The 72,089-nt window shown below is 44.6% G+C and overlaps 3 protein-coding genes across 4 annotated transcripts in view; all 3 read left to right on the top strand.

Moving 5' to 3' along the window:
- Positions 1-1,402, top strand: part of LOC310771149 (uncharacterized protein) — a 25,315-nt gene extending 23,913 nt beyond the window's left edge. Inside the window, exons 5-6 of the mRNA XM_083663814.1 lie at positions 279-715; positions 988-1,402. Coding sequence (XP_083519940.1) covers positions 279-715; positions 988-1,000 — 450 coding nt within the window. The 3' untranslated portion in view covers positions 1,001-1,402. The remainder of the gene's footprint in view (positions 1-278; positions 716-987) is intronic.
- Positions 1,403-19,262: 17,860 nt separating this feature from the next.
- LOC310771148 (anaphase-promoting complex subunit 7-like) lies at positions 19,263-28,135 on the top strand. 2 transcript variants are annotated; one of them, XM_083663813.1, is made up of 6 exons: positions 19,263-19,478; positions 23,893-24,079; positions 25,000-25,120; positions 25,579-25,690; positions 27,201-27,354; positions 27,996-28,135. In XM_083663813.1, exons 4-6 carry the CDS (start codon positions 25,585-25,587, stop codon positions 28,051-28,053), a joined length of 318 nt encoding a protein of 105 aa, XP_083519939.1. In that variant the 5' UTR covers positions 19,263-19,478; positions 23,893-24,079; positions 25,000-25,120; positions 25,579-25,584; the 3' UTR covers positions 28,054-28,135. Both variants share the same exon structure in this region; 1 of them encodes a protein (XP_083519939.1).
- On the top strand, positions 28,053-51,347 carry LOC310771153 (CTD small phosphatase-like protein 2-A; the record flags this gene model as incomplete). The annotated part of the gene is made up of 10 exons (XM_083663816.1): positions 28,053-28,121; positions 28,160-28,313; positions 30,395-30,521; positions 30,612-30,723; positions 34,226-34,315; positions 35,424-35,486; positions 36,358-36,437; positions 48,701-48,818; positions 49,840-49,935; positions 51,000-51,347. 10 exons carry the CDS (start codon positions 28,053-28,055, stop codon positions 51,054-51,056), a joined length of 966 nt encoding a protein of 321 aa, XP_083519942.1. The 3' UTR covers positions 51,057-51,347.
- Between the last annotated feature and the right edge of the window lie 20,742 nt (positions 51,348-72,089).

Raw genomic sequence — 72,089 nt, 5'->3', positions numbered from 1 at the left:
ATTGCAAAAATATAAACATTGTTTAGGAAATGTTACACCTTTTCTCCCTTGCTCTTATTTCTTAAATTGGTCTGTCATAAATATCTTACTAGTGCCACAGAAATATATTTTCCTTTATTTGTATGGTCACTGCAGTTATATATATATATATATATATATATATATATATATATATATATATATATATATATATATATATATATATATATATATATATATATATATATATATATATATATATATATATATATTCATATTCTATGTTCTCTACCCATCAGTCAAACCAGCCTGGTCATGTATATGACACCATCTCAGCTGTAGGCCAGAGCCCCATCCTTGCTGCACAGAGCAAACCAACAGAGCAGCCTGAGCTTCACTACTACAGCAGCATCCCCTTCTCTGAGAACAAGGAGGATCCTCTCTACTCCCTCATCCAATTGGCTCAGCCCCAGAGACAGGAGGAGGATCCTCTCTACTCCCTCATCCAATTGGCTCAGCCCCAGAGACAGGAGGAGGATCCTCTCTACTCCCTCATCCAATTGGCTCAGCCCCAGAGACAGGAGGAGGATCCTCTCGACTCTGCCGGCCAATCAGCTCAGCCCCAGAGACAGGAGGCGGATCCTCTCGACTCTGCCATCCAATCAGCTCAGCCCCAGAGACAGGAGGAGGTCCAGGATGCTGCTGTCAACTTCAACAGACCCAACAGTGATGCTGGGTGAGCACTGAGCAGCTCTTGTCATTACAACTGGCTCAAAATGTCAAACTTTGAAAAGCCGTGATTGCTACACTGCTGGTCTGATTTTGATTAAACTTGGCCGGTGGAGTGCCAGTGTCATTCGGATGACATGTTTACATTATGCTACTGACCACAACCACAACTCAGATTTTTTTTTTTTTTTTTTAATAGACAATAGGCTACACTAATCTGCAAAACACTTTGCAAATTGGTTAACTTACTAATGTGTTGTTGTTGTTGTTGTTTTTCAGGCTCATTGGCTAGGCAGTGGATCTCTACAGAGTCTGAAGGCGTGAACACACTCTCTGTGGTGTACTGAACTAGTGTTTCTCAACCACTGGGCTGCAGCCCACTGGTGGGCCTCAGAGCACCACCTAGTGGGATGCGGAGGACCTCTCACGTCAGAATGATAAGCTATCATGTATTTGGGAAGGTGGTCCTCGGAAATGTTTTAACAATCAGAAGTGACCTTGAATTAGAAAAGGTTGGGCTTTCCTTTAGTAACTAAACAACCTTTCAACTTCAAGCAAACTCTTCCATTATCTTTGCATTTGTATTTACATTTAACTCATTGAGTGCCAGCCACTTTTGGAGAATGGACGCTCCCAGTGCCAGAGTTTCAGAGCGTTTTCAGTGATTTCTCGAGGCCCACAGAATATTGTGTGATATTACTATGTAAACACTGAACACGCACAAAGAACGATGAGACTCTATTCTATCATCTGCAAAAAAAAGTTTATTGATCCCATTTTCCGTTCTTTAGTTATGAGCCGGAGAAGATAGCTTGATTCATCCAAAAACAGCAATTTTTTTCTAGAAGCTGAGATAATTGGCCTTTTGTGAAATTAAACATTTCAAGCACATCACTGACTCTGAAGCTAATCTTTTCTAATGTAGTCACACCTCAAAAATAATTTCCTTCAATAAAACAGTTTAGGCCAGGGAATTTTGTTTGGCAGAATAATATTTTTAGCTACAACCAGCAGCGCTGGCCCCTGCGTGCGCTGCTGGTTGCAGCTTCTTGCTGGTCTTGATTTGCTGCTGGTGGGCATCGGATATTCTGGCTTGCGTTTGTCAATCCTGTCCTGCTGCCTGGGTCTGTCTGGGTGTTGCGTGCTGCTCTGCGTGCCCCCCCCCGCCCCGCCCCGCCTCGCCTCAACTGCACACTCCTCCTCCTGTCTGTGGTGGCTCTCTGCTGAGTTTGCTGTGCGCACAGTGAAGGGTGCGCAACATCCATTTTTTTTACAGCGTTCCGCGTGTGTTTGTCACCGGCAACGATGCTTCCAGTTGAGAATAATAACAACTGCACGGTGTGGATGTGCGGCTGTGCTGTCGCAACCGACACGGAGCGGCTCAATTGTGGGAGCAGATTGGCTGCTGCAGGCACAGCTGCAGTAACGTGCTTCAGCATATCGATGCATACGGATGCGATGCGATTTCCGTTTCCATAACGACTTCTTCTTTGTTTTTTCCTTGCCTTTCTGTTATGTGGAGAGCACTGTCGCCACCTAAGGGTTCTGTAAAATAGGTTATAGACCTCCAATAGCTACAATAGTTGTACCAGAGATGTATCAGGGATTGATCCACGTCCCACCGTCAAAAAACGCAATTGACGACAATCGTCGTCTTTGGCACTCTACGTCAGTATTTGAATTGACGACAGCTGTCGTCATTGGCATTCAATGAGTTAATAGTGGGGTGTTAGCTAGAAATTTCATAAGGATTGTGCACTTTGTGAAAGAAGCACTAAACTTGGTACACATGTAGCCAAAGGCAATCAAAAAAGATTTGGATATGGAGCCATCATGAATTTTCAATCTGTCGCCCATGGCAACCATTTAATTCAAAATGGCCACCAAATAACCACAACAATTGAGCATTTTGTAATAAATGCACCAAATGTGGTACACATGTAGCTAAAGGCATTCCAAGATGATTTGGATATTGAGCCCTCATGGATTTTCAATATGTCACCCATGGCAACCTTTTTTTTTCAAAATGGCTGCCAGATAACCACAAATATGGAGCATTTTGCGATTAAAACATCAAATTTGGGACCGATGTAGCCAAGGGCATTCCAAAATTATTTGAATAGAGTGGATGTCAAAACACAGCCAGGGCACACTGGTGACACCACTGCTGTGAAACTCAGCATGGGGTTCAATGTCAGCTAAATACACTATGCTTTAATGCTATACTTTCTGTATCCACTAGTTCACAGTAGGCTAGTAGTGTAGTTTAGTTTCCTAAATGCTATCTAATTTTAGCCCCAGATCTAGTTAATATTATGTATATTTAGATGTAGTTAGATAGCCGCACCTGAATTGACAGGATGTGCCAGCGCAGGAGAGCCGAGCCAAGGGTAATGGGGCTTTGCATGACTTTCATAGTTACCCGGATGGTGTACAGATCGCACAGGAATTAAATGGCATTGGATGAACGATCGGGCTAGGTGTAGGTCAATTTTCACATCCAAACCTAGTTGAATCCCATACATAGATGTGCCTCTATAAGAGAGAAACAAAAGACTTACTGCAAGAATCCAAGAAAATGTCAAAGAACTTCAAACTTGTGGAAGTCGATGGTCAAGGACCATCAACCTCTCGTGCAGACAAGACTGACTGGAAGCTCTGTGTTATCTGCCAAGAACACAAGGAAGAGGCATTAACATGTCCTTTGCAGTCCAAACGACAAGACAAGGGTAGTGGGTACAGATCACTTGCAGAGCATTTGATCCAGTTCAAAGAACTTCGCCAGCTCCCTTCAACATTCACACTTGAGAGACTAGATGAGGGCCAAGGTATTGAAGCAACAATGGTTGCAAACCAAGCTCGCTACCATAAAACATGTAGGCTCAAGTACAATGCAACCAAGCTCCAAAGAGCACAAAAGCGAGCACTGGGAACAGACAGTGAAAGTCCTGACCCACAGACAGAATACAAGCGCACAAGGTCCCAATCATCAAGCCCTTCTGAAATGAGACAAGACACCTGCTTCTTCTGCAGAGAGCCTGAACTTCCGATACCTCGCAGCCCATGAGATTGCAGCAGGGCTGGGACCTGAAAAGGCACGTGCACTTCCGATGTTCCACGCATTGACGGGCTGCGACACTGTATCAAGCTTTGCTGGCCACGGGAAGAAGACAGGGTGGGCTGTCTGGGCTGTCTTTCCAGAGCTGACACATGCCCTGCTGACACTATCTTCTGCCCCAGATGACATACCACAGGAGGTAATGGCCACAATCGAGAGGTTTGTTATCCTTCTTTATGACTGAACCAGCACATGTCAAGAAATAGACAAAGCAAGAAAGAAGATGTTTGTGAAGAGGCACAATGTGCTCTCAATCCCTCCAACAAAAGCTGCCTTAGAGGAGCATGTAAAGAGAGCAGTGTATCAAGGAGGCCATGTGTGGGGTCAGATGCTGGTATCCACACCAAAACTACCTTCACCATGTGGATGGGGATGGTCACAGACATCCGAGGGGTACTATGAACCCTTCTGGACATGCCTACCAGATGCAGGCCATTCCAGCCCTGAACTTGTCTCTTGTAAATGCAAAAAGGGTTGTGTTAGGCAGTGCAAGTGCAAAAAAGCAGCATTAGACTGCACAGCTCTCTGTTACTGTGAAGGGGAGTGCTGAATAGACTTTCCTGTGATAACGTTAGATCCTAGGTTTGTCAAATCAATGTTATGACTTGTTTCGAGTATTGAGTTATGGTCTCTGAGCAATTCTGAATTTCCTGATTCAAGTTCTGAATCATAAAATATGATGTGAAACCAATATCATCCACATCACAATAATCTACACAATGTTTTATTGCAATTACTACTTTCATATTGTTATCTTTATCATTGCCGTTATCAAAAAAATAAAAAACGAAAAAAATGAAAAAATGAAAAACACAAAAAAATAATAAAATATAAAAAAATATATAGAAATACAAAAAATACATAAAAAAATACAAAAACAATAACATTGGGGGAGACAAAGACAGCCTCTACGTGGCCTCCCCTACAAGTAGCTTACAGGTCCAAAAGCCTAAAAAAGTGAAACTAATGTCTTTAACACAAATCACAATTGTTGTGGTCATCTAGCATTCATTTTGAAACAATAGTTGTCATTGGTGACACACTGAATATTTTTAGAATAACTTGGGCAACATGTGTACCAAATCTGGTGCTTTCGTCACAAAAAGCACAACGGTTTTGGTTACCTGGGCGGCCATTTTGAAAAAAAAAAGTGTGACATATTGAAAATCCATGGGGACCAAATGTTCAAATCATTTTGGAATGCCTTTAGCTACATGTTTACCAAATCTGGTGCTTTTATTACCAAATGCAAAATTATAGTGGTTATCTGGTGGCCATTTTGAAATAAATGGTTGCCACGGGCGACAGATTACAAATCCATGATGGCTCCATATCCAAATATTTTTTGATTGCCTTTGGCTACATGTGTACCAAGTTTAGTGCTTCTTTCACAAAGTGCACAATCATTTTGCTAATCTGCCCCACTATAAGCCTTTTTAGCAGATTATCTTTTCAAGAGTTATATACTGTATACTGTGAATGAGAAGGAAGGATCTATATATTGTGAACATGAATGACCAGATTCTTCTATCATTGTGTGCTTCTATTGCTTGTAAATGCACTGGTGTGTTTTAATATTTCAATGTAAAGTGTGTCGTGTTTTCTGCACTTGAAATAAAAATGTAAAAACAAATAAATGTGTTTATTTTTCATTTGATGTAAAGTGACAATGATGAAGGCATGGCCGTAACTAGCTATGAGAACGGGGAGGTCCGGACCTCCCCTAATATTTCAGAGGGATTTTTTTTTTTTTTTTTTTTTTTTTTTTTTTTTATAAAACAATCTGCATGGAAAAGCATGAAAAACACGGGATCGCTTTTATTTTAAAACGAATGGCAGGTCAGGCAGGAAGTCATCTGACGCCGCGTCCGCGGTAACTTGATTCCGAGAGAGCAGCAGCATGGTGGTGAGTGATGACTCTCTGTCTGCCTGGCGAGATAATTGAAGGTGAGCGAGCTGCGAGACAGTGAGCGAGTGAACGACAGACAGTGAGTGACACTGACAGATTTTTTAGCAACAACCAAGAAAGTAAGTGTCTAGTCTGTCTCTTAAGTAATGTTACCTGTGTGACACGTTGGGATGCTACTGGCTAATCATGCATGATGCCAATTGCCAAGCTCCCGAAGTCAGGTATGCAGGTGGCTATATGCATGGTTTCAGTTTCATGACCCAATAAGTAACAAAAAGAGGTGGTGTAAAGTTAAAAACAACATAATATATTTTATTTTATTTTTCAATCGTTCCTATCGGGAATAAATGTCCCTCTGTATGTTTTTTTTATTATCGATGATGACTTTGTGTGTTGTGTACGGCTTGGGTTGTGTACCTGTGTTTGTAGGTGTCATTTTGATATGAATTTGGCTAAAACAGTTTGTTAGTTACAATTATGTTGACAGGAGAGCTGAGCAGGTGGTGACATGAAAGAGAATATACTGAATAATGACATCACAACAGTATAATCCTAATGTTGATTTAAAATGATATATTACTCTAAATATGGCTAAAAAAGGGGGGAAAAAAACCTCAAATTTTTCCCCCCCCTATAGGCTAATGGTTGCAGTCCGGGGTCTAATCACATGCGTTGTTGTTTCAGCACCCAGCCCTTACAGCTGGACAGAGGTGCTACCTTGTCAGTATAGCAAATGTTTACAGCACAGAGCACATGAGACGCCAGATGAAACAGCATTACCTCAATGTGCTGCACACGTGCATTAAGTCAGGTGGGTATCTAAATGTAAAGCATTAAAGGGACAGCTCACCCTACAATCCAAAATAAATTTTCCCTCTCACCTGTAGTGCTATTTATCCATCTATATCGTTTTGTGTTATTTGCTTGAGTTTTGGAGATATCGGCCGCAGAGCTTCTGCCTTCTCTCCAATACAATGGAACTGGATGGCACTCAGTTTGTGGGGCTCAAAGTGCCAAATAAATACATTTGAAAAACTCAACAGCATTGTCTCTTTTCAGAAATCATGACCCGGTTACTCAAAATAATCCACAGACCTTGTTATGAACAGTTTCGTTGAGGAACTATTTTCTTTTGACCGAACTACACCCGCTAGCTGCTAGCTAGTTCGTACAAAAGAAAATAGTTCCTCCATGAAACTGCTCACAACAAGGTCTGTGGATTATCTTGAGTAATCGGGTCATGATTTCTGGGAAGAGACAATGATGTTGAGTTTTTCAAATGTAATTTTTGGGTGCTTCGAGCACCACAAGCCGAGTGCCATCCAGTTATATTGTATTGGAGAGAAGCCAGCAATCTCTACGGCCAATATCTCCAAAACTCAGGCAACTAACACACAATGATATAGATGGATAAATAGCACTACAGGTGAGAGGAAAAATATGTATTTTGGATTTTAGGGTGAGCTGTCCCTTTAAGTCAGGTGTGTATCTAAATGTAAACAAAGAGATATAAAATATATCTCTCACAGTGCATTTTGTATCTTGTATCGTCTAGGTCAGAGTTCCATAGCCATAAGAAGGCATGGGGACCATGTGCTTAAAGACAGGTGTAGGTTGAAGGCACATGCAGAGGAAGATGTGGGATCCAGGACGAAGAAGCCACAGGGGAGAAGCAGCAGCAGCACAGCTCACTCTCAAGTCATCCTTCCAAAAATTGTTAACAGATGACAGACATAATACGATGAGTGATTTGCTCTTTTGAAAGCCTGTGTCAACAACCTTTTAGTGAGTGTTCTTTGTTGAGCTCTGTGTAACCATAGTGTCAACATACCTATATTGTAGGGTACCATAGCACAACATCTGAATACTTTCCCAGACCAAGAAATGTGTTTATTCATATGTCAGTTGAGACATACACATTAAGGAACACTGTATGTAGTGTTACATTTTTGCTCCCAAGAGACTAGTTGTCAGTGATTAACTGTCATTTCTATTTTCTCCTGTCAAAAAATAAAGCTTTCACATTGATTCTTATGTTGGATACATACTTGTGTCTATCAGTTGTCCCTGTCGGTTAATTAGCCTAAAAGTATTTCCTTCTCTAAATGAGGAAAAGAGGTCACATTGGTCTTTATAAGCCTTTCAGGAGTCAGATACTGCACTACACTGGTTTAAACTTCATCATTAATGCATATAGTTCAGTCAATCTGTGGTTTGACCCAGAACAAATTGCAATAGTAATGATTCAAGGTTTAATGTGCTCACTAGGGACATGTAAATAACATACTATAACATATCATTATTGGATCAATGTAAATTCAGGTGTCGAAGTCTGGGGACTTCATGTCGCAGCGTCACACAAATAAGTGTGTGTATCTCTGCTTCTAAACATGTTGTGTTCATATAATTGTCTGTAATGTCTCTATACAGTGGTTTTCTAGTGTTATTTCACATACAACCATCAGATATGACCCGTTTAAATATGTGCACTTTGGAGGTACCCTTACTGTAGGAGTCATTTATGCTTATTGTTGGCATGTCATATTATTTTGTTTAGATTATCTTGCAATATTATTTTTAGACACTTGGTGGCGGTATGGGATCACAGAGTTGTGTTAGGCACAGGTGAGGGGAAGCTCACACAGTTCTCACCAGACCACAGCCAAGAGCAGCATTGGAAACAAACTGGTGTGTTCATCTCATCTCTACAATAAACAACAGACTAAACTGCAATCACTGTGTGGAATCAGTTTGTTATTGGCTCTGTGTAAGATCACTCCAACCTACCTGTGTATTATGGCAAGTGGAATGGACATTGGAAAGTTCAAAAATGGCTGTAACACTTAGCCCAAAATGAAGGTGAGACATGACAGGTGAATATGGTAAAAAGAAAAAACTGATATGAGCATGAAACTTCCCCAGTTGAGTATTTACTTTTGTATGACAAGTTTTCTGATGTTATGTTTAAATATGCAAATGAGGCATGATCTACTTAATTTGCATACATTTCCAGGACAGAACTCTGAACATTGGATGAAGCCAGGTTCAAAATTCTTATTTCATTTTGTTGATATATTAAAACAAACGTTTTTACAGAGGATATCTCCTTTTATCACTCCATAAATCAGAAAATACTGTCAAAATCATTTTTCACCATGTTTTTCGGAATTAAATAATAAAATGACCTTTAAAAAAATTCAAACAAAGTCAAATTAGGGAATTCATACAAAACACATTTATATAAAACATTGTACAAACATACAAAACATACATTTATACAAAATATTTACATTAAAAAAACTATTTACATTGGAATAATATGTCATCTTTGACAGGCCTTGAATGTTTAGCTGGTCATCAGCTGCACAGAGGAACACGTCACACCAAGGTGTCTGCTGCCGGTCAGCAGATGAGGAACATACACATTCCCACATCTATGATTATGACGCCCTTCTTACAGGTACGCAGCTCAGACTTGGACAGATGCTGTTTGTCCTTGTCATTTTTACTGTCACAGTGCCAACATGGTTTGAAGGAGGTAATTTGCCTACAGCAGAGGTTTTCAGGGGAGGTGGGCCTCCCCGAACCACAGACCCCCATTTGATAAGATTTTTGCTTTTAGATGTTTTATTACATAAAGTGCATGAAACCCAGCCATGACCAACATAGCCGTACATTCTGGGCCGGACCCCACTTTGAAAACCACTGCTGTAGCCTATAGGTTGCAGTCCGGGGTCTAATCACATGCGTTGTTGTTTCAGCACCCAGCCCTTACAGCTGGACAGAGGTGCTACCTTGTCAGTATAGCAAATGTTTACAACACAGAGCACATGAGACGCCAGATGAAACAGCATTACCTCAATGTGCTGCACACGTGCATTAAGTCAGGTGGGTATCTAAATGTAACGCGTTAAAGGGACAGCTCACCCTAAAATCCAAAATACATTTTCCCTCTCACCTATAGTGCTATTTATCCATCTATATCGTTTTGTGTTATTTGCTTGAGTTTTGGAGATATCGGCCGCAGAGCTTCTGCCTTCTCTCCAATACAATGGAAGTGGATGGCACTCAGTTTGTGGCGCTCAAAGTGCCAAAGAAAAACATTTGAAAAACTCAACAGCATTGTCTCTTTTCAGAAATCATGACCCGGTTACTCAAGATAATCCACAGACCTTGTTATGAACAGTTTCATGGAGGAACTATTGCCATTGATTGGCATTCATATTTGATCTTAACTATAGAACTCAGTTTGATCAGTAACAATCTATCAAAGGATCATATAAAAAAAATAAGGCACAGCAATAATTAATATAGCCTCATATTTAGCTGCACTGTAATAAAAAAATAAGTATGTGGTTTTTGACCATCTTATAAAAAACATTTGCATATTAAAACTATGCCTAAAAGAAACAAGTCAGAACAGAACATGGCTGAAATTAAATAGTGCAGCACAGACTTGTGAACTTGAGTCATAACAGAGAACAGTGGCTGTCTTCAGAAAGGTTCCTCATATGTGTGTGTCTGTAGTAATGAGTCATAACAGACTGTCTTCAGAAAGCTTCCTCATATGTGTGTGTCTGTAGTAATGAGTCATAACAGGCCGTCTTCAGAAAGGTTCCTCATATGTGTGTGTCTGTAGTAATGAGTCAGAGGACTTGGGCTCAGCGTAGAGAACAGTGGCTGGCCGTGGGCTGTTCACATGAGGGGAAGGGGCGCAGTAGCCATTGGACAGCGCTCTGTGTGTGTGTGTGTGTGGGGCAGTCATACTGAGCATGGGGGCATGTTGTCCTGGTACCACTGGTGGGCGTTGGCATAGGAGGGCCATGTGTCTTGTTGGGAAGAGTTAGTTGTAGAGCTCAGGAAGGAGGCTGATCTCCATCATCTCACTGCGTGCGTACTTCTTCCTGACCATCTGGAGGGAAATACAAAAAGGCATTAGGTCACTAATAACTAGGCTTGGGCAGTATTGAGCTATTACTGTACACCAGGGTATTACTCTATACCAGGGTATTTAGAAATCCCCAAGGTAGGATTTTCACTACCGGCAAAAGATGCTTCTATCTTTTCTGTTCAGCCAAAATAGTCACAAGTGTCCTTGCCTGTGCTGGACTTAGCCTTTATTAATGAATGTTTTTTGTATTCAGCGTTTGTAGGAGACTTTTCTAAACCTTATTAATAGGCAGGGGTATACATGTTACAAACAACACTATATTGTTTAAGACCACTTTAAACTCAACATGCTAGGCTTGACCATAACGCTGTCCATTCCCTTTGTTTCATTATCATTCTCCATTGAGGACATTTTGTTAACAACATTGTGCATGTAAATAGCTTTGTGAAACATGTAAATAGCTTTGTGAAACATGTAAATAGTTTTGTGAAACTTGTGAAACATGTAAATAGCTTTGTGAAACATGTAAATAGTTTTGTGAAACTTGTGAAACATGTAAATAGCTTTGTGAAACATGTAAATAGTTTTGTGAAACTTGTGAAACATGTAAATAGCTTTGTGAAACATGTAAATAGCTTTGTGAAACATGTAAATAGTTTGTGAAACATGTAAATAGCTTTGTGAAACATGTAAATAGCTTTGTGAAACATGTAAATAGCTTTCTGAAACATAGAAGGTGCCACTTTTTGAATTGATGGGACATGCATCTATACATAAGGAACTTAGCCAACAGAAGAATTATTTGGAATTTTTGAATGTTGTTGGCAACCAACTCACCATGAAGCCCAATTCCCCCTCATTGGCAGCCATCACATTTCTGCCGATGCGCCACATGATGGGCCTGAGGTGGGCCTCGTCATAACCCGAACAGTGATGCTGAGTGGGAGCCTGCAACACAAAACAGGAGAGATCAACTCACTCATGTGTTAGTTCATTCTTGAAGTCATGTAATGTGTCTTATTATCAAACTCATGTTGACTTGCTTCAGTCAGCCTTTCAATCTATTTCTATAGACGTCAGTCAACTCACCCAGGACCGTCCATCCAGCAACAGCTGGGAGAAGCAGAGAGATGCAGCCGCGATCTCTGATGGCCGGTAGTGCACCAGGTTGTAATCGGGGAGACTCAACTCCATGAAGTATGTCGCCAGCATTTGTGTCTCTATAGGAGACTAGACAAGACAGAAAACAGACAGTCACTTTGAGAGCCCTGATGACCTAAACTATTAGCCTGGTAACCAGCCCAAATGAATCCTTCTATTCATTACGTGTATGGTGTTGGGAGGTATTTAGTAGACAAGACTCACGTTCGCAGCTTTTGAAGCCCTGCTGAGGAAGTGCAGCGGCAGAGGTCGTCCCAGATCGAAATTGAGTGTCCTCAATATCAGCCGCTCCATCCGCCGAATCTGGGCCTTTGTGACGGTGTTGTCGGTCATGTTGGCACATTCTGCAATCGGAGGACTGTAGATCTCCTCGTACTTGCAGGCGAGCAGCATGGCCGTCACTCCTACAAGCTGCAGCTTAGTAGGAGGCACTTGCTTGACCTGCAGCACATTAAGAATAGTGTTAGCTAGTTCACAGAAAGCTAGTTCACAGAAAGCTAGTTCACAGAAAGCTAGTTCACAGAAAGAGAAACGAGAACACTTCTAAAACAGTTGTGTACCTGTAGGAAACGGTCCAGGATGGCGACGGCAAGGTACAATGTCTCCTGATGCAGAGCAAAGTGGGAGTGAAGCCCGATCATCCAGTCCACCACCTTGGCTCTCATCTGTTCATTGATTTGGTACCCCTCCATGTAATTGGGTCGCACGGCCTGCTGCACCTGTGGACACACAACAAATATATATCAATATAAAATACACACTCCAATGGCAAAGAAAGAGCATAGCAGCTCAAAATAAACTAATCAGGGTGGAATTAGATTGTAGTCCCATGACATGTTGGTTCCTCCTGAATTTAAGAAATTAAACTGTGGCTGACAGCATGAATTACCTCAAGGAGGTGCATATAGGCATAAATGTCTTCAACGTCTTCAGCGCACAGCTGTGGCATGTCCCTGTCCTGCTTCACATCAGCTGTCTTCATCTCTGCTACAGGGGGAAGTGGGTACCACGCTTTGGTATGCACGCATGCACGCATGGGTTGAACCCGTTTTTGGTTGACTGGTCCGGCCTTCTGAAAGTACAATTGAATGTCACTCAAAGTCAGACATACTGTTAATAAGTTCAACACAACGCATGTTGGTTCATAACTTTGTGTCTGTCTGTTCTCTACCTGGCACTTCTTCCTTCCTTGGTGGACAACCAGGCCCCTGGCACTGGTCACCTTTGTCCATCCACAAGGACACTCACGCAGGATGAAAGAGTCCTTGTCGGACCTCCTGGCACGTCTCTGATGAGGGAAAAACAACAGCACAATGACAAACACCTCCACTGCATTTCTATTTGTTACAAGAAGGACGTCTTCCTCACAATAAACCCTGTCCACATGTTACATCCATAGTAGCCTATACACAGAAACGTATACAAAGCGACTTTAGCCTAAATCAATTAAAATCACTCAAAATAAAGTAGCTACATGAAAGTACAAACATAGCCTACACAAGAGCGGTGGAGGAGTGCAGTTGTCTGTCAGTGATTCTCAACCTTTTTCATATCAAGGACCCCTAATTTGATGACATTTTAGCTCTGACCCAAATCTGAGTCTTTATTAGATTTGCAAATAAACTATTTAGGCAGAGACAACAAAATACCCTATAGTCATTATTCTACACTGTGAGAACTGCTTGTAAATAAAATAATGCTGAAGTGGAACAATTCATCAATTTGCTGAAAACTCACTGAGGACCCCTTCTGGTCCCCCAACCACAGGTTGAGAACCACTGTTGTATATTAGCCTACATGATTTATCATGTTGTGTGCTGTGACAGTAACCGACCCTGAATCACTTACATTCTTATAGACCATGGTGACAGACTGACAGACAGCTTTGATGGGAAGTTGACTGTGAAGATCGAGGGAGCTGTAAAACAAGTGGACAAAAGGAATTTCACTAACTATGACCAAGCCACAAATAACTGATAGTTTGTTAGGGAGAATGGGGATGAAGGGATGGGGGAAGGGATGGGGGGAGGGGTTGATGGGATGAGGGATGAAGGGATGAGGGGATGAGGGATGAAGGGATGAGGGATAAGGGGGTGAGGGATGAGGGAAGGGATGGGGGGAGGGGGTGATGGGATGAGGGATGAAGGAATGAGGGATGAAGGGATGAGGGATGAAGGGATGAGGGGGTGAGCGGATGAGGAATGAATGGATGACTTGGAGGAAGTATGAGTAGATGTCTCGAGGAACCAGGGAGTGAGACTCTGGATGGGGGAACTGCCTCGGCGATGGAATCTTCATGGTCTTGATGGCTCCATCTTATCCCTGGTGGTTCCTAGGCTGAGATAGAAGATTAAGGGGTTGGGTGGGAGGGATGAGTTTGGTCTTGAGACGAGAGAAAGGATCTTGGTTTGGGGCGTATATATAGGTGGAGCGAATGATTGAATCCGGGCGGAGCAAGGGATTGCCTGATTGAATGATTGACTGAGTGGTTAGTTGTGGCATGGCCTTGTTCCCGAACTTTAGTTATAATGTTATTATAACTTCATTTCACTAACTATGACCAAGCCACAAATAACTGATAGTTTGTTAGGGAGAATGGGGATGAAGGGATGGGGGAAGGGATGGGGGGAGGGGTTGATGGGATGAGGGATGAAGGGATGAGGGATGAAGGGATGAGGGATAAGGGGGTGAGGGATGAGGGAAGGGATGGGGGGAGGGGGTGATGGGATGAGGGATGAAGGAATGAGGGATGAAGGGATGAAGGGATGAGGGATGAAGGGATGAGGGGGTGAGCGGATGAGGAATGAATGGATGACTTGGAGGAAGTATGAGTAGATGTCTCGAGGAACCAGGGAGTGAGACTCTGGATGGGGGAACTGCCTCGGCGATGGAATCTTCATGGTCTTGATGGCTCCATCTTATCCCCAAAAGAACTTCATTGGCTGAGATGAGCATGGGCATTACGGACGTCACTGAGGTTGCTATGGATGTAGCTGTGGTAGGCTTGGGATGACCAACGGCCTAGGACTTTGATGGTGTGATCAGGGATACCTTGCCTGGAGGCTGAAGATGCAGCTCCGATGCGGAAAGAGTGGCCAGAATATAATTCAGGCGATATTCCTGATTTTGAGAGGACTTACGGGAAGATGGGATGTGAGGTTCCGAGTCGATCGGATTTTGAGTTTGTAGATGATGTCGGAAGTATGAATTGTAAGGTCGGAAAGACTTGCATGTCGAGGTGGATTGGAGATGGACGTGGTTGAGTTGAATTCTGAACGTCTGAAGAAACGTGGATCTGAGGGTTGCGTTGGAGACGGGGATGAGTACCCTGTGCGGAGGGTGTTGATGTTAAGTGTTGAAGTTAATCGTGGCTCTGCCTTTCCGCAGGCTGATGAGGGAAAGGGAGATGGCAGGACGTAGGCGCCAGTGAGTAGTTGACAGGGGAATTGATGCTATTGAAGTAGATGTGGATCACGAAAGTTCTGATGTGAAGAGAGGAATGGGCGTAGGTGATGAAGTTCAGATGGTGAAGACGTCCGATAAAGGAAACGATAAGTTGTAACGTGTGAGGACGGACTTGAAGCAAGTCCATCCTGTGGGGTATGATGACGATGTTCTGGGAGCTAGGTTGTTGAGGATGGCTTGTCAGGATGCTGAGGTCAGGTGCTGCAGCTGCGAGTTTTAGTTGAAGATGGGGGCTAAATTGGAACTGGAATTAGTCGGAGACTGAAGTAGAGTTTGAATTTCTGGAATGAGACACTGGTCGGAGAATCAGTGATGGAGTTTTGTAACTGGAAATGTGAGCGGTACGGATGATGAATTGATGCTGGGCTGAGATCGGGATAAGGTAATGTGTGATTTGCAAGATGATGATGTTGACTACTGCTGTGTTGTCTATGTAGATGACCACTTGTGCCCCCAAAGAAGTGCTGCAACCAAGATGGGATCCAACTTGTGGATAGCGGCTGAGGGGGAGAGTAGAGCGAACTCAGGTGGCCAGTCGGATGCGCTCCACCTCCCTCCGTGGTAGCCGGTGAATCCGATGTATGGTTTTGCATCGGTGAACAGCTGGATGTCCAGGTTGCGTGAGATCATCGTAGAAAACGATGTGCCGTTCCAGGAGGGGCAGTATTGCTATTGCCATGTCTCCGTTTTACAAGCGTTGTCTATGGCAAATTGGCAATGTGGTCAGATGTCGTCGTGGATGAAGATCGCATCCTGGGAGGGAGCCCGCTGGGCTCGGTGTCCCAGGATAACGGACGATCTCCATCCACCCGCGGCGAGCTTCAACGCAGCAGCAGATGGCTCGTCAGATGTCGTCGAGGTCGTCGTGGATGAAGATCGCATCCTGGGAGGGAGCCCGCTGGGCTCGGTGTCCCAGGATAACGGACGATCTCCATCCACCCCCAACAAGCTTCAACACAGCGGGAGATGGGCTGGTCAGATGTCGTCGCAGATGTAGCTGTGATATGCTGAAGCGGCTATGTACAGGAGGTGGGAGAGGGAGGATCATCCTTGGGGAATGATGGGGATGGCGTAGACGAGGTGTCTGAGCAGGGCGAGGAGTTGGCATTTGGTACATGTAGCAGCAAGGAGGTAGCTGACTGAAGGTTCTGAGATGACCTGGATGCCTGGCTGGAAATCGTGAGAGAAACTGAAAATGAGGAAGTTTGACGAATTTAGGGTCTGGGTGTTGTTAAAAGGCATTGTATAAGGTGTTGATGTTGATTGGTGTGCAGGGATGCTTGGCATTCATGCTGAATGTTTGGTAAGGTAGTAAGGGTAGGTGTCCGTTCTCTGGAGCGGGTGGGGTGAGGGTGTTTTGAGTAGGATGGGTCCAATGTTGCTTTGTAATTCTCTGGAAGCATGATGGTGGAATGTGGAGGGTTGGAGTAGTTCAGCGAGGGCCATGTAGTTACCAGTTATTATCTGCTACCTGAGGGTGGATGAGACTGGAATTGGGCGTGGTGCTGTGGGTTGAACTGGAGGTTGAGCGGTGGTAAGGGTGAATAGGCTGGCTGCAGGTGGGGCTGAAGAGAATGCTGGGAAGCTGGCTGTAGGTGGCGCTGTGGAGAATGCTGGAAAGCTGGCTGATGGTGGAATTGTTGCAAAACCGGTTGCAGGTGGTGCTGTGGTTGAGGGTGCAGAGCTAAACGGAATTAAATACATTTGGGTGATGGGGAAGGGGAGGGGGGAGGGTTTGGGGGAGGGAGGGGAAAAAGGACAGGTTAGTAGGAAATGAGTTGATCGGAGCAACTGTTATGGAGGCTGAAGGAACCGCAGTAGCCGGTGGGTTGATGTTAACACTGGCAGAAGGAAGGGAAGAAGAAAGGATGTTGGGATGAGGGGGTGCATGTGCATGGGGTGATAGTGCAGCCTGCGGACATAGGGATGAGAGAATTGAAGCAATGAGGTTAGACAAAGCAGAAACAGAGGGAGCAGGCACGGGGGGGGGGGGCATTCTCGCCCTCCTGACTGAGGCTGCCAGAATGGCTGCAGGAATGGCTGCCGTCTGCGACGCTGGACTGGCATGGGACTTGGAAAGAGTGGAAAACATGAAGATGGACTGTGTGCAACTGTGTACAACTGTGAAACGTGTATTCATGGAATGTAAATGTTACGCACGAGAAAGAAAAAGGCTGTATGCTGCTGTATAGGACGAGTCAACGTGACTTCATTTGCCACCCATAGTTAATAGTATGAGCTGTGCCAACAACATTAACATCCCGAAACTATACATCACATCGCTTATATTTTGATATTCTGAGTGAGAGCAGAACTAGCCCGAGAGTCTGATGTATAATATATACGTGTCGTGTCAAAATTGTGTGAACTGTCTCAGTTCTCCAAATGCAAACGGAGTCAAGCCAGCTAGAGCAGACACTCACACCTCGCACCACTTGGGCTCCATAGGGTTCGAACGCCGCTGCCACCCAGTGAGCGGCCCGTTCATCAAAATGCCGCTCGGCTGATCCCTCACACTAAGCCTGGGCACAAAGACTAACAATGAAGAGCCTGCTGAATCCACTGAGAATCAGTGTTGGGCAAGTTATTCTTCCTATTGTTATTGTCATCTATAATGGTTGGTTATTTGCATAAGACAACGGTTTGATTAGGAAATTATTGTATAAACTATGTGCTTTGATTTAATAAAATGCAACTCAATTTGTAACTTGAGTTACTGATGAAGTAACTGGTATATATTACTGAAATCCTATAAGTAATAAGTTACATTACTGAGTTACTGCTAAAATAATATATTACGTGTAATATGTTACTTTGTAATGAGTTAACCCCAACGCTGCTGGGAATCATGCAAGGACTGTGCTGGCAGTTCTTGAATTCACACCATAAAACACCATAAACAGTAATATTTCCGACCAGTGAGAGGCAGCAGTGTGCCGTAAGGCATCAAGTCTGCCGGAAAACTATAATAATAATAATAAGAAGCTGCACCGCGCCAAAGAGCATGGAAGGAAAGAGACGAAACTCCGGCCATTTTTGGAAACAGAATGCGCCTCGCAGTGGTCAGCTGCGGTAGCGCGGGCCCCTATAATCAGCCTCTCTAAACAGTAACTCAACGGGAGAACACTCTAAATTTCGTGGATTCACATCTTTTCTGGGCGTACTGCAAATCTTGATTGAAGTGGTGTAGTGCAGGGATGTAAAACAACAACCATATTGTGGAAACTAAGCAAAATTTTTCGTTTTCTTTGTTTAGTTTTTTCAAGATAAATAGCTAATGCGGCTGTCGTCCACTCCGTCAGAAGTGCGTTGCCGTGGTTTTAACCTCGGGTCCTTTGCATTTACTATTTATCTTGAAAAAACTAAAAGAAAAAAACGAAAAATTTTGCTTAGTTTCCACAATATGGTTGTTGTTTTACATCCCTGCACTACACCACTTCAATCAAGATTTACAGTACGCCCAGAAAAGATGTGAATCCACGAAATTTAGAGTGTTCTCCCGTTGAGTTACTGTTTAGAGAGGCTGCTTATAGGGGCCCGCGCTACCGCAGCTGACCACTGCGAGCCTGTGCGAGGTTCTTTTGGCGCTGTCACGCTTCCAAAAATAAAAAATGGCGGAGGCTGCTGGGCGCTGATGTTGCAATGGGGCAATATGGAGCTTTCAGTTCTTTCCATAAAAGTTCTTTGACCGCGCTGCAGCGTCGGTCAGCGTGATGACGTCATCCGGGATCGCCGTGGTGTTGCCGGAAGCGCCCGGTGGCTTTGGGTGCTGGATGATGACGTTGTTGATTGATGAAGTTTGGTTAGCAACCAAACTTTTTGCAGTGATCACTGCGATGAAATGGTACCTTGTTTTTACGGATGGCAGTTGTCCCGTTGTTGACGTTTGTCGTCGGCATGATGTGTGTGTGTGGATTGAGATGAGACTGGATTACCGTGAGTTTGGCCGCGTCGGCTAAACGGCGATGATTGCCTTGTGTGGCTACTAGATGGCTAGTAGTAGCGTTGGCACTGCTGTAGGTTTGAGCCATGGTTTGGGCATACCGTTGGGAAGGCTTGTGAATCTCCGAGCGAAGACGAGGCGGCAGGTCGGAACGACGGACCGGAGGCTCGTCGGCAGCATTGCATTTGCAAGTGAGATGAAACCTGTGTGGGTCCTCGCCGACGCCAAGCAATTCGTTGCTGTCAGAGAGGTGGAACTGGAACGTGGATTCCATGACAGTCAGGTAAGAGCTGAAGTTTCGTGTTGTCTGTCTTGGAGTGAAACTCAGAATGAGTTTGGTCTTGAGACGAGAGAAAGGATCTTGGTTTGGGGCGTATATATAGGTGGAGCGAATGATTGAATCCGGGCGGAGCAAGGGATTGCCTGATTGAATGATTGACTGAGTGGTTAGTTGTGGCATGGCCTTGTTCCCGAACTTTAGTTATAATGTTATTATAACTTCATAAGTAGTGAGAGTCGTTAATAATCCAACATACTTTACTTTACTTTATTGGTATTTAGCAGACGCCTTTATCCAAAGCGACTTACATCATGATCATATACAGCACACAATAACATGAATAGATCAAATAGAAAAACAGTAGTAAAAATATGAGAAGCCAATATAAAAGGGGAGATTAAAGGTGAGAACAGTTAAAGGAGCCATCATATAAGAAACAGAAAATTCAATTACAAACACATGGAAAGCAGGCAGAGGGAAGGGAGGGAATTCAGGAAGAGTCAATATAAAGTCTGAAGAGGTGAGTTTTAAGTTTCCTGCGGAAAATGGGGAGTGATGCAGCAGTCCTGATGTCCGGGGGAAGTTCATTCCACCATTTTGGGGCCAGGTAGGAGAAAAGTCTCGACCGAGAGCGGCTTCTGAGCCCACGTAGCAGGGGAGGGGCGAGACGTCCTGCACTAGTAGAGGGGCGGAGTGGGCGGTGAGAGGTTTGAAAAGTGACCATAGACTGTAAGTATGAGGGGGCTGTTTGGTGAACGGCCTTGAAAGCTAGTGCCAGAGTTTTGAATTTGATGTGTGCTAGGATGGGAAGTCAATGAAGCTCTCGGAAAAGGGGGGTGACATGGGAAAAGGGGGGTGACATGGGAAAAGGGGGGTGACATGGGAAAAGGGGGGTGACATGGGAAAATCTAGGTAAGTTGTAGACCAGACGGGCTGCTGTGTTCTGAATGAGCTGAAGAGGAAGTATTTCAGAGGCAGGGAGGCCTGCCAAAAGGACGTTGCAGTAGTCAATGCGTGACAGTACCAGTGCCTGTACGAGAATTTGTGTAGCTTCTCTGGTGAGAAATGGGCGGATCTTGCGAATATTGAAGAGGGAGAACCGGCAGGAGCGTGCTGTTGCGGCAATGTAGGCAGAGAAGGTGAGTTGGTGGTCAAGGATCACTCCCAGGTTTTTAGCTGTTTGAGATGGAGTTACGGTGTGGTTGTCAATGGATATGGAGAGGTCAGTCAGGGGGGATTCTTTGGCAGGGAGGAAGATGATCTCGGTTTTTCCAGGGTTGAGTTTGAGGTGGTGATCCGCCATCCAGACACCAACGTCTTTCAGGCAGGCAGAGATCCGTGACCCAATTGAAGTATCAGAGGGGGGGAAGGAAAGGTAAAGCTGTGTGTCGTCGGCATAGGATGACATGAGTGGCCTTTTACAAGTCGTTACTGTTACCGTAAATTCGGTTGAAACAGTAGGACTTTATGTCAATAAAATCACAACTGTGTAAGAATAACAGGTGAACCGTTACAAAAGTTGAAAATCGGTGCTGAAGAGCGGATGGTAGCAATTCAGAAAATGTCTTAATAATCCGTATTTACTTTTGCAGGTAACCTATAGCCTCGTCGAGGCTAGAGATAAGCCCACGTTAAAATTGCTAGATTTTTTAAATGGAGCGTCAGTCTCTCTCGATACACAACAGTGTTGCAACCATCGACATAAATAGGGTTGCAACGAGCACTGCACTCCAAGCACAGCACTCCGAGAGTGCGTTAGAACCTACTTGACGGGCAATTGACTTGATCAGCGAGCATTTTGAAAAGACGTCACCAATGTGCAAGGCCGTAACATTAACCTATAGCCTCGTCGAGGGCGAGGCTACAGATAATAACCAAGCCCACATTAAAATTACTAGATTTTTAAATGGAGCGCCAGTCTCTCGATACACAACACTCGAACGGGTTAGAACCTACTTGACGGGCAATTGACTTGATCAGCGAGCATTTTGAGTTTAAAACGGTTAATATGGTCACCAATGTGCAAGGCCGGGTGAAAGGAATCTGTGTCACGTTAACGTTACCTTCAAGCTGAATTATGTTAGGCAGTTTGGAACCAGACGTGCACAGTTAAACACAGAAGTAACTTTGTCATATTTTTCTACGGTGGAAAAGAACGTGCATTCTTACCTTGAAAGGGTAGGCGGTGTCGTCTCTGGGCGGTGTATCCTTCTAGTTCTTCGTTCACTGTAGTGTTCAATTGACGGAGCGAGTCCAGTGTGTCGACTGCTTGCGTCAAAAAAAGCTAGCACCTGAAAACTTTCCGCTAAAACTTTCAAATATATGCCGCATTCAAGCGCCGGGATTGGCCAGGCGCTCATGCTTATGGCAAATGGAGACGCTGCATAAAATAGGCCACGCCCATCGTTGCTGGGATGTTGCTGGGGGAAAACGCCATATTAATACGTCACACGACTGGAGCTGTAAGCTAGCTAGCGTTAGCTGTTTACAAGCCACAAACTTTTAGTAAACCCTCAGCGCGATTCAAAATGAATGTAATAGATCATGTACGGGACATGGCTGTGCTGGACTTCATTCCAATGTCCGGATCATGAGCAGTTTGTTACTGACGATGAGCAATAACAACCTGTGAGTAACGTTAGCTTAGCAGCGTTAGCGCGCTCCGTCTATTTGCTGAATAGTCATCTCTGTTGTATTTGCTCATATTTAGCGAGTGACAGCATAGTATCGTTAGCGTTAGTTGGTTATTATATAGCACATAACGTAGTAGGCCAGCCAGTTAGCCACCCATAATAACCTCAACATGAACGCAAACTACACAGTAGCCTACACAGGGTTTCAATGATGTCAGCTGCAAGCTAATTTAGCTTGAAGTTTTCTGCTCAAACGTGTCTAAACGTTATGGGATACGTTCTCTTCACATATTTTCTTCCACAATGTAAACGGTTTAGTATACTGTTGTATCAAGCTAACGTTATAGCTAACGCTATCTATAACGCTATCTAAGTTCCAGGGAATACTGCAAAGTCAAATGGCCATGGTAAAGTAGAGCAACGTATAGTGCCTGGTGTCCTTTAGGGTCCCCAGTAAAACATGAACATAGCGTTTAATTTCATTGTTGCCTCATTCATTAGAAGTTAGATTAGCACCATGAAAGAAAGGACTTTTCTGACCAGATGTTTTACTCTCCACTTACAGTGAGTGTAGACAGACAACAAAGATCTTCATAGACTGTCTGGGACTGGCTCATAGACTGTCTGTGGTCTAAAGTGGTTCGCTTTGACTGAAAGACACTCCTATGTTCCTCTAATATGCTCTACTCGTAACTGTGGGTATTTAACTTTTGCATTTAAAAACTGGGACATTGTTGACTAATTTTCCAGTCAGGAGAACACATGGGAAATGAGACAAATAGTAAAATGTTCTGGAAAAGCTTGTGTTGTCCTGGATGATTATTTCACCATGCCCATATTTTCCTTTAGCTGAGCATGTTCTACTAGGCTATCTATCAGAGCTCATCAAAACGGATAACATTGCCATCTGAAAGGGCTAAAGTATGTTCAGGATCTAAACGTTCAAATGGTAGTTCATAAACAAGAGTATTTTGAATAGGCTTCTCTCTGTTATGTTGTGGAAACACTGTGAACGCACCACAAAGTCACGTCACATGATAGCACATGCAGGTTAAATGGCATTACAACTGACCAAAACTCAGAATGATGTAAGTTGCATTATCCTTCAAATGTAAATATTAGGGACTGCTGGCTGGTGACTGTGGTAGTTTTTATTAGGTTTACCCAAGAACACATCCCATCTTAAAAGTCTAACTTCCATCGCTATGTACCTCTGCAGGTGTGTTTATTCTATGATAACTTTGTCATCATCTCTAAGCATGTAAGAGATTATTTTATTGCTAAGTTATATAGCCATAGACTGCACAATCTATTAAATCAGACATCCACAGAGAAGAACATCTTGTATCCCTCTCTGTCATACCAGCTAGATCATCACTGAAAAGGTCCTGGAATAAGTCCTGGAAAATGATTTCTAGAAAAGAGTGGGAACCCTGACAATGCTTCCTGTCCAAGCAGGGTGTCCACACACAACAATGTGCTATATCAACTATCCTGGATTGCTTGTTGCATCCCAGTGCTCTGGACCTTTATTTTGTATTTTTTATTGGGGGAAGGGGGGGGGGGGGAGGGCTAATTAAACATTTGTTCTTCTATCATTTCTTTATTCATTTTAGTTGTCAGTTGCACATGTTTCTATAACCACATTTTGCTATCTTGTTTATATCCCATGTTTAGGCTAATTGTGTTTTCTCCCTGCTGTAGTCTATTGCTGTTTGCTGCTGCCATGACACAGATACATTTTTCTGCATTCATTTATATTGTCTGGATCTCTTTGACTACAGAGAGCTGTTCTCGCCATCCCAGAAGTACCAACTGTTGGTTTACCACGCCGATGCCATCTTCCATGATAAGGAGTACCGCAATGCTGCCTGCAAATACAGCATGGCCCTGCAGCAGAAGAAGGTCCTCAGCAAAACATCTAAAGTTCGTACTTCTAATGTTGGGGGAGCGTCCAACATACAGGCACAGGTATGTCATGTAAAACCTATCAATCTGAAACTGTAATCAACCCATGCTACCATATGTTCTCTTTATTATTATTATTATTATTATTATTATTTATTATTATTATTATTTATTATTACTATTATTATTATTATTATTATTATTATTTTTATTATTATAATTTCTATCTGGGTATCTGGGTAGTGTAGAGCTAAAAGCACTCTCCTACAACCACGGAGACCCAGGTTCAATAGAGGGTATGCACACCCACTGGAACACACCCCCTCAATCGGGAATGAGTGTCAAAATGAGTTCCTCCCTGAGCAGCAGGTGTCAGTTATCTAGGCTGATTACTGCATTCAAGCTCAGTCTTGCTGTTACTCAGTGGGTGTGACCCCACAGTGACTTCTGCCACTGTGACATCACATGCATACCCTCTATTTGCGGCACTGGTACTTCCAGCTTGGTCGGACGTTCCAACAGACACAATTGGCCGTGTCTGCAGGTGGGAGGCCGGTGGGGTATCAGTCTTGGTCGCTGCACTAGTGCCTCCTCTGGTCGATCGTGGCGCCTGTTTGGGGTGGAGGAGAATTGGGGGGAATAGCGTGATCCACCCACGTGCTACGTCCTGCCGGTGAAACCCCTCCCTGTCAGCTGACAATAAGCGTCTGGCTAGTACTGCACATGTATCGGAGGAAGCATGTGCTAGTCTACAACGCTCCCCAGATCGGCAGAGGGGGTGGAGCAACGACCAAGACAGCAAGGGGAATGGGCCAAGTGCAATTGGGGAGAAAATTCAGAAAAAAATAAGAATGTTCCTGAGTGCCTAATGTGCACAACTACAAAAAATATAATATGCAGTAGTATTTATTCTCCATTGCTATTGTCTTTGTGGTCTACAGTGCCTTGCAACTTTGAAGCTCACCTGTATTGTTGTCTTTCAGAGTTTGCCCTCAGAGATTGAAGTGAAATACAAGATAGCTGGAGTGCTACACCATCCTGAAACTGGACAAAGATGCTATTGCAGTGCTTGATGGGATTCCTTCCAGACAGAGAACTCCAAAGGTACAGTAGGCTGCCTAACCTACCTTGATCTTCATTCACTGTGTGCCTTCTATCTATCTATATATCGAATGAAGTATGTGGGTTCTGTCTGGTTCAAGTTCTGTGTTCGGCCACAGCTATGCTGTTTTACGTGCGATCTGGCTGAAACCTTCAGGGTGTGTAAAGGGTGTTTAATTAGGTTAATTAGCTAATGATGTGATGTCATCAGTGATTATGTCAAAAGTGGTGTCATAAGGGCGCACACACACACGCATTGTGACAAGACTGATCAGCAGGCCCAAACAGAATCGGCAGAGTTCTGCGTGCACAGATTCCGTCTGGGCCCTAGTACTGATCAGTGAAGAATTGAGAATATAATGATCACAATATTGAGCAAAATAATTGGGCTGATCATCTTTGACATAATCCACCTTCCAGTTTTCATAGAGATTTGAGATGATTTCTCCCCCTTGCCTCAGATCAACATGATGCTAGCCAACCTGTACAGGAAGGCTGGTCAGGAACGCTCTGCGGTGACCAGCTACAAAGAGGTCCTGAGGCAGTGTCCCCTCGCCCTGGACGCCATCATCGGTATGCATGTCCACAGAGACGCCTCCCTCCTGCTTTGGCTTGCTTACTGCTTACAGCACTTCCTTGCTGAAGTCAGATATCTTAAGTTGATCTTCTCTCTCTATACCAGCCATTCACAACCAGTGGGCCACGAAGGTTTTGCAAGTGGGCTGCCAAATCATTTCCAAAACATTTTAATCTTTTGTCTTTAATTTTTCTCATACTTATTATTAGTATGAGAATGCATTTCTCCATTGTTGAATGATGCCGCAATTTAATTTGTAGTCAATTATTTAATTAATGATTTGTTAATTAGCCTATTGCAGACAGCCCCTCACTTTTAGTTTCTGCTTTCTGTGTGCTGCTGATGGACAACTATTTTTATTGTTAAAATAAAAAGTGCTGTGAGAACACATTTTGGCCTCCGTACTGTTTACGGTCAGATGGGGCCAAAAAAAAAACACATTCTCCCTCCCCCTGATTTCCCCCATTTTCTCCCAAATTATGTTTGACAAATTTTCCCCCTGCTGCCCCTGTTGCTGCGCCACCCTCTGCCGATCTGGGGAGAGCCGTAGACTAGCACCATGCTTCCTCCGAACACATGCGCAGTTGCCAGCCGCTTCTTTTCACCTGACAGCGGGGAGCTTCACCGGCAGGACGTAGCACGTGGGAGGATCACGCTATTCCCACCAGTTCCCTTCCACCCCGACCAGGCGCCCTGACCGACCAGAGGAGGCGCTAGTGCAGCGACCAGGACACACACCCCGAATCCGGCTTTCCATCCCACAGACACCAGCCAATAGTGCCTGTATGGACGCCCGACCAAGTCGGAGGTAACACGGGGGTGCGAACCTGCGACCCTCCTGTTGGTAGGCGGCCACAAACATTTCTGAGATTTTCAAGTGGGCCTTGACGCAGAAAAGGTTGGGAACCGCTGATCTATACCGTTTAGGGCCAGTGATACTCAATTTGCGGCCCGCGGGCCACATGGCGCCGGCGCCCCCTGTGTGGCCCGCGATGGAATTGTGCAATTCTTTTTTTCAATATCTTTCAATAATCTATGATTTAGCTGCTAAATTGTCAAATTGCCTGCTCGCTATACCCAGGCACTTATGTATGTACTTAACCTAACTAACTTAACCTAACTAACTATCCAGTGTGCACAAGATTGTCAGACTAAACTCCGGCTGACACCCCAAAAACCTACAATCCGCTACAGAAAAATGTATATATAGTTTGTTTATTAACTGGCCCCTGGCCTTCTATCATTTCACGAAAGTGGCCCCCGGGCAAAGCAAGTTGAGTATCCCTGCTTTAGGCTCTTGGCTAGGCTCACCCACACACACCCACACACACACACCCACCCACACACCACACACACACACACACACACACACACACACACACACACGCTCTGGCCCTCTGTCTTGGAGTTTGTATTGTACCTGCTCTGTCTCTTGTGTTTCTATGTTTTGTCTCTTTTGTGCTTCAGCAGATAGTGGAAAGCTCTCTCTCATCTTGTTTCCTCTAGGCCTCCTCTCTCTGTCAGTGAAGGGAGCTGAGGTGGCGTCTATGACTATGGATGTGATTCAGAGTATCCCCAGCCTGGACTGGCTCTCTGTCTGGATCAAAGCGTATGCCTTCATACATTCAGGGGACAACCACAGAGCTATCAACACCATTTGGTGAGCCCAGTAGTTCTCCTTTCTGCTCTGCAGAGGGATGGCTTGTAAAAGTACCATTTAATGCACACATGGGCAAACTAAGGCCCGCGGGCCGGACTCAAAGAAAAACAAAACGACCACCAAAAACTCAATAAAAGGCAGAATTATGTTAATAAATCTTATCTGCTCCAGCCATTGGATTTGTATCCCTATTGTATCAGGAGATTAGCAAGAATAATCACAACGGGAGAGAGGGTTAAAAATAGGGAGACTCCCGTGAAAATCAGGAGTGTTGGCAGGTATGATCTCCAATGTGTGGTCCTTCACTTACTTGATGTAAGTCAGGATGGCCCTCAGGAACTAAATGTTGCCCACCTCTGATCTATCCAGTGATATTTATTATTTTATTTAACCTTTATTTATACAGGTGAATCACCTTGAGACCTAGATCTCATTTTCAAGTGCGACCTGTTCAAGCAGCATCTATGAGCTAGTTAGCAGCGTCAAGATGTCTCTGCATCAATCATATTAAACGCCAGACAAAATCTTCAAAACAGATCAAGGTGTGGAAAAAGAACAGTATGGCATTTTGTCATAGAAGATGTGTAGGAACCCTGATAACAGTACACTTACACTCTTCTCCATGCTGCCTCTCCACCCAGGTGTTGCTGGCCCAGTCCTGTGCCTCCCTCCCCTACTCCTCCCACGTCATGGAGCTGATGGTGCCTGTGGTGCTGGAGGAAGAGGCCACGTCGCAGGAGCCCATCCCCGACCCGCTGCTGCCCAACGTGGCCAAGTTCATCACAAGTTCCCCCTCTTCCTCCAGACCATCGTCCACTGTGCAAGGAAGACGGAGGATGCCCTGTGGAATCACCTGTTTGCTGCCGTGGGGAACCCCAAGGACCTGTTCAAGGAGTGTCTCATGGCTCTGGATCTTCTGGACACAGCAGCCTCGTATCTGATCATACTGCAGCCTGCAGGTACTGATTGGTTGCTGTGGTGGTCAGACAGACACAGTTCCACTCTAACACACTATGTGCTGTCCTATTCACCTTATGTTCAGACCTTACAGTGGGCCAAATTCTTCCGGGTCCTTTTAACACTTCCGGCGGTCACGGCGCAAAATAAGAGAGTTGTTTTTGGAGCGGACAGTGCAGGGGTAAAATAAAAAACGTAGCCTACTACTTTGAGCCAGTACACGGCAAGCAATCGAGTATCCACTGTTAGCCAGGTCAGATAACGTTATCGTCGACAATGACGAGCACTTTCTTGTAAAACATACCTGGACTCCAACAAAGAAAGCTTCAGATAGTTTTCTCTCCTCCGAGTTGCGCTCGAGCCACTAACGTCAATAAGACCCGCAGACATTAACGTAATTCCCTGGAATTCGAGACTTAACGAGCCAGTTACATGGCGTTGCATTCTTAGACATTGCCGCTTGCTTTTATTTGGTATGTTACATACAATTGGCTAAATTATTAGTTAATTCAGAGTTAGATGATATTGGAGAAGCCAGCCATTTTATTTTATTTTAAGCTGGAAGTTTTGATACGGCCACACAACCGGGTAAAATGGGCGTGGCTACATAAGGTGAATACTGCTTCTCTTTCTACATGGTTGAGTGTTGATATGGATGCATTTTAGATTTTATTTGCAGATATTTGATATGTAGTGATAATAAAAAAATGCAGATATGTGTGTACATGTAGGGCTGGGCAATATATCGATATTATATCGATATTGCGATATGAAACTAGGTATCGTGATATGGCATAGGTGTTGTCTTTCCCTTGTTTTGAAGGCTGCATTACTGTAAAATGATGTAGTTTTCTGAACTTCGCAGAATGTTCTATTATTTGCCTTTACCCACTTAGTCATTATCTCCACATTACTGATGATTATCAAAAATCTCATTGTGTAAATATTTTGTGAAAGCACCAAGTTAGAAGTTACCTAGCCTGGTAAACCAGCCGGTCATGTGAACTCCCATTTCATTAAATCCTACCAGACCGTCTGTCCTTAAGCATTCACGCGGTGTTTAGGGGTGTCTAAAATAATCAATTATAAGATGCATCGCGATGCGGATGTACACGATTCTGCATCGATTCACAAATGTCAAAAATCGATTATTAAAAAAAAATATATATATATATATTTTTTTTTATAATCGAATAAAATATAATGGAAGTACATGCATTTGTTTATTTTAATTATGGATCATAATACAATGCATTTCCAATTTAAAAGTAGCCACACAGTGAGAAAAAAGAAAGTGAGAAAAAATAAATCATGTATTGGGGGAAAAAAAGTGATGCATCGATTTTAAGATGCATCGAGATGCAATCGAATCGTAGCCCTCTGAATCGAATCGTGAGGCCAGTGAAGATTCACAGCCCTAGTTTGCAGTGGGCGGAAGTTGGGGTGGGGGGTGAGGGGTGTACTTGCCTTGAGAGACAACTCCTTCAGCCAATCAGCATTGGGTCCAGTCAAACCCAAATCCACTTGGGAGAACGTCAAAAAACATATTTTCCGCTGAGAAACCCCGCTGTTGCATACTCCTGTACTTGTTTAATTGTTATTATTGAGTCTGTTTCTGCCATATCTATAAAGTAAGAACTAAACCAAACCCTCGCTGTGTGGTTTTGGTGTTTTGCGGAAAAAGTGTCTCTCCTCTTGACTTTGACCAGCTAGTAGTGTGGCTCTCATGGAAAAAATAGTGAGAATCACTGTGTACGCAGTCTTTCAAATAGATGTTGTAGGGAACTGGGAAGCTCTGAATGGCTGGAATCAACTTCTACATTTTGCACTGAATCAAATCAGTAGGAAAACAACAAAGCGTAGGAACCTGATTGCAAAAACCTCAGCAGGTGATCGACTTTTCTCAGCCGCCAAGCTTGAATTTGAATTTGCTGTTTAAGAAGCTGTTGGGAAGCCGGGACAAACCTGCACATTGTCTGCAGAGTTTCCCCGGCCACTCAGCTCTGTAGGAATTGAATGAACTCGTTGGTGGTGGTGGTGGTGAGTGCTGGGTGCTGATGGAGGGTCTGGTTCCTCTCTGCAGATGTGAAGAGTCCAGGGCAGAAGGACGTGCTGATGGGTGATGAGATTGATGAGGAGCCGTGTGTGTTTGGCTTCAGCTGCTCCACGGACCTGCTGGGGCTGGATGGAGAGGATGACGTCTTCAGCCCGTAAGTCTGCCTGCCTGCATGTCTCAGTGTCTCTGGCCTGTCAGTGGATCCCTTTGTTCTTTACCTTAACAGTGTTGTTTTGTTTTACAGCTTTACCTTCATCAAGAACATCCCGTCCCTCTCCCAGCAGGCCAAACCCAGTGCCAGACATATTCCCCCCAAAACCAGGAGCGCACCCAAGGCCACGCTGGTGTTGGGCCTGGTGAGTTCAGTCCTGCTGCTTCAGATACTTTATCATCCTCAGAAAGGAGATGGGGCTCTGTCTGTCTGTTTCTTACACACACACACACACACACACACACACACACACACACACACACACACACACACACACACACACACACACAAGAGACAGACAGGCACACACATGCACACATAAACAAGAGACAGACACACACACTGATGACATCACTGATGAGAGAGGGGGAGCTCTCGACAAGTGAAAACAAAGTATTTTCTAACAAGCGTACCAGTCGATGGATTTCTGCCATTTGCAATTGCAACTAACGGCACAGTTGAGAAGTGTTCACACATTCAAGCCTCTCTTTTTCATTGTCTGTGAGCTTCTGCTAATTTTCATTATAAAAATTCTCAGTGTTGTAACAGTAATTATTAACCTTGGGTGGGTATACTGTGTACTTGCCTTGACAGACAACTCCTTCAGCCAATCAGCGGTGGATCCAGTCAAACCCAAATCCACTCGGGAGAACGACAAAAACACATTTTCCGCTGAGAAACTCCGCTGTTGCAAACTCCTGTTCTTGTTATTGAGTCTATTTATGCAATAACTGCACTTTATGGCTGCTTAAACTCGACAAACATTAACATTACTCCTCGAGACGATCAGGCAAGGAGGCGGCCATTATTGTTTTGTTAGTGCAGTGCTAGTGGCGTTCCTGATTGGCCAACTTGTGCAGTCGCTGATTGGCTCTTCCACTTTGCAGTTTCTGCTTGAGGCCAGATGGTCCCGCAGAACCAAATGAAATGTGAGTTCCTGTGACCGCGGCTGGTTTACCAGGCTACGTACATCATTACAGTACAGAAAGCCATCTTGGTTTCCTACTATAAGGTAGTCTCTCCCCAGACTCAAACATACGTTGAATCGCTGCGCTCCACATACTACATAAATGAGTCTGTGCCACTTCACAGCCACTGCTGGTTTTTAAGGCGGGTTGAAATTAAATTAGTGACGGGTCGTAGCACCGATGAGAGAGATCCTGATTGGAGAGGACTGAATCCATTACTGGCATATGACTGGCCAAGTGAACGGTTCCCTCCCATAACCACTGCCAGCCCTCTGAGGGAAAGTGTCCCAGACCCAGAGAGAGCTCTGCAGCATGCAGTAACGTAGTGTATCAGACCCAGAGAGAGCTCTGCAGCATGCAGTAACGTAGTGTATCAGACCCAGAGAGAGCTCTGCAGCATGCAGTAACGTAGTGTATCAGACCCAGAGAGAGATCTGCAGCATGCAGTAACGTAGTGTATCAGACCCAGAGAGAGCTCTGCAGCATGCAGTAACGTAGTGTATCAGACCCAGAGAGAGATCTGCAGCATGCAGTAACATAGTGTATCAGACCCAGAGAGAGCTCTGCAGCATGCAGTAATGTAGTGTATCAGACCCAGAGAGAGCTCTGCAGCATGCAGTAATGTAGTGTATCAGACCCAGACAGAGATCTGCAGCATGCAGTAACATAGTGTATCAGACCCAGAGAGAGCTCTGCAGCATGCAGTAATGTAGTGTATCAGACCCAGACAGAGATCTGCAGCATGCAGTAACGTAGTGTATCAGACCCAGAGAGAGCTCTGCAGCATGCAGTAATGTAGTGTATCAGACCCAGACAGAGATCTGCAGCATGCAGTAACATAGTGTATCAGACCCAGAGAGAGCTCTGCAGCATGCAGTAACGTAGTGTATCAGACCCAGAGAGAGCTCTGCAGCATGCAGTAACGTAGTGTATCAGACCCAGAGAGAGATCTGCAGCATGCAGTAACGTAGTGTATCAGACCCAGAGAGAGCTCTGCAGCATGCAGTAACGTAGTGTATCAGACCCAGAGAGAGATCTGCAGCATGCAGTAACGTAGTGTATCAGACCCAGAGAGAGCTCTGCAGCATGCAGTAACGTAGTGTATCAGACCCAGAGAGAGATCTGCAGCATGCAGTAACGTAGTGTATCAGACCCAGAGAGAGATCTGCAGCATGCAGTAACGTAGTGTATCAGACCCAGAGAGAGCTCTGCAGCATGCAGTAACGTAGTGTATCAGACCCAGAGAGAGCTCTGCAGCATGCAGTAACGTAGTGTATCAGACCCAGAGAGAGCTCTGCAGCATGCAGTAACATAGTGTATCAGACCCAGAGAGAGCTCTGCAGCATGCAGTAACGTAGTGTATCAGACCCAGAGAGAGCTCTGCAGCATGCAGTAACGTAGTGTATCAGACCCAGAGAGAGCTCTGCAGCATGCAGTAACGTAGTGTATCAGACCCAGAGAGAGATCTGCAGCATGCAGTAACGTAGTGTATCAGACCCAGAGAGAGCTCTGCAGCATGCAGTAACGTAGTGTATCAGACCCAGAGAGAGATCTGCAGCATGCAGTAACGTAGTGTATCAGACCCAGAGAGAGATCTGCAGCATGCAGTAACGTAGTGTATCAGACCCAGAGAGAGCTCTGCAGCATGCAGTAACGTAGTGTATCAGACCCAGAGAGAGATCTGCAGCATGCAGTAACGTAGTGTATCAGACCCAGAGAGAGATCTGCAGCATGCAGTAACGTAGTGTATCAGACCCAGAGAGAGCTCTGCAGCATGCAGTAACGTAGTGTATCAGACCCAGAGAGAGCTCTGCAGCATGCAGTAACATAGTGTCCCAGACCCAGAGAGAGCTCTGCAGCATGCAGTAACGTAGTGTATCAGACCCAGAGAGAGCTCTGCAGCATGCAGTAACGTAGTGTATCAGACCCAGAGAGAGCTCTGCAGCATGCAGTAACGTAGTGTATCAGACCCAGAGAGAGATCTGCAGCATGCAGTAACGTAGTGTATCAGACCCAGAGAGAGCTCTGCAGCATGCAGTAACGTAGTGTATCAGACCCAGAGAGAGATCTGCAGCATGCAGTAACGTAGTGTATCAGACCCAGAGAGAGCTCTGCAGCATGCAGTAACGTAGTGTATCAGACCCAGAGAGAGATCTGCAGCATGCAGTAACGTAGTGTATCAGACCCAGAGAGAGATCTGCAGCATGCAGTAACGTAGTGTATCAGACCCAGAGAGAGCTCTGCAGCATGCAGTAACGTAGTGTATCAGACCCAGAGAGAGATCTGCAGCATGCAGTAACGTAGTGTATCAGACCCAGAGAGAGCTCTGCAGCATGCAGTAACGTAGTGTATCAGACCCAGAGAGAGCTCTGCAGCATGCAGTAACGTAGTGTATCAGACCCAGAGAGAGATCTGCAGCATGCAGTAACGTAGTGTATCAGACCCAGAGAGAGATCTGCAGCATGCAGTAACGTAGTGTATCAGACCCAGAGAGAGATCTGCAGCATGCAGTAACGTAGTGTATCAGACCCAGAGAGAGATCTGCAGCATGCAGTAACGTAGTGTATCAGACCCAGAGAGAGATCTGCAGCATGCAGTAACATAGTGTATCAGCATAAGAACTCTCATGGGTCTGGCATTGAGACTAACTATAAGGTGACTCTGTCTCTGTGCCTGCAGGATGAAACCCTGATGTTCAGCTCGCTGAACGTGATCGAGGAGGCGGAGCACTCCTTCCACACCACCTTCCACCACCACCACCAGTACAAGGTGAGGCTGTGGCACATCAACAGTGTGCCTCTTTGATGTTTCCTCCTATCACAAGCAGTGTTGGGGGTAACTCATTACGAAAGTAACATATTACATGTAATATATTACTTTTAGCAGTAACTCAGTAATATAACTTATTACTTATAGGATTTCAGTAATATTATACCAGTTACTTTGTCAAGTAACTCAAGTTACAAATTGAGTTACATTTTATTAAATCAAAGCACATGTTTAAATAAAGATACAATCATTTCCTAATCAAACTGAGTTTTTATGCAAATAACCACTATAGATGACAATAACAAAGGAAAAGAATAACATTTAGAATGTTGGATTGTTTACACTGACTTCAAGGTGGTTGAAATTATTTTTCGGGATGGTTCCGGGGTGGCGATGTCATTCTGCTGCTGCTGTTGTTTTGGTCAAAGTAATGCAAAAGTAGTGTAATAAGTAACAAGTTACTCTACACATACAGAAATATTGTAAAGTAACTTATTACTTTCAAATGAAAGTAACTAGTAATATGTAGTATATTACATTTTGAACGTAACTTGCTGATCACAAGCGATGTGAATCAGACAAACGCTCGCAGGAAAGTGAGGAAAAAGCTGTTGATCCTCAGCTGCCCCCTGTTTTGCCTGATTTATTGAATGTTCTTTGTTAGTACAGCTTGTTAGTTTGTTGCTGCTGCTGACTTGCATGTGTGTGTGTGTGAGAGGGACAGCGGTGCTTGTGGGAAATGTAGTCCTGGGCCCAGTTGCACAAAAAGCACCTTAGGTTAAGATTTCCCTTAGAGTCAGAGTTAAGGTGTCCATAAAATAGATTCTGCTGCACAAAACACCCTTAAATCTTCTCAATAAGGCTAAACATTTTAAGGAAAACATAAGCACAAGATTTAAGGGTGTTTTGTGCAGCAGATTCTATAATCTTAAAAGGTTGTGAATTTAACTTTGGGATTCCTGCATATACCCTGAAAATAGATTTAGTCAAATATTTGTGTGACTGAAGTGCTAGGTGAACAAGGAGGAACTAAGGAGAAAATGTAGAATATATATGCATTCATTATGGTACAGGACTTTATTTATCGACTCCCTCATCTTCTCATCAGGTATACATGGTCCTGCGGCCGCATGTGATGGAGTTCCTGCAGTCCATGGCAAAGATCTACGAGGTAAGTTTCACGCCCAAGAAAACGAGTTTTGAATATATTTAAAATGAAGCTGCCTGGTTCCTGTGACTACACTACAATAGAGTTTTCTTTGGACAAGCAAGTGCTTTCTGTCTGTATGTTTTCAGTGACAATATTCATCAGAATATGTATATATATATATATATACCGTAATTTCCGTACTATAAGCCGCACCGGAGTATAAGCCGCAGCAGCAAAATTGCCTGTTTGTTACATATATAAGCCGCACCGGACTATAAGCCGCGGGTGTTTTAATGTTTTTTTTTTTGTTTTGTTTTTTGTTTTAATGTTTAATTACCATATGTAAGGGTTCGTGCACAGAGGGGATTGTCGGGAAAGAGATGGCTGTTTGAGGAAGCTCCCATTTATTAACATTTCAACAAAACAACATAACACAACACCACCTGTGTTTTTTTTTACAGTGCACACAGTGTCCGCGGTGTGGTGAAAAGAGGGCAAGAGAGGAAATTAAAACAGAAGTGGATTTATAGTTAGAAAGAGTGCTAAAGAAGAGAGAATTCCGTTTTTTATTTTTATTTTTGCTGAAAAAATCCATAGATAAGCCGCACCGTTATATAAGCCGCAGGGGCCAAAAAACGGGGAAAAAGCCGCGGCTTATAGTCCGAAATTTACGGTATATATATAGTGACTGAATAATATTATAGGCATTTCCCCCATTTCTTTTGTCTCTCTACACAAACGGTAAATGTAAGGTGATTGAACTTTTGCTCTCACAGTATCTTTCTGTGCGGCTTATCTTATCGTCTTTATACATGCAAATAAACTGTGGTAAAGCGTGTTAGCGCTCTGCTCTGGGTGGGATGTTTTCAGCTGCTGTTTGTTTGTGTTCCAGATGTTTGTTTACACGACAGCCAAGAAGCAGTACGCAGAGAAGATCCTGGACATCCTGGACCCCGACCAGAAGCTGTTTCGGTGCGTCTTCCCCACATCCGCGTACACCATCAAAGTCATTCATCAAAGTTTTCCACAACACAGAGACTCACACTCCGTCAGGTTTATTAGTTACACCTGTGTTTCATCAAAGTTTTCCACAACACAGAGGCCCAATCCCAAACCAGCCCCTATCCCCTAACCCTATCCACTACCCCTCCGTTTGCGCGTTCACGCGTAGGTCCGCCATATTAAGGGCGTCCCAAACCAATTCCTACTGAGTGCAGGCGGCTTGTCAAACCCTTAAACAGCGAGTCTGCACTGGTGCAGGCTCGCCGACGGTTGCTGCAGAAACTACGTCCGGAGGAAACACCATTCAAGTGTAAGTTAGTTCCGTCTACTTCTTCCAAGTATTTTAGATCAAACACGTACCTTTATTTCCCTCATAGTGACTTTACATCTCGAACTAAATCATGGAATATGTCGAGTTATTAGTCCACAATTGAGAGGGTATAGGCTACTGTATTCAAGACAAAGTGGCTAAATGAGAGCTAAGCATAGACCTAATAAACACAGTCAAGAGCGATGCGAATATACAGCACGAAATTGCGATGCGAGTTTTGACCCACCTGTCAATCCACAGATGTGTTCCGACGCGTCGGAAGCGAATTTCTGAAAAATCGAAAAAATAAACACCGCAATAACGCTCAGCGAAAAGGACTTAGAAGCTTTATTTTGTAGCCCATGTGTGTCTTTTTCATATTTGTGGATGGTTATTAATTAAAAAATATATACATTTTGTGTGTAGTCTAAAACATGTCTATGCATAGACAACATTATCCTGGGCTAAATGAGAGCTAAGCATAGACATAACGTTAAAATCTTGTGCTCAGATAAATTACCTTTTATGCTAACGTGGAGGACTTCTCTAGTGTATATTTTTGTATTTACTGCTAATTATTCATTTTAATAATGTATTTACTGCTTGGTCTAAAATAGGTCTATACATTAGCCGGCTATATGAGAGCTAAATCATAGACGCCCCATTGAAATCACGTCTATTGTGGAACAGCATGACACAGGCAACGCGTCTGTCCGTCTCCATGGTGACGGCTCCTTCCTGTTTCCGGTAAGGTAGCGAGGGCGTCTCACTTGTTCGGCTTCTCTTTTATGCCTCTCCCCTTAATCAGCAGTGCCCTCTACAGCTGCGAGTGGAACTCCATTTGGAGTGGCACTCGGTAGTGAAGTGGTAGTGAGTAGGGAGTGGTTTGGGATTGGGCCAGAGACTCACACTCCGTCAGGTTTATCAGTTACACCTGTGTTTCATCAAAGTTTTCCACCACACAGAGACTCACACTCCATCAGGTTTATCAGTTACAGTGAACCCTTCTGCGTCCGTGTCTTCCTGTTAGTCGAGGTGCTTCTTGCTATTTTTTCCCTGTAATTTGCCTCGTCAGCGTCTGGGATTTATCCAGTCTGAATTACAGTCACTGACTACGTTTACACACACAAAATATTCAAGTTTTTGCCCTTACTCCGAAAAAAGACTCCACCTTTCATGCGTTCAAACACCTTCTTGAAAAGGTCCGCGTTGGGATATTTGCACATATCCAGAAACCTGTTGATATCCGAGTCTTTCATAATGAAAACCTGTTGATATCCAAGTCTTTCATAATGAAAACCTGTTGATATCCAAGTCTTTCATAATGGCTGAAAGGGTTTCTCCTTCCCACCAGAAAAGTGGGCTTTTCTTTCGGGGATGCATCTCTGGCTAGTTGGTTTGTTTACAAGCACATAGCTACTGTAGCTGACTGTGAATCAGAATCAGAATCAGAATCAGAAAGACTTTAATAATCCCCGGGGGGAAATTGGGACAAATCACAGCTGCTCGTTCACAAAACACACATATCCTAAAATAAATACACAGTAGTAGTGCAATAGTAAAATAAGCAGAATAGAAGAAACAACAACACAACATAGCATGGAGTAAACAGTATAAACAGTATAAACGTTAACCAGTATTACTGCGATAGGAGCAAAGTAGTACAACCTACTAAACCTATCTAAATAGTAACCTATCTAAATTATTGCACACTGAAACATGTATTATTATTCGGCTTGCCCTATACTTTACACGTGGCTCAGCCAGACACATTTCTAGTTAGCCTATCGGCTGGCTCAATCTCAGGGAGACTGAGCGTCTCCGAGGTGCTCTTTTAAGAGAGGCATTAAATAGGCCAATGGCCACAGGCAGGAATGATTTCTTGTGCCTCTCCGTGCTGCATCTAGGTGGAATCAGTCTCTCACTGAATGTACTCCTGTGTTTGACTAGCACGCCGTGGAGTGGGTGCGAGACATTGCTCATGATGGAGCGTAGCCTGGATAACGTTCTCTTCTCTGACACCGCAGTCAGAGAGCCCAGGTCCAGCCCCACAATGTCCCTGGCCTTACGGATCAGTTTGTTAAGTCTGTTGGCATCCGCCGCCTTCAGCCTACTGCCCCAGCACACAATAGCATAGAGGAAGGCACTAGCCACTACCGACTCATAGAACATCCTCAGCATGGTCCGGCAGACGTTGAAGGACCTCAGTCTTCTCAGAAAGTAGAGACGGTTTTGCCCCTTTTTGTAGAGTGCATCAGAGTTCTTAGCCCAGTCCAGTTTGTTGTCAATGTACACTCCAAGGTACTTGTAATCATCCACTATGTCAACACTGACCCCGTGGATTGAAACAGGGGTCACCGGAGCCTTGACCCTCCTCAGGTCCACCACCAGCTCCTTTGTCTTTGACACGTTGAGCTGCAGGTGGTTCTCCTCACACCATGTGACAAAGTTGGCCACCACATCCCGGTACTCATCTTCGTCACCATTTTTGATACATCCCACTATCGCAGAGTCGTCAGAGAACTTCTGAAGGTGGCAAGACTCAGTCAGGTAGGTGAAGTCCGTGGTGTAGATGGTGAAGAAGAAGGGAGAGAAGACCGTCCCCTGTGGAGCTCCAGTATTACTGACCACTCTGTCTGACACACAGTTCTGTAAGCGCACATATTGTGGTCTGCCAGACAGGTAATCCACAATCCAGGCCACCAGGGGGGCATCCACTCGCATCGCCGTCAGCTTCTCGCCCAGTAGAGCCGGCCTGATGGTGTTGAACGCACTGGAGAAGTCAAAGAACATGACTCTCACAGTGCTGGCTGGGTTGTCCAGGTGAGCGTAGGCACGGTTGGTCAGGTAGATGACCGCGTCCTCCACTCCCAGTCGGGGCTGGTAGGCGAACTGGAGGGGGTCAAGGGATGATTTGACTATAGGCCTGAGCTGCTGCAGGACGAGTTTCTCCAGGGTCTTCATGATGTGGGACGTCAAAGCTACCGGCCTGTAGTCATTGGAGCCGCTGGGTCTTGGCTTTTTCGGTACAGGAACGATACAGGACGTTTTCCACATCACGGGGACCTTTTGGAGACTCAGGCTCTTGTTGAAGATCAGCTGCAGTACATCACACAGCTGGGGGGCACAGGCTTTGAGCACCATAGGGCTGACGCCATCCGGGCCAGCTGCTTTTCTCGTGTGTAGTCTCATCAGCTGATTCTTCACCTGGTCCGCTGTGATGGTCAGCGTGGGTGGGGGGGGGGGGGGTGGCATCCTCAGCTCTGAAGCCCTTTGGGGGAGGGGGGGGGGATATGACCTAGTCTCTGGGTGACGGGGTATGAGGGGGGGGGGGAGGGGGGCCATCAAGTGGGCCATCAGCCGGAGCCAGAGAGAGGGCGGGGGGGGGGGGAGAGCCGTGTGGCGGGGGCTGCTGTTGGAATGCAGCCGTCAGGAGAGTCAGGAGAGTCGGGGGAGGGGGCACCCGGGCCAGCTGCATCAAACCTGTTGAAAAACAGATTCAATTCATTGGCCCGATCAACCCCCCCCCTCCACCCCCCCGCCCCCTGCTTTGTTAAAGCCCGTGATGGCTCTCACACCTCTCCACACCTCTCTCATATTGTTCTGCTGAAGCTTTGCCTCCAGCTTTGCCCTATAGCACTCTTTAGCTACTCTAATGCTCGCTTTCAGTTCTCCCTGGATGGCTCTGATCCTGTCTCTGTCCCCCGACCTAAATGCACTTTTCTTGGCGTTCAGGATGGCCTTAATGTCTTTAGTTACCCAAGCTTTGTTGTTTGGAAAACATTTTATTACCTTTGTGGGTATGTTGCAGTCCACACAAAAGTTTATGTAGTCCGTAATGCACTCTGTGATTCCATCTATATCCTCTCCATGTGGGTCACAGAGTGCCTGCCAGTCCGTTACCTCAAAGCAGGCTCTAAGCGCCTCAGTTCCCTCCTCTGACCATACTGTAACGTGTCGGGTAATCCAGGTATTACCTGTAATGTGATGTACAAGAGAAGTGTCTAGATTGTAGCTAGGAACTAATGTGTGTGGGTGCGTTCCTAGGGGAAACGGGGTATATAGGACCAGCGGCCGCTGTGCCGGGGGAGTCAAGCTATGGAGTGAGCGAGACCGGGTGTTGTGTGTAGAGCTAGCTCTGTGAAGCTAGCTGCTAGGAGCTAAAGAAGCCTGTGAATAAAGAACCTGTACCAACTACAACTCTCCGTTCTTTGGCGTATCACCGATACGTTACATTGGTGTCAGGCAGTAAAGCGGTAGCGCCTCTGATTCGGTCAAGAGGGGAGAGAGTGAGGAGGAACGGCGGAGAAAAGTTGGAGATCAAAGGCTCGAGCGAACTAGCGGTAGCGAGCTAGCTGTGTGAGCTAGCTGCTACGAGCGCCACGTGTGATGGTGCGATTAGAAGAATGCCTGTCGGCGAACGGGAGAAAAGAAGAGCTGACGACAGAGATCAGCTCGGCGCTGGCGGCCATGGAAGCCCGTGTGTTGAAAGAAGTCAGACGGCTGTTGGAGACGATACCAGCCTGGGCAGAGGGGCTTATGGAGCTGCTACGAGAGCTCGCGCAGCACGGAGAGAAGCGGACGGAGGAGCCACAAAATAGACTGTGCTGGAGCTGTGGAGAACCGGGCCACGTGGCGAGGTGGTGCCGAAGCGAGCCCGGGAGACGGACCGGGTATGCGGGACAACGACATGGACAGCAGGGAGCCTGCTGGGCATGCGGCGCGATCGGACATTTAGCCAGAGAATGTCAAGAAGCTGTCGAGGACTGGAGAACAGCGGGAGAGGAGAGACGTGCGGGCGGTGGACAGGTGAGACTTTGTTGGACGTGCAGGTCGCCTGAACATTTAGCTAGAGACTGCACTAAGAGTGTGAACGCTGGAAGAGACACACAGCCGGGGGAGCAGCCCGAGCAACAAGCAGTGGAGCAGCCTGAGCAACAAGCGGCGGAGCAGCGGGGCAGTACAGAGCCGATTGTGCTGGGCAGGAGAGTGACTGTTGATCCGGCCCAGGCTAGCTGCTCTGGAGCGGGGATCGTTTTGAACAGCCAGAGGGAAGTGAGCGACATCACCTGCAGTGCTGTTACAGTCGGGGGAGTGGCGCTCGTGTCCCCGGGGGAGCGAGAGAGGTCAACGCTGGAGGAACCGGCCCAACCAAGCCGCTACACAACCCCCACGGCTGCACTGCAGAAAGTCGAGGTGGAGATCGACGCCGATGGTGTCCGCCCTGCTGTCCTCAACACGCCGCCCCCTGGGGGAGCGGGACGGGAGGACGAGCGAGTGCAAGACCGGGAGGATGAGAATGTGACTATGGAGGATGTCGATCTGGAGGAGTGGATACGCAGACAGGCGGAGGACGCTAGCGTTGGACCGGTGTACAGGTGGGTGGCGGCCGGATACCGGCCTCGCCTGGAGGAGATGTGCATGTGTTCAAGTACCACGAAGGAACTGTGGGAGTTGTTTCCGGACCTGAGGGTGAGGGAGTCGGGGATTCTGGGGTTAGATGGGCGCGGAAAGAGTGGCAGCGTCGTGGTGGTGCCCAGCTGCCTGCGGGGACTGGCGCTACGGGGGGCGCACAGGGGCCGCAGGGGTCAGGGGCATCGAGGGGCTGAAGAAACACTCAGCCGCCTTTGTCGGGTTTTCTACTGGGTACAGATGAAGGGAGACGTAGAGGACTACTGCCTTAGTTGTGTCGACTGTAATGTACTTCAGGGGGGACAGAAGCTGTAAAAGGGGGGATGGAAATAGTGGTTGAAGTGAAGTGGGATAATGTGAATAAGAAAAAAAGGTTTAAATGAAGGTAATGAAAAAAGAATGATGTAAATGTTGGGGGTTATTGTCGAACTGAAATTATAGGTGGGTTGAATTGAAGATGAGTGTAAAGAAAAGAGGAAAACGAAATAAGGTAAATGTGGGGGTTATTGGTAAATTGAAATGTGTGTAAAAAAAGAGAATTGAAATGTGGGTTGAATTTAAGGAATGGGAAAAGAGGGAAGAAATGAGAAGAAATGCAAATGGTGGTGGTGGAACGAAAATTAAGAAGTAGTGAAATAATAAGAGACAAATTGGGGGAATACAAAATGTTGTGGGGTGGTGTGTTTTGGTACAGGGGGATATGTGTGGGTTGTGGGTGTCAATGTGGGCATTGAGCTAATGTTGGGTGAGGAGTATGTAACGTGTCGGGTAATCCAGGTATTACCTGTAATGTGATGTACAAGAGAAGTGTCTAGATTGTAGCTAGGAACTAATGTGTGTGGGTGCGTTCCTAGGGGAAACGGGGTATATAGGACCAGCGGCCGCTGTGCCGGGGGAGTCAAGCTATGGAGTGAGCGAGACCGGGTGTTGTGTGTAGAGCTAGCTCTGTGAAGCTAGCTGCTAGGAGCTAAAGAAGCCTGTGAATAAAGAACCTGTACCAACTACAACGCTCCGTTCTTTGGCGTATCACCGATACGTTACAATACCCTCACTGTCCTGGAGGATACAGGCAGCTTTTTTACCATCGGGGTATATCTAGATCTGAGGTAGACTAGGTTGTGGTCGGCGCGGCCAAGCGGGGGGAGGGGTGACGAAGAGTAGGCAGCATCCTTCACGTTCGCGTATACATCAAGTCAATAGTTTTATCGCCCCTAGTGCTACAGCTCACGTACTGTTTAAAGTTGGGCAGTGTCTTTGACATAGTCACGTGATTAAAATCTCCTGATATCAGTATCAATGCACTCGGGTGCTTAGATTGGAGTCCCGCAATGGCGTTGTGGATAATGTCACACGCTGATATCGGATTAGCGGAAGGTGGGATGTAGATCGCCACAACAATCACATGAGAGAATTCCCTAGGTACGTAGTATGGCCGTAATCCCACGGCTAAAAGCTCCGTGTCAGGTGAGCACGAGCGTTCTTTAATGCTGATATGGGCCGGATTACACCATTTATTGTTAACAAGAATGGCAAGGCCACCTCCCTTACTTTTACCGCTCGAAGTGCTATCACGGTCTGCCCGTATAGTCTGGAAGCCATCAATAGATGCGTTGCAGTCCGGAATGTCCTTATTTAGCCAGGTTTCCGTGAAGCACATTAGGCTGCACTCGCGAAATTCCCTCTGAGTCCTCGCCAGACCTGTTAATTCCTCCATTTTATTCGATATCGATCTGACGTTGCCCATCATCAGCGAGGGGAGATTAGGCTTGAATCTCCGACGTTCTCTTCTGGCTTCGTTTTTTCTCTGCCTCGCTCTCCTGCCTCTCCCCCTCCTACCACGCCGTGCATTCTCTATCAGTTCCTCCGGAATAAGCGGCGCTGGGACCGACTCGCCGTCCGGCGAACGGAGCTCCAGCAGCTGTGCTCTGCTGTAAACAATGGCCACATGTCCTGGCGCCAGCTGTTGTCCCCAGGCGATACATTGTAGAAGCAGTAAACCGGTCAAAAATACGTTAAAAATTCCTCTGAACCGCATGGTTACAGGCGGATACACTATTTACACAATATATACACACGATAAGTGTTAGAAAAGAGCGATAATAATAATAATAATACAAAGAGCACGGAAACGAACGAGCAGCTGCAACAAGCGACCTTCCTGGTCGACGCCTGCGCACACGCCTCAGGCAAGAGGCCAGGTCTGTCGCAAACTGTCATCAAAACCCCCTGATTGAGACGCATGTTCTGAATGTGCTTGTTGTCCAAAGAATGCTCCTAAAACCAGAATAATATCAACATATCCCACGTCTTAAAAAATGCTACATTAAAGCCTAATTCAGAATATCCAAACGGAATATGCTCACCTGTATACAATTCAGAATATTGTCATTTTGGTTTGGTTTGGTTTATTTGAAAGTTAAGGTGATAATACGGAAGATTTACATTTTCTTGTCTCTGACAACACCTATGGCCATGAGCAGTAATTGCAGATGAGATCCACACAGTGGTGCATATGTGACGTGAAGGTTTTTTTCCTTCTTCTTCTTAATACATTTAAGTTGGCCAGTAGGGGGCAGTAATGCAACACTTGGACGCCAACCACGCAGCTGTCAATCAAATCTTCATAATCCACGCACACATCTCAAATGAAGAAGTTGGTCAGCGGTGCTCATGGATCCTGTAAAGGCTCGCTCCTGGCCAATCCTGACGCTTGACTGCTGCGTAGGCGGGCGCAGGTTGTGTTCTGCCCAAATCTCCAGTGGGATCATAATAACGCAGAAACGGCAACTTGCTTCGACTCCGCCTACCCTCTCTGGCGGGTGCTGGGTGATGACAAAGACGTCAAGAACTGTGCGCCGCTTGTGATATCTTTGTTTTTTAGTTTGGGGGGCGGGGAAAGTGTCGCCACAGACACAAGTTCATAAATGTTGCAATACAGAGAGATGCAAGGGCTTCCATCAATGGGCGATGGGCTTAATCACCATTGTGTTAACTCACTTGAGGATATATAGTGACTTTACAGACATTTATTTACATGAAAATCGTAATCCCTTTTAAAAAGAAAAAACACACAAATAGTCCGCCCATCCCACAGACAGGAAAGAACCACAGTATGCCATTCCATAACTAACGGGAATAATAGTGGACAATATTGGTGTGCATGCGTGTAAACATTCTTAACACATTCACTGCCAGCCGTTTTTTTTTTACTGTAGGTAGCTTCTGCCAGAGGGTTTTTTTGAGGATTCTGGCTCATCTTTCAAGACCCAAGGATTCTTTTCTGCTAAGATTTTGTGAACACAAAATATCTCAAAAGAACTAATAGAATGTGTGCTTTCTCTGTCTAAAAGAGTTAGTTTGTAGAGTTAGTAGTTATGTAGGCATTAGCACTTGAATACAGCATGGTTTCAGCGTCTGAAAATTTAAGCTGAGATAATTAGCTTTTTGTGAAATTCGATAGAACAGTCACTTTAACCATTCATTTTTGGCATCAGTAAGACGTCAGACATCTAAACAATAGTTTTGAACAGTAATTTCCTCCATAACAGCAGGAAACACCCCTCTCCTTCAAACTCCTCCCTCCGTGTGTGTTCTTCTTGGCTGCAGCGGGCGTGTCACAAGCTCGTTTCTGCTGCTGCTGTAACCTCCCGTCACCAGGCTCACTGCTTTGCTGCTGCTCCTGTCTGCTGGCGGCCGCTAGGCAAGTCTGGATGGGCTCGCTCGTTTCTTGGGTTTTCGGTTGAGAGCTTTGATGAAGCTTTTGCGACTCTGGTCTTATTTATGCTGCGTGTTTCAAAGTGTCTTGCACCCATAATCTATTATGCAAATTTGCAATCCCCCCCCGCCAGCTCCCAAACGCGAAAGCGAAAGCGTTTTCGCCAATCCATTTTCATGAGAATGGCTTCCTCACACTGCTTTTTGCTTGCCTTCCTCTAGTCGGGAGAGCACTGTCGCCACTTAGTGGGTCGGTGGAATGGGTTGTACACGTTCGGTGGCTCCAATATTTTTATAGGAGACGTGGGGGGCATTGATCCACGTCCCACCGTTTTTTTTTGACGACTCAACTCGTCATTGGCAGTCAACCGTTGGATTTTTTTTGACGAGTCAACTCGCCATTGCCAGTGAATGTGTTAAAGTCGAGCTGAACCCAAAAATGACTTTTCTTTTCTTTTAGTTCAAATACCTGGGTATGCAGTGCACCTATTTAATAATGTATGCCAAAAAAATCACAAAAATATAATTTCTTTAGTTTTTCACACTTTTTCACATCAAAAGTTCATTTTTCAAGATGTCATTGATAACAGTAATCTACAGTTTGCTGATGTCACCTAGTACTATCAAATTTTTACCCCATTTCAACCAATCATATCATGACATGCAGCTATCAATCAAATCTTCATTTCAGGATAATTTTCTCTTCCAAATGAAGTAGAAAATGGCGCCTAGTGCCTGTCATCTGGCAGAATTCCTATCCCATAAACTAACTACTAACTTGGCCAATTGTATGAAACATGAACAAAAAACAAAAACTATAATCTCTAAGAATGCAAAGAAATGTAACTGGCTCGTTAAAACGCGCATTCCAGGAATATCGTATTTACAGAAATAGCGTAAATGGCGCGCGCTTGAGAGCGTGGTGGTCAGGGGTCGCCCCTCGGAGATTCCAGGCGGGCGGGCAGCACCCATGCATCGGATTGTCCGCTCGCTCCGCATGAAGCAGGTGGCTGCCTGGTACTCTGCGGATCCCACTCGCGTAGCACGACAACACGCTGAATCCCACTCGATTTGGGGGTTGAACACGCCATGATTGACCAATGCAAAAGCCAGTCGACAATTGTCAAATCAAATCATCAACACCATATATGGTCCGCCTCTCAATTTGTTTTCAGTCTAAAACGGACTCAGACGCACGTGACGAACGGGTTCAGCTCGACTTTAATGAGTTGAGCAGTAAAATGAGCTTGAAGCGTCCAGCATGTTGTGTGACTTGTTGTTTATGTCTTTATCTAGGTACCGTCTGTACCAGAGGCCTGTACTACGAATGTTGTATTAGAAGATCCAGGATCTGTCCCTTGATCTGGTTTGTCTAAACCAGATCAGCTCGATTGTAGTTAACTTGTACTACGAACGTCGATTGGCACTCGTTAACTCGAACCAGGTTTTTCTAATCAAGCTGACAGCGCGTGCACATGAAAATGCCCGTGCACTGGAGCTCGTGCCCGCAAAAGAGGCGTGGTTTTTAACAACTGCCAATCAGAGTGCAATATGGACTGCTCCAACTCCGACAGCGCCAGACACGCCTATTTCCTCATTGAATGAAACCGCAAATACAAATCTGCGTTGGATATTATTACTGTTCCGAATGACTGTCTAAAGTGACCACTTTTATCCACACCAGTAATTTATTTGAAGAGCGGTTTCGTAGGCTATCTACAGCTCTCTATCTACAGTCTTTTGTGGAAGCAATGTGTAATCTATCTCAGTCCAAAATCCGTATGTAGCTATAGACCATTTAGGCTCAATGAATAATAATGATCCGTGTCTGTACTTTGTTCAGTATATTGTATTTCAATTTGTAACCGTCAAATAAAATAAAATAAAATAAAATAAAATCAATGTGTTTAGTCGCACTGATTGAATAATTCCTATAGGCTAATCAATAAAAAAAAGAATGATAATAAAATAAAATAAATGCTTCTGAACTGAATCGACACGGTATGTGCGGGCATAGATTTCATTTTTAAAAAATAGTCTATTTTGTGGTCACATGGCTATTGTAATGTCAGCAGAGTCGCATATCTCCATATTTCATATAATGATGCTGGAAATATGAAGTTCAATCACATCATACAGGCCAAAAGCAACAGAGTTGCAGCTGCAAAATGCAGGAGTAGCCTAGATATGAATCATCTTAATATGGGATCGCCTGTGTGCAGGTGATCCCATATTAAATTGCTTAGATGTAGTAGGCTGTATGACCATTTCAATTCCAACCCAACGTCAGTCTCAGCTCCGTTGCGCACACGGCACCGTGCGCTTTGGAGACGTTTATGTAACCTTTTTATGCCGGTTTAGTGATATGTCTCCACTCACTATTCAGCTGCAATCGATCAGCGGGGTCAAACAACGTATCTAGGCTACTTGAGAGCACAAAAATGAATATATAAAAACATATTCCAAAGTGGTAAGTAGGGCTTAATTAAAATGTAGCCTGCAACAAGTGCAAGGCTTTAGTCCTTGGTTAATTCAACATTACAATTTGTGCTCCTTCCTCGTCCAGAAAGGGGTTGGCCATTTTTCCAAACTGCTGATTTGATTGGTTCGTGGGCGGTGTATTTAAGGTCTAATCTTATCCTTGCAACTTAACCTGCTGCGGACCAGGTTAAGTGTGAAGCATAAGTTGCTATGGAAATATATGTCGGTAAGAAGTTAACTTGCTTTGTAGTACGGCCAAACCAGGTTTAAACCTGAAGTTACCTCGCTAAACCACTAATCTTGCTTTGTAGTACAGGCCCCAGGAGGACTGCATCTGTGTCTTGGGACATTATGTGAAGGACCTGGGCGTTCTGGGCAGAGACCTGGCCAAGATGGTGGTCCTGGACAATGCCCCCCACACCTACCCATACCATGTAAGCACCCACACCCACCTACTCAACCCACCTACAAGAAGCTAACACAATTAAAGAATGTATCAGAACGACTGGTTTGATCATAGCTTCACTGTTATCTCTCTACCTACAATACACATGATGGAATTCTGGACAAAATCATATCTGACAATACAAATATTCTCATATTTGGGTCCGAGAGACAACATTTCATCAAATGGAGGTCCGTGGCCCTAATGTGGACTCAATTAGTATCAACCAAGAATTTAAAGTCCCTGGAAACCAGAAATATTTTTTTATTATTAATTATTTTTATTTATTGTGTGTGTGTGTGTGTGTGTGTGTGTGTGTGTGTGTGTGTGTGTGTGTGTGTGTGTGTGTGTGTGTGTGTGCATGTGCGTGTGCGTGCGTGCGTGCGCGCGTGTGTGCGTGTGTTGCTCGGCGCATAGCCTACTGACAGAGAGGAAGAGATCTCTGCCGCTGCGAGTGCACAGCGCTTGTGTGTGTGTGTGTGCGCGCGTGCGTGCATGCGTGTGATTCGATTAAATCTTATGACGTGATAAGATCATGCATTTTAGCACCGCGCGCACCGCTCTCTTCAATGAGGAAATGGAAATCCAGACCTTGTAGAAAAGTGTTGATTTTTGGGGTTAGGGTTGAAAGTAATGTCAACCATTTTCTGAGGCACACAATTACTAACATAAGACCCTAAATTTAATAGTTAGAAGGTTTTTGTGGATTTTGGTTTCCAGGGATTTTAAATTTCATTTATCCGTCTCAGTCACAATTGTAGCACAGTTTGCAGCTCGAAAAATGTCATGTTAAGAAGATGAATTCCAAACATGAAGACTTACAATTGTGTTTTTTAAAGAGACCTTTTGGGGTGGTGTCCTAATGTAACTCCCTCTTATCTCACCTCAGTACAGAGGGAAGAGCGTTTGTATTTGAGGTGGTGTACTAATGTAACTCCCTCTTATCTCACCTCAGTACAGAGGGAAGAGCGTTTGTATGAATTGAGGGTGATTTTTATTTTGTTTTGTAGCTGAGGAACACGATGCCCATCACGAGCTGGTCTGGAGCGCAGGAGGACACAGAGCTGCAGAGGCTCATCCCCTACCTGGATCAACTGGCTACCACTGTGAGTCACTGCTATCACATGACATCACCTTTATTACCCGCTTGTTTCATTTGTGGATGATTTTTGTTTTATTGTTATTATTAATTTATTTTATTTTTATTTTTATTTCTTTATTTTTCTTGATAGAGGCCCATTCCTACCATGAATAAAATATGTTTTTTGAATTCTGAGAAATAGTCAAGGGCGATATTGGTCCTTGATCAGCGAGCTGCGCAATCACTGGACAGGCGACCTGTCAATCACGCCCAAGCCTTTATTTTTTATCATCTATTTTACTCTAAACGGGTGAATTAGATAGAACTTCGCCCCCCATACAGTTGGCTTAGAACTTAACTATAGAGACCAAAACTGTTTTTTGTACCAGCCAGGGCTGTAAACATGTTTATTTCTGCTGTAAAGTCAGGCGTTTTAACATGAGGTGAATGGGGAATGACTCCCTTTTGCAGCCAGCCTCAAGTGGCCATTTTTGGAAGTTGGCACCTTGCATGACTGCAGATTGCGACGGTGTGTGATGTGAGCATGGATGGGTGAATGTAGACATTACTGTAAAGCACTTTGAGCGGTCGTCAGACTGCCAAAAAGCACTACAGTATATAAATCCAGTTAATTTACCATTTTACATGTGAGGGTGTCACCTTAGGCTTTGGGGAAAAGAGTGATCGCCATTTTTCACCATTTTATAGATCAAATGACTAATTGATTCGTCGAGAAAATAATCAACAGATAAATCCATAATGAAAATAATCGGTAGTTGCAACCCTAGTCCTGTTCTCCAAACATCTGGTCAGCTGCTGAAACTATGATTATTTACCTTGATTATACCTTCATAGTTACTCCACATGATATCAGTCTATGGAATAAAACTCCTTGTGATTATTGTGGTATTGATGTCTAGTGTGTGTGTGTGTGTGTGTGTGTGTGTGTGTGTGTGTGTGTGTTCTCGTGTGTGTGTGTGTGTGTGTGTGTGTGTGTGTGTGTGTGTGTGTGTGTGTGTGTGTGTGTGTTCTCGTGTGTGTGTGTGTGTGTGTGTGTGTGTGTGTGTGTTCTCGTATGTGTGTGTTTAGGAGGATTTCCGGGAGACGCTGGAGGAGGAAGGATCATTTCCACCGGCTGCTGTCTGAAGACTGACACCGCTCCCCGCTTCGATTGCTTGTTTCTCTCATGAGATCTGGCAACCCTGCTCCTCTCCCTCGGACTGTCGGTTCCAGACTGAATCCTAGATGCAGCTTGACTTGTACCGTCTTGAAGCCAGCAGCACACCCTCTGTCTCCCCTAATGACTTGAAAGGCTGTGTGGCACTTTTATACTGTTATACTGTTTATACTCGTAACTTTAAATTCTATTAATTTCGCTGTTCTTTTTTTGCAAATAGAATTGATGTACTGTAAATATTATGTTGTGAATAAATCATTATTTTTCAGGCAGACTGATTATTTGCTTTTGGCAGATATACATATTACTTACTGTATATAATGCATTTCAATACTATCTAATAATATTAATATTAGTCTTTATTCTTTATATATATTTTACATCCAGTCTGCTCCACAGTGAGAGCAGTGAGAATGATCTGAACAGTCTCCTCTGTCTTTCTCTCACTGTGCTTTGTTCAAATGAAAGTAAAATTATTCCCATCCAGCAACCCAGTTTGTCTCTCATTAATGTGCTAATCCATAAGATTCTAGATGGGTGTTTTTATTTTATTTAGTCTTTGTTGCTGACAGCTGAACAATGCTTTGTCGGAAGGTGTTGAAAGTATTGTCACGACACAGGTGAGGCTATTTTACAACCTGTGATCTCTGGATTACACGTATCTAGAGAGGTGATAATAGTGTATTTTTACTTCAGAAATGTGATATTCTATATACAGTCCATGTATTCTACGTATCAGTGGATTGCAGAAGCGCAACCTGCCAACATTTTATTCTGGGTTAGGCTGCCTTGTATCAAGTGAAATTTAGAGGCTGCTGTTAAACCTTTTCACACTGCCAGTAGATGGAGAAACACCTGTAACACCTGCTGTCAATCATAGAGGAGACCTTAGCTGTTCTTATCATGATGCACTCAGCAAGAGGTTTATGTAAAACCACATGCATCTCATCAACACCTGAAGGTCATTTATTTTCTTAGTCTTTGCACACACAGTCAGTTTTTTTCATCCAAAATTGACGCATGAAAAAAAAAAAAAAATACGACCTCATTTGTGTGGCCCAATCTCAATGTCCGCACTCACAGACTCACGGACTTTGAGGCGCGTGCCCGCGAGGTGTGCGATCATCATTGACACACCGAGTCCGACAATTACGTCCGTCCGTCATTTAAGTTTTCGGACGAGGTTCGATTTTCTGTGTTTTTCGCATCAGTCAATAGCTTTTTGCGAGCTGGGACCCGTCTGTGTTTTCAGATGACGGATTAAGAAAACGCATATGAAGAACAAGCGAACTGTGTGCAAAGACCTTTAATCTTAAAGTAGGTACTGAAATGCTAGTTAACATGCCTGACCGGAAGTTGGACACAAAGCTCTCCAGTATTAATTTGAATACGTTTTAAGGCCTAAACATGGTCGTCCGTCAGAGCCTCGCCCCGCCCTCCGAAATGTGGCGAAAACACAGCTCATAGTTCAGGGTTCAGTGGCTCGAAAGCGGACATGTTTGGAGAGAAGCTCGCGCTGTTAGAAAAAAAATCAGGCACAACGCGAGCGGCCGTTGGAGCTAGCGAATAACCACGCCCAACAAATTTACGTAATTTGACGCGCCCGCCCCTCGCTCCACCCCCGCGCCCTTCACGGCAGGGTGAGCATAATTCAGCCGCACGGGGAGGGGGCGCCGTCGGCTGACGGGGGCTGCTCGAAAATGTGACTTCACGGCGACGATACGTGCGTGACGTCAGCTGCAGGAGAGTTGTGATTGGCCGTTGCCTTGGCTCTTCGTCGTAAAGTCGCCTTTCAAGGCAGGATGTTAGATTATAACGAACTAGTTGTGTGGCTTAGCCTTCCCAAATGTTGAGGGTCGTTTTTTAGAATTTAATACATAGAATTGGGAATGTTACATTCAATTTCATTCAGACTGCCTGGCACACAATCTCCGCCATTTTCACACGGAGCTTCCACAGGAGGAGGGAGGGTGTAGTGGCGTCCGAGCATGTAGGGCTCGCTGGCGCCGCCAGACGGCGAGACGGCTCCAATTCGAGGCGGACGGACGACCATGTTTAGGCCAGGCCTATAAAACAGAGCAATTCGTGATTTTGTTACTGTAGTTTCTGCAGAGTAACGTCCATGTACCTTTATGTATTGCAAAGGGATCTGACGGATAGTGCAGTAACAGTCAGCAGCTATGATAGCGCAGCCAGGGGGGGAGGAAGTCCATATGGTCCATCCGGTCATGGGGCACAGGACATTACGTCATCACAGGATTAACGCGATTGGCTGCCTCAGATCTGTTCAAATCTGAGCCAGCCAATCACGTTGTCCTGCGTTGTTTGGGACGTGTATAAAAGGCGACCGCAGATGGGGGTGGGTGGGGGGAACCCCCAGAGAGAGAGGGGGGAGAGGAGGAGAGAGAGGGGGAGAGGAGAGAGGGGGAACCAGAGGAGAGGAGGGGAGAGGAGAGAGGGGGAACCAGAGGAGAGGAGGGGAGAGAGGAGAGCAGAGGGGGAGAGGAGAGGGGGAACCAGAGGAGAGAGAGGGGGGAGAGGGGGAACCAGAGGGGGGAGAGGAGGAGAGAGAGGGGGAACCAGAGGAGAGGGGAGAGAGGAGGAGAGAGAGGGGGGAACCAGAGAGGAGAGCAGAGGGGGAACCAGAGGAGAGGAGGGGAGAGAGGGGGAGAGGAGGAGAGAGGGGGAGAGGAGAGAGGGGGAACCAGAGGAGAGGAGGGGAGAGAGGAGAGCAGAGGGGGAGAGGAGAGGGGGAACCAGAGGAGAGAGAGGGGGGAGAGGGGGAACCAGAGGGGGGAGAGGAGGAGAGAGAGGGGGAACCAGAGGAGAGGGGAGAGAGGAGGAGAGAGAGGGGGGAACCAGAGAGGAGAGCAGAGGGGGAACCAGAGGAGAGGAGGGGAGAGAGGGGGAGAGGAGGAGAGAGGGGGAACCAGAGGAGAGGAGGGGAGAGAGGGGGAGAGGAGAGCAGAGGGGGAACCAGAGGAGAGAGAGGGGGGAGAGGAGGAGAGAGAGGGGGAGAGGAGAGAGGGGGAACCAGGGGAGAGAGGGGAGAGGAGAGAGGGGGAACCAGAGGAGAGGAGGGGAGAGAGGAGAGCAGAGGGGGAGAGGAGAGGGGGAACCAGAGGAGAGAGAGGGGGGAGAGGGGGAACCAGAGGAGAGAGAGGGGGAGAGGAGGAGAGAGAGGGGGAACCAGAGGAGAGGGGAGAGAGGAGGAGAGAGGGGGGGAACCAGAGAGGAGAGCAGAGGGGGAACCAGAGGAGAGGAGGGGAGAGAGGGGGAGAGGAGGAGAGAGAGGGGCAGAGGAGAGAGGGGGAACCAGAGGAGAGGAGGGGAGAGAGGGGGAGAGGAGAGCAGAGGGGGAACCAGAGGAGAGAGAGGGGCGAGAGGAGGAGAGAGAGGGGGAGAGGAGAGAGGGGGAACCAGGGGAGAGAAGGGGAGAGGAGGAGAGAAGAGAGGGGGAACCAGAGGAGAGGAGGGGAGAGAGGAGAGGAGAGCAGAGGGGGAGAGGAGAGGGGGAACCAGAGGAGGGGAGAGGAGAGGGGGAACCAGAGGAGAGGAGGGGAGAGGAGGAGAGCAGAGGGGGAGAGGAGAGGGAGAGAGGGGGAGAGGAGAGGGGGAACCCCTCCCTCCCACCCCCACAGTGCCCAGGGGCACTGTAGGAGTGGGCAATTCTTTCCACCATACTGATTTACATAAAGTAAGTGAAGGGCCATACATTTGACATCATACCTGCCAACACTTGCAGGAGTCTCCCTATTTTTAACCCTCTCTCCTGCTGTGATTGGTCATTTCTCATGTTAATGCCCCTATACACACACACATACATATATATATATAGCCTACCGGTGTGTGTCATATATATATATATATATATATATATATATATATATATATATATATATATATATATATATATATATATATATATATATATATATATATATATACAGTATATATATAAAGAAAGTCAAATAACATTAAAATAGGATGGCATGTAGGATTTTGTCTTTCAATATCCTCATTGCAGCCTCGCTTGGTGTTGTTGCTTCTCACAGGAATGTGTCCCTCTAACAGAGAGCCCAACATGAGCATGAGCGCCTGGCAAATGAGGAAACTGGAGCAACTCCTTAAACATCCGTTTTGTTAGCATTCCATTTGCAGAAAAGTTGAGCTGGGAAGTTCACTGTTCACTTCTCAGATTCACTCGCTAGCCATTGTTAGCAATAACAGTTGATAACAACCCAGATAGCAAAAGACGTTAATTCAACGTTGAATTTTGGTCAAATTGGTTATTTGTGGTTGAGGTTGAAAAATCTATGTTGACTCAATGTTAAATTACAGATACCATTTCAACGTTTGAAAAAATGTTGTTGAATCAACATTGTATAGATGCTGGTTTTTCAATGTTGAAATGTCAACATTAAAATGACATAGTTTCAATGTGTGGTGGGCTGATTGCTGTGGGCCCCCTCCCCCTTGCGAGGGTAGGCGGGGGCAGCTCGCGAGACCAGCTAGATCTCCCGGGACTTGAGTTAAAACTGTTTGGCGGGCAATGGGCAATGTCTGGCTCTCTGGCTCCCTGGAGGAAAGTGGAAATTCAGGAGACAAACTGGTAAGTCCTTATGAGATTATAATGTATTATCCCCTTGTGATACCATCATCTGGCTGTCATCGTTTGACTAAATGTTAACTTTGTGAATTATTGCCGTGGCAACTGAGGTTGTAGCTGCTGTCGACTAACGTTAGCAGCTAGCATGCTATGTGCCTCATAAAGGCTGATGCTAGCTAACGCTAACATTAGCCAGACAAACGGGTACATCCTTATGATATTATAATTTATTATCCCCTTGAGATACCATCATCTGGCTGTAATCGTTTGACTAAATGTTAACTTTGTGAATTATTGCCGTGGCAACTGAGGTTGTAGCTGCTGTCGACTAACGTTAGCAGCTAGCATGCTATGTGCCCCATAAAGGCTGATGCTAGCTAACGCTAACATTAGCCAGACAAACGGGTAAATCGTTATGATATTATAATTTATTATCCCCTTGAGATACCATCATCTGGCTGTCATCGTTTGACTAAATGTTAACTTCGTGAATTATTGCCGTGGCAACTTAGTCCGGAGGTTGTAGCTTGTTAACATTATTAGCTGGTATGCTGACTCTTGAGGCACACACGTAGCTTGTGGGCCTGTAGGGGGGTGCGTGCTGCGGTGCTGCGAGCCCGACTCCGCTGCACCTCGGGGTGGGTGCAGCGGAGTCGAGCCCCGGGCCGCCGGCCGTCTGGAGCTCATGTGGCGATTAGTCCGGACCAATTCCGCAGTGGAGAACGGACCGTTTATTTCAGTACTGCAGCGAACATAATGTACAGCTTCACTGTCACGCATGAAACTCTTCCTCTGATAACTGAAGTAACTTTCAGTTCTCTCTAGTCTTAGCGTTTCGCTAGGCTAAACACACACACACACCACTGACTGCGTGTCACGTCATCACGTCGCCCCTCTCTCTCTCACACACACACACACACACACACACACACACACACCTCACTGACTACGTGTCCACGTCATCACGTCGCTCCTGTAGGCTTATGTCTGACCCAAAACATTGACAGCATATCGCCCAGCCCTAATCCAACCATGAGCAATTAGGCTCTATCAATGCAATATGCTCTTGCACAACAATCCACAATAATATATACCAAATAATATAGACCAAATAAAGAAAAAACATTGCGTGGATGCATAACTGGGACGTATCCTCAGTAGACGCAGGCAGGATTTTGTCAATGTAGTCATATTTGCATTGCACCTGAAGGCTGATATATTTTTAATGTTAGTTTATGCATTATTTTTGATTCTGATTTGTTTTTCTCCATTTTCAGGGTTGTGATACAAGGAGTTGAGAGGATTCGCTGCAATACACAAGGCCAAGTAATAATTCCAATTATAGTAGCACCACCTCTCTTTACTTAAGATTACATTACATTACGTCATTTGGCAGACGCTTTTATCCAAAGCGACTTACAATAACACACTTTTTGTCAGCAATAGAACAACCAACTATAGAGCACAGTCTATGACAACTACAGATTCTTAAGGAACGAGTTTAGTTTAGGATTTTTTTTTTTTTTTTTTTAATAGAAAGAGAAAGAAGTTAGATCTTCTATAAGAAGATGACTTCTTATTGGGCTAAGAGACGTAGAGTCAGCAGAATTGTAAGGGGCATCGAGAAAGATATCATTGAGGAATATGAGGAAACTCTTTATAATCAAAGGGAAAATTTACACCACTGTGTGAATAGGGAACCACCCTTCAGAATATCACACGTTTCCCAACCAGCTTCCCATGTACAAATGGAAAGTGATGATACGGATGGTAGTGTAGCTGGAAATGATGAAGTTGAATCAGATCATGTACAAATGGAAAATGATCATACAGATCGTAGTGTAGCTGGGAATGATGAAGTTAAATCAGATTCTGACTCTGACCCCGATGATGAACATCGGCCTGTTGTTAGCAATAACAGTTGATAACAAGGCATTTCGTGGCATTTTGCGCATACAAACACTGCAGCAACATGTCCACACAGATAGAAGTAGGCCGTGCTGTGTGTACAGCTGATTTAATGAGACACAAACAAGACAGAAGTGCTAAATAGCATTTATACGATTATAACTACTGTTGTTGCGCAGATGAGCCATCTTGGATTTTTGAGGTCGGGGCTGCGAGGCTCCTACGAGTTTGGAATGGGAAATACCAGCTGGTTTAATGAGACAGTAACAGAGCCAACGTTTCAGGGTTGATCTAACAGCACACTGGTTTGACTGGAGTTAGAAGTTCTACACACACAGGCAAACCGTGTGACCTGACCAATCAATGAGTTACATTGGATCGGGTTGAATCGAATGGAAAATCACACTAAAGATGTCAACATATTTAAAATGTTCTATATTGTCACACATTAATCAACCTGCCACACATTAGAAAATACACATTGGAGAGAACATCATAGCCAGAAATACAATATAATACATTGAAGAAGTTGAAAAATAGTATAAAAGTAGCAAAGAATAGTATCTGCACGTCCCGATCACCTTTTTTTGCCTCCGAGTCATATGATTTTGAGTATCTGCCGATACCGAGTCCCGATCCGATATTTCTGCAATGCATTGCAGAAATAGTTGGGACAACAAGTTGGGACAACTTGGATGCTTTTTCCCCCCTTTCTTCTAAGTGTTTAAGTGTTTTTATTTTAACCAACCAATATGACATCTTTGTACGGCTCTTTTATCACAACCACAACTCAGTTAGTGCAGCATTGGTTTTAAACCAAGTAAACAAAATAAAATATCTTTACAGCTTATGGTAAAGGGGGTACTTTGATTCAGAAATCAGGGAAAGGGGGTACTGAAGCCAGAAATGTTTGGGACCCACTGACTTCTCTGGCTATCTCTGGGCTGGTATTAATTTGCATGCGGCGTTTCACTGGCTGTCTGCTATTGTTTCGAGTTTCGGCCAATGAGCCACATCAATAGAATTAAGCATGCTTGCTAGATGGGGGCGGGGTGCAGCTCTGTTTACAAGTGAGACAACATGGAGAGTCACTGAGGACAGTCTGCGTGGATTAAAATGATTGAAACTTTATCTGTGAGACGAGTGCAGTCCGGCCACTTCATCTGACAACATGGAGGAACGACAGATTTTATTCACAAGACAGACGGAATGCAGACAACAAAAAGACATGTTCATTATGGCAACTTTACTGATGCAGGCAGGCAGTGCAGAACACTTCTGGCTTTTCTTCCTAGTCCGACTCCTAGGTGAGTTTAATCATGATCCCTAACTAACGTTACGTCTTGTTTCTGTTTTAGCCACTGTGCGACCATCTAGTTATTATGGTTGGACATGTGTTTTTGTATGTTTTATCGCGTTCTGATGTGTCGCTAGTCGAACACTAAACAAAGAGTATGGAAGGAAAGAAGCGACAATTGACAATAGAACCGTGGCCATTTTGGCGCCGCAGACAACAGGACAATAGCACAGAGGTTTGTTGCGCCCCAAAATGGCCGATCTCTTGTGCGCTGTTGCAATAGATTAGTTGTCGCTTCTTATCAATGCTCACTACTAAAGTTAAAACTGCGTGTGTTGCTGCGCAAGAGGGCTCGTGTTTACGATGAATATGACAAATTGCAATGATAAAATAAATGACAGATTGTTTATTTGGATGACTGAAATGTGAGAATTGCCATATTTGTTTTGTGACGTTGTTATCATTGTTTTTATACATAAAAATCCGATCTCTTCCCCCCGAATCCGGATCAGTTGAAAATCACGTGATCGGCCCCGATTTCCGATCACGTGATCGGATCGGGACAACCCTAATCTGCAGTAAACACCAATATGTTGATTTTGCAGGTTTAAGCTATTTAAAATGACACCCCCCCCCCCCCCCCTGATATATGGGGTTATTTTTGCTACTTTGCTACTATTTTTCAACTGTAAATGTATTATATTGTATTTCTGGTTATGATGTTCTCCAATGTGTATTTTCTAATGTGGGGTTCATACCATGACCTGTAGGTGTGACAATATGGAATGATATTTTAAATGTTGATCTTATTGTGATTTTCCATTCAACCCAATCCGATGTGACTCCCTGAATGGTCAGGTCACACTAGGCACGTTTACATGGAGCCTATCAGATTGTAATAGGTTTAAAAGCCCAAACGGATTAAAAATGCTCCATAAACACCTCAATCAGATTAAACAGGGTAGTTTAAACCTTTTCATGAACTGATCATAAGATTGGATTATCATTATGTGTTTGGACCATCGACCTACCGTAAATTCCGGACTATAAGACGCACCGGTCTATAAGCCGCGGGACCAAAATTGACTATTTTTTTCTTCTATAAGCCGCACCGGTCTATAAGCCGCGGGTGTTTTGATGTTTAATTACCATATGAAAGGGTTCGTGCACAGAGAGGAATGTCGGAAAAGAGATGGCTGATTGGGGAAGCTCCCATTTATTAACATTTCAACAAAACAAAACAAAAGTCAGGTCACTAATCCCCAGACAAAATCACACAACAATAGGCTATATGTGCAGCAAACCTGTAACCAGAGAAGTCAAGTCACTAATCCTCGTCTTCCTCTTCTTCCTGCGTACTGAAACCACCAAAGTCCTCATCTTCAGTGTCGGAAACGAACAGGTTCAGGGTGGCTTCGTCAACCACTCTCCTCTCTCCTTCATTGTCACTCAAAACCAACGAACTCCTCTTCGTCACTGTCGGCATCGAACAGCCTCTGAAGCCTCTGACGGCCCTCAGCGCCAGCTGTGGCGGCATCATCCTCTTCATCCCGCAGCAGTCCAGCGTTTTGGAACCCGTTGGTGATTGTGGATGTTTTCACACTCCTATAATATTCCGTGCTGAGACAGTTCCTCCTGCTGCACCGTCCAACGCCTCACCATTGACTCATCGATGCCCAGGTTACGCGCGGCTGCTCTTTCCCTCTTTTAATGCGAGATTGACTGCTTTCAACTTGAAAGCTGTCGTGTGAATTTCTGCGTACCTTCCCCATGGTAAGTGAGAGTGTTGCTTCTACTGCTCGTTCTCATGCTGTCGAGAACGAGCAAAGCTTTTTTTTTGGTGAAAGAATCCTCCAGGGCGCTTCTTGTTAACAGTCCGAGTGAGTGGCAGGTCGAACGTCAAAGGCACTTCATCCATATTTATGATCTGCTCCGGTTCGATGGAATATTCCTTGATCTTCCTTTGTGTGAATTCGCCGAAGTTTGTGATTTTCTCCTGGTAGTCGGGGGAGGGAGTTGATGGCCGAGTGGCCGTTTGCTTACCGTAATTACCATATGTAAGTGGTCACGCACAGAGGGGATTGTCGGGAAAGAGATGGCTGTTTGAAGAAGCTCCCATTTACCGTATTACCGTAACATTTCAACAAAACAACATAACACAACACCACCGTTGTTTATTTTTACAGTGCACACAGTGTCCGCGGTGTGGTGAAAAGAGGGCAAGAGAGGAAATTAAAACAGAAGTGGATTTATAGTTAGAAAGAGTGCTAAAAAAGAGATTTTATTTGTATTTTTTTTTTTTTTTCTGAAAAAATCCATAGATAAGACGCACCGTTATATAAGCCGCAGGGGCCAAAAAACGGGAAAAAAGCCGCGGCTTATAGTCCGGAATTTACGGTATATAAGATGGACGCCATTTCACCTCCCGTTTAGTGAAGCCGCTGCATGTTAGATCGCCGCCCTGACGGCTGAATCCAGTATTAGGTCACAAGGCCCGCCTCCCCACGTTAGTGGATGGGAAAATCACAACCGAAATAATCACAGTATGCATCAGATAATTTTTTTCCAAAGGTGGTTTGTATCATTTTAGATAGTCATTATCATGCTAATGCCTGTGCAAGTGGTCATTTTTCTGATCAGTTTGTTTTTAAGTAGTTATTTGACATATAAAAAGGGATAAAAATGGATGATTGACAGCTGTGGCAGCCAGTCTCAAGCCGTCATTGGCTGGACAGGCTCTGCACATCATAGAACACACACGGCTTCATGTTATCTAACGCTCCCGGGAAGTCAGGTGGCTCATGTTGGCTGTGCTGGCTACCAGACATCAATGGACCCCAATAAAAAGAACATTGTTTTGAGGAATGAAAACAAATGATTTGTGCGCGAGGAATTAACGTTGGTTGGGGACTGAAGTAAGTTCAGAAAATATGTGTTTTATGAGTTACTCCAGCTACGTTATAAGTAGGCTACACAATGGTTTTAACTCATTCACCGCCAATTAGGGACCACGATTATAGTCTGAGAAAAAACCACGATTATCACGGTTTCACGATTATTGTTATGGACGTATAAAAATCACATGAGCATTCTCTAAATATAGGTTTTATTGTATTTCCCCCACAATCTTAACAGTTGCTGCCTTCCGGAATACTAATGCATGATATGGATTTTTACAGCCGATAGTATAGGCCTACGCTAACCGATAAATATTCTCCTGGCCAATAACCGATACGATAAACATACTATGTTACTTTTTTCACATTTTTGTATTTAAAAAAATAAGTTCTTAACCTGTATTTTATGCACACCTGGGATTAAAAAAAGAAGAAAGGGCAGATGTAGTGAGCAAAGATGGATGATTTAATATTCCATGGCTCTGACCTAATCAAATCTAACTGACATCACTATTGTGAACATAAAACAAACAACATTTCTGATATAGAATATGATTGTATTACTCAATAGTCAATACAAAAAATATTTTATTATTACTTTATAGAAGCGAAAGCCTATAGCTGCTTAGTCTGCAGAAAAAACACAAAAGGCATAGTAACTTAGACTCTTATTGGCATGTTACTGGCAACTAAATGTGCCGTCTGAAATGAATTTTGCATTGGGGTCAGTTCTATTGAAGTGATGATGGGGCAGGCATGGAAAGCCTCACTATAAGCCATCATGTGTCGTTTCACTTTTTACTGGAAAATGCTCCCTCTGGATTAAAGAAAGGACACTCTGTGGTGTTGACTGGTGTTTGTTATGTAAATGTGCGCATTTGTTTTCCTTGTCTCAGTCAGATCATGACTGCCAAGCAGCTAGCTACGTTAGCTTCACGTTATTAGGCCTACATGTAACGTTAGCGGGTTGCTTTTGGAGTTAACACAAACCCTTGATGTTTCTTTTCATGTAAAGCATGAGGTTCTCTATGGTTTAGGCCAGCGCTGGGAGCATGAAGTGCTTTAAATGCGGGGATGTTTGGTCACAACGAGCTTGAGGAACTATGTACGCTAGGCCATGGCCAGCTAGCTAACATTAGCCACAACAGCTAACGTTAACGTCAATGACTGTATGTTAACGCTAAACAAATCCGCTGCCTCTTCCCCACGTTTGGTTTAACGTAACACCAGCTCAGACTTTCCCCTAATCTCAGAAACCTTGCGGGACATGTATTGCAACATTTATGTTGGGCTGGCATCCATGGCTAGGTTACAGACTAGCTACTACTGGGAGACATGGCAGCTGCCTGTGTTTGGTGCCTCCGCTAAATAGTCCGTGCGGAAACGAAGCGAGAGACAGGTTCCTCTCCTTCCAGCGCCGTCTGCGCCGCATGGGAGTTTAAACTGACGGACTGTTGTGAAACAAAACACTCAGTGTAGCGGAGCCTCTGCGGTTATATAACCGTGACGTTTTAAATCGTGGTTAATAGTCAAACCGGTTAACCCCTGCATCCCTACCGCCAATGACGTCTTTGACGTGTTATCAGAAATAGCCCTCCCCGCCAATGACGTGTTTGACGTGTTTTTGTTTTTATTACTGCAGGGCGTAGTTTAAACACTTCCCCAGCCTGTCACATGGTATCAGGTCCCTAGCATCTAAGACAACACGTGAACAAACACATACCGCAGCTGTTGTTTTGAAATTGAGCAAGAGGAAAAGCAGAAAACGGGTAACGCTTCCTTGTGCAGACAGGAGAAACGCCATTGAAACGCGCCTCGGCGCGCTGCACGAGCTGGAGTCGCCTTCCTCTGTGCCAGCCGGGAGAAAGTAATCAAGAGATGTGTTTGATCATCGGAGGAATGAGGAAATGATCGATCAGTTTGCGAGGGCGGTGAGGACGTGTTGAATAGCCGAGGGGAAAACGGGAACGATCAGATAGCAGGGAGGATATGACAGGGAGACATGGACGAGGATGGGTGCAAAATAAACACAACAGCAAGGCACAAGGCATAAGCGGCAGTCACAGCAGCCCGCTGTCCTTTCTCAAGAGCTATTCAGTTCATGAAATCGCTGGGCTGCGTGCCCTCCAGTGTTGCTCCTGGCCAATCCCAGCGCCACAGGGCGTGGTTATTGCTTATCCTATGTGGGGTTAGAAATCTAAAAGGGGGATCGGGCATCGTGTGTGTGTGTGTGTGTGTGTCTGTCTGTCTGTCTGTCGGTGTGTCTGTCTGTCTGTCTGCACACTCACACAGAGTAAACTGTATTGTTGAATGTAAAAAAAAAGCACTTCATGTGTATATATATATATATATTTTTTTTTTTTTTTGTCATTTGTGTCCTAACGAATCATATTTACATGTCTGATGTCAATACAGTTCAAAATAAAAGAATTGAGAGTGAGTTCTGCCTGAGATTGTGCCCTTTTACAAAAATTGCCTTTTCTCCTGTTTATTTTCTCAGGGAGAACTTTTGGGGGAAAACAGGGTGTATATAAATGGCTATAAGTAGAGTACAGAACATGCTAAAAGCTCACTTTTTTTTCCCTGGTGAACCCAGAGACGTACATCTTCATTTTGAGGTATTGCAAATCACTCTGGTGCTAATAGATAATTTACTGTGGGTCTTGAAAGATGACCAACAATTATGAAAATCTTTGGCCTGTGCTAAATATTGGCAGTCCTAAACTGGCGGTGAATGAGTTAACATGCAGGCTAGCATTAGCTGCTTGCGCTAGTCGGCTGTTTTTCATATTACTATAACTTAACAACCGATAACGATAGCTGGAATAACACAATAATAGACACATATTTTCAGAACTGACCAGGTTGTCCAACTGACAGGAAATGTGTTTTATAACGTTAACTCCCGTCCCGGGTATAAGATGAGATGAGGCCTAGTAGTACACAACCACCATTAGCTCATCGCTAATGGGTTAGCATGACATACAAACAGACGTTTTATTTTTTGTAGGCTATTAAAGCAACAAACATTTTTATATGCATATCTGGGGGAAATGCTTGGTCTGTGGGGATGTTCGTTCTTCACAAGCTCCTCTCTTAGTAACGATATACCAGGCAATAGACCAGGCAGCCTGGCTCACGCACTCACTGGGCTAACTAGCCTTGTACCAAGACGCTGATTACATTACACTGCATTACATTGCAGTGTAATGTAATCAGCGTCTTGGTACAAGGCTATGGGCTAACGTTAGGTTGGGCTGCCCACACACTGTACCGGGGCGGTACAACAACGTAGCCTCACGGTTAGATATGTTAAACCAACATTTGCGCCAAAAGAAATGTAATCATAAAATTAATCAAAATGCCACGGAAACATTAGGCTAGCTTAGTCAACACAGCAATCCCCCCAGTGAGGCTGAAGGTGAGTGAGTGGCCTGCCTCCACTTCCGGCCCGGGCTGAGAGCGCTGAGAGCACTCAGCAGCCTGGAGGTCTAAAATCTCCGACAACCAAAATCAGATTTTCGTACAGGCGTCATTTTGATAAACTGATCTCATAGTGGGACTCTTCCTGGTTACTTTTGGCGAGACAAAAAATATTACAACTTAAAGCCCCAATCAGTAAGTTTTCCACTGCGCCCTCTGCATGCATTAGTATCGATAACGATATCGCCGTTCAAAGTCAACAAAACACAGCGCCAGAAGCTCTATGTACATGTTGTGACATCGGGTACTCACCACGTGATGAAATAATAATCCATAGTTCCGTGAAACATCATTTTCGTAGCAAATCCGAATCGAGTTACTTCCTCGTTTTCATGAACACAGCGCTTCCGCTGTACAGCGCATGCGCGCATGGTTTTCTTTTTTCTTTTTTCTTGCTACGGGACGTGACAGACAAACTGCTTAGTCCCAGTGCTGGCCAATGGAGGGCGGTGTGGGATAAATAAAGACGAGGGTCTCCCTATTAAAAGTCAATCTACCATGTCCTGTCACTAAAAAGCAGTTATATTACAGTAAAAAATGTCAAAAATCTTACTGATTGGGGCTTTAAAGTGTAATATTTACAGAGCTAAACTGTATATAAATACACAACGCACTGTGCGCATTCTAGAAACAGCAGCTCTACATAAGAAAGTTCAGAGGGGCGTGGAGCTCTCACAGGTTCTCAATCAAGGGCGCTACTGCGCAGACTCTGGTTCAGTGATCTGGCTGGATTTTGGCTTCAAAAGAACATACAGGGAGGAGATAGGGACACTCCCTCCATTCATATTATATCTCAATGGTTTGGACATAGATAATCTCCCGGAGCTAGCTCATGAAGTTTATAGTGCATGTAAGGCTAGAATTGACTGGGCTAAGCTATCCAGGGCTGATGTGTTATCTTACTATGGGAAAACTGATGACCTTCTGAGTAATGTATATTTACCCTTAGGTGCTGTTATGTGTGCTGATGTCAATTGTAAAAATGAGTCACACCGTAAAGACCTCTGTGCCATGTATGACTGTATTGTGGGAGCTGTGTATGAGGCCAGTAGGCCTTACAATACCAAGCCTAAGGCACACAACATCAAGCCTGGCTGGAATAAGCATGTTGCTGCACTTCATACAGAGGCTAAGGAGGCCTATTCACCTTATTCACCACGCCCACTTTTTCTCTCTTCCGCGTTCAACACAAACGTATTTGTTCTTCCGGTTCAGCGCTAGTTGCCTACTGTGGCTAATATCAGCTGCTACTTAGTTATGTTATATGGCAGTAAAATGCCACTGAATGACCAAATTGATATAACTTTTAACCATTTCGAGTAACACTGTTTCCATACGGATCACCAGCGTTAGGTTGTTGTTTTATAACGTGGCTATTCATAACGTTTTCTATCTCGGATGCGTTATTTCGAATCGCACATAGGTTACGCCTCGTGCAAACTATGTGCGTTTCAGGACGCAACAGCCTCGACTCCACTAACGTCATCTTTAGAGCACAATATTCCTGGAATGCAAGTTTAACTAAACGGTTACATATCCTCTGCATTCTACATAAAATTAAGATATTACGGGTTGTTTTATTTTGTATGTTACATACGTATTGGCCAAGATATGTTACTTTATGGGGGAGTAATTCTGCCAGTTTAGATGCGGAGTGTGCGCAGCCATCTTGCCTGCAGAGTTTTTGGCAAGTCAAAACGGAAATACTATTACAAAATGACGTAATGCGGAAGCGTCCATGTGTGGGCAAAGAATAAGGTGAATAGGGCCTGGGTCTTGGAGGGTAGGCCTAGGCAGGGTCCTGTCTTGGATCACAAAAAAAGCACAAATGCTAAGTTCAAATATGCAGTCCGCTATGTAGGTAAGAATGAACAAGCAATGAGAGCTGACTCTATGGCTGAGAAGTTGCTTGGTAACAATGTCACTGGCTTTTGGAAGGAGGTGAGAGCCCTGAACAGGAGCAATACATTGTTGCCATGCACCATAGAGGGGGTCTCTGGTACAGACAACATAGCTGAGTTGTGGAGGCAACACTACTCTGACCTTTTTAATTGTGTGACAAGCGATCCCTTTAAAACACTAGAAGGGCCGTCAAAGGGGTCACGTGACCCCTGTGAGTTAAAATAAAATATATCTTTGCACTCGATCGAGTTCCAAATCCCTACTTTCTTGACTTTTCCTAAATATGTCTGTTGTACGACCCTGTGTTCATACATTTTCAAAATCAGACCGATATCATGCGCTATCTACGCTTTGATGACAAGAGCACAAGGGCTGCCGGCCTTGTGGAGGACAAATTTTAGCCTAGGTAAACCCAGCCCCCACGTGACCTGCTCTCTCAGTTCCCAGTCACTAGCGTCTAGACTCCGGGCCATTCAAATCGATTTCTGGGGCGATTGAAAGACCCACGCAGACCCGCAGCCAATGAGTGACGGCATGACTGCCAACATCAGTCCTGCCGTGATTGGCCAATCAGAGAGTGCGTCTTTGTCAATGACGTGTAACAGCTGCAGCGGCTTAGCACTACCTAGCCGTTAGCATTTGGCCTCTCTAAAGCATAGCTCCCGAGCTAGCTACTAGCTATATGGCTAGCTATATGGCTATGCAACTACGTTGAGGAAATTCAAGTGAAAAACAGCTGTTAATAAAAATGTTTTTTGTTTGATACTCTATTCTGTTGTATTGTCATGTGAGAATGAAAACAGCTATAGTAATAGTACTTCAAAACAGTGGTTCTCAAAATGTTTCCACATAAGGATCCTTAAACTGAATAATGTGATGCTAGGTCTTTTGATAAAAATAACACCTATATCGAAATCGGATTTTAGCGGATCATACAAGCCGGGGCTTCAGAGCTGATCACTTGGACACATTTTACGGCGAAATTATCTGATAAACTTGTCTGTGCAGCTCTGTGGTGATCAGGTAATGTCTTCATAGCATTGTGATTATGATTTAATGCATTATGGAAGATAAACGCTGATTTAACATAATTAAAATAATTCCCTACCAAACATGTAAACTGACGCTTCTGGGCAGTAGACCATTTGGGCATGGTCTCATGTGTATGGTTTATTTAGCCTACTCAATCTCTCCTGAGATTATAACGTTAACCTGTTAGGACGCTGTGAGCTTGTGTATATAAGTCCAGAGAACTTGATGCAAACAAAGTGACAAAATATCCTGGCATCGGGTACACGAAAATTAACGTTATTAAATGCTGTAACGTTAACTGTAATTCTCATGTGTATTTTAGCCTACTCAATCTCTCAGCCCATTTTGATGCTGAACCAAATGACCAGTCCGGCTGCAATGATTGATTTGTGAGGCAGCATATGCCAATGGAAGGCTGGGTAGCATTAGCTAACGTCATCCAGGCTACAGTAACATTAGGCTATTATAGTTATGAAACGCTGATTCAAACGTTACAATAATAAGACACAATAGGAGCCAGTTACCCTACTGTAGCTAGAGAGTAATTTCAGACCACCAGATATCACCATATTTATGTTATTAAATGCTGTAACGTTAACGGTAATTCTCATGTGTATGGTTTATTTATAAGCATTCATTGATTGAAGCAGAGTGCTGGTCGGTTAAGTTTCTCTATAGTCATGTCCTCTGCTCCAATCTTCGGTTGGTAGTTTCTTCTGTCTCTCGTCCAGCAGCTGCAGATGTCATCATTATCCACGTTATTGATGATTATTTATAAAAAAATCTCATTGTGTAAATATTTTGTGAACGCACCAATAGTTAGAGAAGGAAACCTCTCTGCATTTTATTTTGTTTTTTAATAAAAGTAGGCTACTTGTGATATCTCACGTGGCTTTGATTCATCATTGCAAATTCAGCCCAATTTGTAGAAAATGCAGATGTGAACAGCTAGGTTTAATGACAAATATGGAATATCACCCAAGGAAATACCACGGTTTAATGCCAACAGATAAACCATACAGATTTGTTGTAATTGTCAACACAAATAAGGGAGCAGACATGGTTTTCAAGTATAACACAATGTACAACTTTTATTCAAAGACAGGATTGAAAAATATAGGTCACTTGTATTCACTTCAGACAAGACACTACGTTAAAGTCTGAAATTTACCTAGATTTGCTATAAGAATTGACATTTCAGCTTGTCACCTGATGTCATTATTAATGGACAGTACAGTAGTAAAGATTTTGAATTTTTTGATTAATCAATCCAAGTCAGAAACAACATGTGCTGTGAGCCTTTTAGAATTCAAAAACCTTAACAATTAACTAGCCTGCACTAACTACTGCACAGTAACGTGTACAAATATTTAATGCAACAGTCTCGTTCTGGAGCGAACCCCTCAGCTGAATTCACGTTGGAATATGATATTAAGGCTTGATAGATTTGATTGTACTCATACAGCAGTGTGGAGCTTAACATCTAGCTAGGTTGCATCTGGAATATGATCTGGATTATGTATAATATACATTATAACACTACGCTCACTATGTCATGACATTCACGTTAACGCTATAGCCTCCAAAAATCTACTGTAGCTAGCTAGCGTTAAATAGGTTTATCTGTAACCACGCTGAAATGTGAGGGCATTAACGTTAATATTTCAATTAGGTCAAACACACCTTACCGTTATGACTGCGGCCGTTTTTGATTAACATTAGCGTTAAGTCCATGAACAAATCTAGCATTTCGGTATATTCAGTGTGTGTGTGTGAAAAGGATGTTAGCATGCTAGCATTATTAGCACAGAATGTATACAGTCCATGGTACAACGTTAGGCCTTCAAGTCCTGAGGCGAACAGCGCCGGAGGATCCAGCATAACAAGCACGCCTGTTTCCTCATCAGGTTGGCAGCAGCTGACCAGTTGCCCTTCTCCACAATACCTGCGGCTGATGTGGGGCATGGCACTCTGGTCTGTTTGGATTGGAAGGGTATTGAATTAATACCTGAAAGAATAAACAGAGGACGTCAGTACAGTAGACACATGTAACAGTATAGATCCCCGTTAACATTTTACGGCGAAATTATCTGATAAACTGGCTGCGCATAACATTACTTATTTGCGGGAGTGCACGGGGGAAGTGTAGATTAACACTTTGAGTGCCACGGCCCTTGGGCAAAAGGTGCTGTACTGTGCCACATAGGCCGCAATGCATTTTAAAACAGTCATATAATTTCTTTAATAATTACTATGTAAACACTGAACACGCACAAATAACGATGAGACTCTCTTCTATCACCTGCAAAAAAAAGTTTATTGATCCCATTTTCCGTTCTTTAGTTATGAGCCGGAGAAGATAGCTTGATTAGACCAAAAACAGCCATTTTTTTCTAGAAACCTGAGATATTCAGCCTTTTGTGAAAGGAAGCATTTCAAGCACATCATTGACTCATTGCTAATATTTTCTGATGTAATGACACCTCAAAAATAATTTCCTTCAATAAAAGAGTGAAAACAAAGGAATTTTGTTTGGCCAAATAATACTTTTTAGCTGCAACCAGCAGCGCTGGCCCCTGCGTGCGCAGACCCTACACCTTCATGCTGGTCTTGATTTACTGCTGGTGGGCATCAGATAGCCTATTCTAGCTTGTTTGCTCTCTGTGCATCGAGCCTGCTGCAGTGCCTGGGTCTGTTGTATGCTGTAGTGTCCTGCGTGCCCCACCTCCCCCCCTCCTCCTCCCCCCCCCCCCCCCCCCCCCCCCCGTTGTGGGAGGAGTGTCTCTCTGCTCTGCTGTGAGTGCGTTTGCTCTGCGTGTGCTCAGCACTGAAAAGTCCGCTACATCCAGCTTTTTTACAGCCGCGTTCCAGTTGAGAATAATAACAACTCCACGGCTGATAATGCGAATGGGCTGTTGCAGCGGACACGGAGGTGCTCAATTGTGACAGCAGATTGGCTGCTGCAGGGGCACAGCTAACGTTATGCTTCAATGAAGCAGCTGCATACGGACGGATGCGATGCGATTTCCTTTTCCCCAACGACTTCTTCTGTGTGTTTAACTCCACTTTCTCTCATCTGGAGTGCGCTGTCGCCACCTAAGGGTTCTGTAAAATAGGTTAGACACATTCAATATCTCTCATATTGTAAGAGGCGATGTAAGAGGCATAGATCGACACCACCCCCCCGTCAAAAAAACAATTTCGAGTTATTGACGCCATTTGGCGTCGCTGGCAGCCTACGGTAAATTTCTAATGACGCCATATGGCGTCGCTGGCACTCGATGTGTTAATCGTGCAGCACTAGTACATTAGGTTACAAGTACATACCTCAGTCAGACTCTGGCAAATCCAAATGACTAATAATATAAAACATATTAGTTACTGTATGTTACACGTGGCTAACGTTAGCTAGCTTCTGACATGTTTTTCTAGAATTCATTAGATCGTTAAATGCTCCCATAATCTAGCTAACGTTACCTCGCTAACCCACTACAGCCGATGAGGAAAAGTCGGGTCTGAGCGGACGGGCAGCGACCATACAAAGGACAGCTTGTACAAGCTGGGGCTTCTCCTCACCTGGACACATTTTACGGCGAAATTATCTGATAAACTGGCTGCGCATAACATTACTTATTCGCGGGAGTGCACGGGGGAAGTGTAGATTAATCGTGCAGCACTAGTACATTAGGTTACAAGTACATACCTCAGTCAGACTCTGGCAAATCCGACATGATTTGCTATCCTGTTGGTGTAGTTTCACACCAACCCTCTCCAGGCGTAGAAATACCCCCTTCTCGAGTGGTTTGCAGCTGCCCAACTTGCCTTTAGAACGAAGGTTTCTCTTACACAACCTGCAAAAATCGTTCACATTGCT

This window comes from Poromitra crassiceps (assembly GCF_964638095.1).
Source record: "Poromitra crassiceps genome assembly, contig: HAP1_SCAFFOLD_380, whole genome shotgun sequence".
NCBI classification, from domain to species: Eukaryota; Metazoa; Chordata; class Actinopteri; order Beryciformes; family Melamphaidae; genus Poromitra; species Poromitra crassiceps.
Note: the sequence above shows the minus strand (reverse complement) of the source record. Positions and strands in the feature narration are given on the sequence as shown.

Bases quoted from the DNA above. Each gene is read 5' to 3' on its own strand.
- LOC310771148 (XM_083663813.1), top strand. From the start codon at position 25,585: ATGATGCTAGCCAACCTGTACAGGAAGGCTGGTCAGGAACGCTCTGCG. The intron at 25,691-27,200 runs GTATGCATGTCC...TGTTTCCTCTAG, and splicing joins CGCCCTGGACGCCATCATCG to GCCTCCTCTCTCTGTCAGTG. The intron at 27,355-27,995 runs GTGAGCCCAGTA...CTCTCCACCCAG, and splicing joins AGAGCTATCAACACCATTTG to GTGTTGCTGGCCCAGTCCTG.